We start from the raw sequence: 72089 nt of genomic DNA, 5'->3' as shown, positions 1-72089 counted from the left end.
GTCTTTGTGTGTTGTGCTTCAAAACAGACCATATGGCTCATGACATTGTCCCTATAGAGGAAGAGTATGAAGAGAAGAAGGTTCAGCTGGGGAAGACTGAGGCAGAAGTGCAGCAGATGATCCAGGAGAGACTGCAGAAGGTTCAGGTGATCAAACACTCAGTAGATCTCAGCAAGAAAGGCACAGAGAGAGATATCAAACAGTGTGCAGGTCTTCACTGATCTGGTGCGATTCATTGAGAAAATCCAGGCTGAACTCATTGAAATGTTTGAAGAAAACCAGAAAGCAGCAGAGAGGCAGGCTGAAGGGCTCATTAAAGACCTTAAGCAGGAAATCAATGACCTGAAGAAGAGAAGCACTAAGCTGGAGCAGCTCTCACACACTGAGGACCACCTCCTCTTCCTTCAGAGCTTCCCATCTCTGTGCACCCTTCCACCCACCAAGGACTAGTCTGAGATCTGTGTTCACTGTGATATTTGTGTAGGGACTGTGATGGGAGCTGTATCTCAGCTTGAGGAGGCACTTATGAGAGAGGTGAGGAAGTTGTGTGATGCTGAGTTAAAGAGGATTCAGCTGTATACAGTGGATGTGACTCTGGACCCTGATACAGCATATCCCAAACTCACCCTTTCTGAGGATTGGAAACAAGTGAGACATGAAGGCACACTAAAGAAACTCTCTGAAAACCCAGAAAGGTTTGATTCTATTTGTTGTGTCCTGGGAAAGAAGGGGTTCTTCTCTGGGAGATTTTACTATGAGGTGACGGTCCAGGGGAAGACTAAGTGGGATTTAGGAGTGGCCAGAGAGTCCATCAACAGGAAGGGAAAGATCATGTTAAAGCCTCAAAATGGATACTGGACTGTGGTCCCCAGGACACCCTGTTACCCTCTCATTGAGAAAGAAGCCCCAGAAGGTGGGGGTGTTTGTGGATTATGAAGAGGGTCAGGTGTAATCTTATGATGTGGAGGCCAGGTTTCATATCTACTCTTACACTGGTTGCATATTCACTGAAAAACTATATCCATACTTATTACCGCGCCTGTAATAATACTGGTGGTAAAAACTCTGCTCCGCTGATCATCTCTTCTGTCAATCTCCAAAATGGTGAGCTGATTGTCATTCTTAAGAGGAGGCCGTGGAATTAAATGTAATTCCATACTTTAAAAAAATATGACCTTTGTCTTGTGATTCCTCTGTCATTCTAAATATGAAATAAAAAGTTAATGTACCACCAATCTTTAAGCAGTTAAGAACAGTTTGATTGATCAATTGCTTAATAAAGTGTTTACTGAACAGTGGGCTTTTACATGTAATGCTGTACATTAGTTACTAGATGAAAGAAAGCAACAGACCTAATGTTTTACACGTTAGAGTATAATTGGGGTAGGTCAGAGGAACAGAATGACCCTAGTGTTGTGGTATCTCCTCTTCTTGGCCAGAATAGAAGCCTGACGATTTTGAGAAATGATTTAGACTGACGGTGAATGTACACTTGATAGCGGTAAATCACTTGTGGGCGTGCTGGCAAGTATATGGCATCATCCAGCAGCATGTTCGATTGTGTGTCAAGAATTTGGCATAGCAAGTTTGTATGAAGGTCTGGTTATTAAATGGGTACATAGTTCAATAGTGATATCCTCGAAAACGCTTTAGTGACAAAAAAACTTTGCTGCCCTGTTTCCAATTGTCCACATGGCTGGGAGAACCTATTCAAGTAAGTAAATACATTTCGAAAATGAAAAATAAAAATATTTATTATTAGCTAACTAGCTACAGTACAGACTAACTCAACTGAGCTGCTAAATGAGCTAGCTAGTTGGCTAGCTAGCTATCTAGCCAACTTAACATACTGTATAGATGGCTAGTTAAGTGAATGAAATATCACCATCTACCTAACTTCATATTAGCTAACGTAAACTCGTACATCGCCTTGGTCCGTACAATTGCCCTTATTTTAGCACCCCATAAACGTAATACTTCCTGATCAACTGTATTGTCAATACCATTGTAAAGCAAAATTTCTCCCCTTTCCAACAAAATAAATGACATGACCTAAACGCTGCCCGTTTCTGCATAATTCAAGCAGGCAATGAGCCCAGTCTGATCTTTTTAAAAATGGCGGGTGGGGAAGCGAAACTAATGCGTGATAGTGAGGAGAGATGTCGTGTGGGAAAATTGCTTTTTTTCACTCGATCTGTCCAACTTATCGCCTTTAAAATGTAAATAAAACACTGTAAGGAGTTTATATAATGTGTAATTACATACCAATTTGAAGATTTGTGTCAAATTTGAATTGGGTTTTTAGGGCGGTGCAAAAGTGATCTTAGAAGTAAACAGCGGCTTTGAGAATGATGATCGCATGCAATGATGACGCAAAAAATTACTAGGTATCCCCCCTTACCCCCATCACTGTCCATTTCTTGTTTCTAAAGGATGAGAGAAGTGCTACACCTGGTGGAGAGAGATTGTAAGACAGAAATAGTTGCTTTATGCTTGCTGTACGTTACGACATGACACGCCACGATGTAACGGAGGGTCAGTTTTTTTCAACTTTTCTCCAATACTATAGAGCCATTACCATGTCGATCAACCCTTGAATAGAAACCTACTTCACACCCCCGATTTTGAAGTCAACACAGCTGCTACAGTCCCATTAGTTTTCTTTGTGGACTCGTTTGAATGTTGCGGTTGCGCACATTTGTACGGAATGGGGTGAGTTTACGTTAGCTATATTGATGTATTCATCACTGTAAAAAACAACTCCAAATGCATTTGTAGGTAGCTAGCCATGGAGCCATGGAGGAGGGTGATAGGATAGCAGCCCCAACTGTCAGTGAGAGAGTAGGCTATTCTGGATAGGGCAGGTACTTTTGTGTAGTTCCTGACCCTAGAAGTGAGGATGGAGATAATAATAACATAATATTCAGTGCTATGTAATATGACTATAATGAAGTCTGTTTCTTGTGAGGTTTTCTGTCCTCAGATAAAGAGAGCTATGAAAGCCTGTCTACATATGAAGAGGTCCCAATGAAGAGCAGTGGTTCTCAGTCCTGGTCCTGGGGACTCAAAGAGGTGCACTTCAAAGAGGTGCATTTCTGTTTTTGCCTTGGCACTGCACAGCTGATTCAAATGATCAACTCATCATCAAGCTTCAAGTGGCATTTATTTATTCATTTGTGATGCCATCCTGTTATTGTCACATGCTACACATGCACATGTGTGCCCATGCATCTATCAATCCAATGTTATCACTTTAGTTATCCACATTGACCTGGTGACGTAATAGTCTAATAATCACATTGTCTTCCATATTTCTACAGATACCTTGTAGCTGACGATTCCTTCAAAACTATTGCCTACAGTTAAAGTGTAGTTCACTGCAAGGTTGGGTGACCAGGGCCATCTTAGGACTGCCTCCTGGAGGAATACAGATGTGTGAAGGCTACCTGTGTCCTGCATAACTTCATGAGGATGGACACGAGGACCAGGAGGGGATCTGCAGCTTGCCGCCGTGTGCCAGAGTAGAAGTCTGCTGTTCTGCATAACTTCATGAGGATGGACACGAGGACCAGGATGGGATCTGCAGCTTGCCGCCGTGTGCCAGAGGAGAAGTCTGCTGTTCTGCATAACTTCATGAGGATGGACACGAGGACCAGGATGGGATCTGCAGCTTGCCGCCGTGTGCCAGAGTAGAAGTCTGCTGTTCTGCATAACTTCATGAGGATGGACACGAGGACCAGGATGGGATCTGCAGCTTGCCGCCGTGTGCCAGAGGAGAAGTCTGCTGCTCTGCAGGATGTTTCATGGATGGGGTCCAACAACGCAGCAAGAGAGGCAATCCGTGTGCGGGAGATCTTCACTTCCTACTTCTTCGAAGAGGGTGCTGTTTGCTGGCAACACCATAGACAACACTATGCACAATGCTCTTTTAAGAGCCATTCACATTGCAATATGATCATTCTTCCTTTTACTTAGCTATGTCAACTGCAGTTATTCAATTTCCAGTTTGTCTCCCTTTGATTTCTGCTTCTCAGGTGAGGGTGCTGTTTAGGTAAGGGTGTGATGTCTGCACAAAAACAAAACAGGCTATTTTAAATCGCCCACGTTGAAAAAATGTAGAACAATTAGACACTATAACCCACACCTACACACTCATGTATCAATCTGATTGATGGATTGTGTTGTGCAATAAGCAGGCTCAGGTGTATAACTGTGGCTCCTTCCACCTTCAAATAATAGGCAAGAGGGCCAACCATGGAGAATAGTAAGACACTTCATTATTTCTGGAACTACGCTATGTTGTTTGTACTTGTGTGTCCGTTCATGTTTTTCAGCATAAAGTCCTCTGCAGCCACTTACTGTGGTGTGGACACCAGGTGAGGCCGCACACACAGATTCCTGTTTAACTACCTTGTTTTCTCAAGTCTCTCTCCTCTCTAATTGTATGCTGCCTTCCCTGCTCCTGTGTTCTTACCTGTTTCCCTTTCTGTCTTTTACACCTCTCTCGCCGCCTCCTCTTTCTTCCTCTGTTTTTATCATGCACAACGGATGTGCATTGAAGTACAGATGGAACTTGTATTTATAACACTTGGATCATGAACTTCTTTCAATAAAGTGTTTCACATTCTCTACTGGTTGAAATTAAGTATCTCATTTGATGAAATTGTCATGTTTTGTCTTATATTGTCTTGTCATTATGCTTTCCCTTCTGTTCGTTTCCCCTGCTGGTCTTATTAGGTTCGTTCCCTTTTTTCTCTCTCCTTCCTCTCTCTCCTCTCTATCGTTCCGTTCCTGCTCCCAGCTGTTCCCCATTCTCCTACTCACTCATTTAGTCTTTGCACACCTGTTCCCTATCTTGTCCTCTGATTAGAGTCCCTATTTCTCCCCTTGTTTTCCGTTTCTGTCCTGTCGGATCCTTGTATGATGTTCGCTGTGCTGTGTCTTTGTCTCGCCCTGTCGTGTCTTGTCTCCTTCAGATGCTGCGTGTGAGCAGGTGTCTGAGTCCGCTACGGTCGGTGCCTTCCCGAGGCAACCTACAGTTAATGGTCGAGTCTCCAGTCTGTCCTCGTCACTACGAGTGGATTTAAGTTTTTATGTTTTGTTTTCTGCTCTGATTGTCCAGGAGTATTGCTTATATCCTTTACTGGAATAAAGACTCTGTTTTCGCCAAGTCGCTTTTGGGTCCTCATTCATCTGCATAACAGAAGGATCCGACCAAGAATGGACCCAGCGACTACGGATTCTCGTAACACTGCCGTCGAGATCCAGGGAGCCATGCTCGGCAGACACGAGCAGGAATTGTCTGCTGCTCGTCATGCCGTTGAGACCCTGGCCGCTCAGGTTTCCGACCTCTCTGGACAGTTCCAGAGTCTTCGTCTCGTGCCACCTGCTACTTCCTGGTCTGCCGAGTCTCCGGAACCTAGGGTTAATAACCCACCTGGTTACTCCGGGCAGCCCACTGAGTGCCGCTCTTTTCTCACCCAGTGTGATATTGTGTTCTCTCTCCAACCCAACACATACTCAAGAGAGAGAGCTCGGGTTGCTTACGTCATATCACTCCTTACTGTCCGGGCTCGAGAGTGGGGCACAGCTATCTGGGAGGCAAGGGCTGATTGTTCTAACAATTACCTGAGCTTTAAAGAGGAGATGATACGGGTTTTTGATCGTTCAGTTTTTGGTAGGGAGGCTTCTAGGGCCCTGGCTTCCCTATGTCAAGGTGATCGATCCATAACGGATTACTCTATAGAGTTTCGCACTCTTGCTGCCTCAGTGACTGGAACGAGCCGGCGCTGCTCGCTCGTTTTCTGGAGGGACTCCACGCAGAGGTTAAGGATGAGATTCTCTCCCGGGAGGTTCCTTCCAGTGTGGACTCTTTGATTGCACTCGCCATCCGCATAGAACGACGGGTAGATCTTCGTCACCGAGCTCGTGGAAGAGAGCTCGCGTTAACGGTGTTTCCCCTCTCCGCATCGCAACCATCTCCTTCCTCCGGCTCAGAGACTGAGCCCATGCAGCTGGGAGGTATTCGCATCTCGACTAAGGAGAGGGAACGGAGGATCACCAACCGCCTGTGCCTCTATTGCGGTATTGCTGGACATTTTGTCAATTCATGTCCAGTAAAAAGAGAGCTCATCAGTAAGCGGAGGGCTACTGGTGAGCGCTACTACTCAGGTCTCTCCATCAAGATCCTGTACTACTATGTCGGTCCATCTACGCTGGACCGGTTCGGCTGCTTCATGCAGTGCCTTGATAGACTCTGGGGCTGAGGGTTGTTTTATGGACGAAGCATGGGCTTGGAAACATGACATTCCTCTCAGACAGTTAGGGAAGCCCACGCCTATGTTCGCCTTAGATGGTAGTCATCTCCCCAGTATCAGATATGAGACACTACCTTTAACCCTCACAGTATCTGGTAACCACAGTGAGACTATTTCCTTTTTGATTTTTCGTTCACCTTTTACACCTGTTGTTTTGGGTCATCCCTGGCTAGTATGTCATAATCCTTCTATTAATTGGTCTAGTAATTCTATCCTATCCTGGAACGTTTCTTGTCATGTGAAGTGTTTAATGTCTGCTATCCCTCCTGTTTCTTCTGTCCCCTCTTCTCAGGAGGAACCTGGTGATTTGACAGGAGTGCCGGAGGAATATCATGATCTGCGCACGGTCTTCAGTCGGTCCAGAGCCAACTCCCTTCCTCCTCACCGGTCGTATGATTGTAGTATTGATCTCCTTCCGGGGACCACTCCCTCGGGGTAGACTATACTCTCTGTCGGCTCCCGAACGTAAGGCTCTCGAGGATTATTTGTCTGTTTCTCTTGACGCCGGTACCGTAGTGCCTTCTTCCTCTCCTGCCGGGGCGGGGTTTTTTTTTTTGTTAAGAAGAAGGACGGTACTCTGCGCCCCTGCGTGGATTATCGAGGGCTGAATGACATAACGGTTAAGAATCGTTATCCGCTTCCCCTTATGTCATCAGCCTTCGAGATTCTGCAGGGAGCCAGGTTCTTTACTAAGTTGGACCTTCGTAATGCTTACCATCTCGTGCGCATCAGAGAGGGAGACGAGTGGAAAACGGCGTTTAACACTCCGTTAGGGCATTTTGAGTACCGGGTTCTGCCGTTTGGTCTCGCTAATGCTCCAGCTGTTTTTCAGGCATTAGTTAATGATGTACTGAGAGACATGCTGAACATCTTTGTTTTTGTCTACCTTGACGACATCCTGATTTTTTCACCGTCACTCGAGATTCATGTTCAGCACGTTCGACGTGTACTCCAGCGCCTTTTAGAGAATTGTCTCTACGTGAAGGCTGAGAAGTGCGCCTTTCATGTCTCCTCCGTCACTTTTCTCGGTTCTGTTATTTCCGCTGAAGGCATTCAGATGGATCCCGCTAAGGTCCAGGCTGTCAGTGATTGGCCCGTTCCAAGGTCACGTGTCGAGTTGCAGCGCTTTCTAGGTTTCGCTAATTTCTATCGGCGTTTCATTCGTAATTTCGGTCAAGTTGCTGCCCCTCTCACAGCTCTTACTTCTGTCAAGACGTGCTTTAAGTGGTCCGGTTCCGCCCAGGGAGCTTTTGATCTCCTCAAGAAGCGTTTTACGTCCGCTCCTATCCTCGTTACTCCTGACGTCACTAAACAATTCATTGTCGAGGTTGACGCTTCAGAGGTGGGCGTGGGAGCCATTCTATCCCAGCGCTTCCAGTCTGACGATAAGGTTCATCCTTGCGCTTATTTTTCTCATCGCCTGTCGCCATCGGAACGCAACTATGATGTGGGTAACCAGGAACTGCTCGCCATCCGCTTAGCCCTAGGCGAATGGCGACAGTGGTTGGAGGGGGCGACCGTTCCTTTGTCGTTTGGACTGACCATAAGAACCTTGAGTACATCCGTTCTGCCAAACGACTTAATGCACGTCAAGCTCGTTGGGCGTTGTTTTTCGCTCGTTTCGAGTTTGTGATTTCTTATCGCCCGGGTAATAAGAACACCAAGCCTGATGCCTTATCCCGTCTCTTTAGTTCTTCTGTGGCTTCTACTGATCCCGAGGGATTCTTCCTTATGGGCGTGTTGTCGGGTTGACAGTCTGGGGAATTGAGAGACAGGTTAAGCAAGCACTCACTCACACTGCGTCGCCGCGCTTGTCCTAGTAACCTTCTTTTCGTTCCTGTTTCTACTCGTCTGGCTGTTCTTCAGTGGGCTCACTCTGCCAAGTTAGCTGGCCATCCCGGCGTTCGAGGTACTCTTGCTTCTATTCGCCAGCGCTTTTGGTGGCCTACTCAGGAGCGTGACACGGGCCGTTTCGTGGCTGCTTGTTCGGACTGCGCGCAGACTAAGTCAGGTAACTCTCCTCCTGCCGGTCGTCTCAGACCGCTTCCCATTCCTTCTCGACCATGGTCTCACATTGCCTTAGACTTCATTACCGGTCTGCCTTCGTCTGCGGGGAAGACTGTGATTCTTACGGTTGTCGATAGGTTCTCTAAGGCGGCACATTTCATTCCCCTCGCTAAGCTTCCTTCCGCTAAGGAGACGGCACAAATCATCATCGAGAATGTGTTCAGAATTCATGGCCTCCCGTTAGACGCCGTTTCAGACAGAGGTCCGCAATTCACGTCACAGTTTTGGAGGGAGTTCTGTCGTTTGATTGGTGCTTCCGTCAGTCTCTCTTCCGGTTTTCATCCCCAGTCTAACGGTCAAGCAGAAAGGGCCAATCAGACGATTGGTCGCATACTACGCAGCCTTTCTTTTAGAAACCCTGCGTCTTGGGCAGAACAGCTCCCCTGGGCAGAATACGCTCACAACTCGCTTCCTTCGTCTGCTACCGGGCTATCTCCGTTTCAGAGTAGTCTGGGTTACCAGCCTCCTCTGTTCTCGTCCCAGCTCGCCGAGTCCAGCGTTCCCTCCGCTCAGGCGTTTGTCCAACGTTGTGAGCGCACCTGGAGGAGGGTGAGGTCTGCACTTTGCCGTTACAGGGCGCAGACTGTGAGAGCCGCCAATAAACGTAGGATTAAGAGTCCTAGGTATTGTCGCGGCCAGAGAGTGTGGCTTTCCACTCGTAACCTTCCCCTTACGACAGCTTCTCGTAAGTTGACTCCGCGGTTCATTGGTCCGTTCCGTGTCTCCCAGGTCGTCAATCCTGTCGCTGTGCGACTGCTTCTTCCGCGACATCTTCGTCGCGTCCATCCTGTCTTCCATGTCTCCTGTGTCAAGCCCTTTCTTCGCACCCCCGTTCGTCTTCCCTCCCCCCGTCCTTGTCGAGGGCGCACCTATTTACAAGGTACGTAGGATCATGGACATGCGTTCTCGGGGACGGGGTCACCAATACTTAGTGGATTGGGAGGGTTACGGTCCTGAGGAGAGGAGTTGGGTTCCATCTCGGGACGTGCTGGACCGTTCGCTGATTGATGATTTCCTCCGTTGCCGCCAGGATTCCTCCTCGAGTGCGCCAGGAGGCGCTCGGTGAGTGGGGGGGTACTGTCATGTTTTGTCTTATATTGTCTTGTCATTATGCTTTCCCTTCTGTTCGTTTCCCCCTGCTGGTCTTATTAGGTTCGTCCCCTTTTTCTCTCTCCTTCCCTCTCTCTCCTCTCTATCGTTCCGTTCCTGCTCCCAGCTGTTCCCCATTCTCCTACTCACTCATTTAGTCTTTGCACACCTGTTCCCTATCTTGTCCTCTGATTAGAGTCCCTATTTCTCCCCTTGTTTTCCGTTTCTGTCCTGTCGGATCCTTGTATGATGTTCGCTGTGCTGTGTCTTTGTCTCGCCCTGTCGTGTCTTGTCTCCTTCAGATGCTGCGTGTGAGCAGGTGTCTGAGTCTGCTACGGTCGGTGCCTTCCCGAGGCAACCTACAGTTAATGGTCGAGTCTCCAGTCTGTCCTCGTCACTACGAGTGGATTTAAGTTTTTTATGTTTTGTTTTCTGCTCTGATTGTCCAGGAGTATTGCTTATATCCTTTACTGGAATAAAGACTCTGTTTTCGCCAAGTCGCTTTTGGGTCCTCATTCATCTGCATAACAGAAATACTACACCTATCTGGTTTCAGATCAATGCAGATGAAGGGCATTGGATATTGAGATGAACTGGTTTTAGATGATTTAAATGATGCATAGGAAGTGTCGTATACTGTTTTTGAAATTATATTTCTGCATATATGAATTACAAATCAGCCTTTAACCAGTTAAATCCTGTTTCTAGTCTATTAGTTACCATGTGTAACCATTGATGAGCCCAGGACCAAGATTGGTAAACACTGTTGAAGTGTATAATTGTAATACAAAAATGTAATACAAAAATGTAGAAACAGCATTCAAAGACTGGAATTTGATACTCCTGGTCTTGGATATGACTGAAAAACGAATCTCATGCATGGTAATAACTACATGTATATACGAATTGCATCCTTGGCAAAAAGTTATATTATATTCTACTCAATCCATAGGCTTCATTTATGTCATTCAGACTGTTTTGAAGTTGATACAACTGGCTATCATGGCTAGGTTCTGAACTAATATGTATACCAAACGTTTGGGTCCATATACAGATCGGCTAGATAGCTAGCTACACATCTATAGGCATACAGGTATTTTTATCCTTCACTGCACAATAAGCAAGAACATAGCTCGCTACGTTATTTTGTCTATCTGCATTGCGTGTCAAATATCAGCAAGACAAGCTTACAAAATTGTACATTCAATTTAAAGTAAATGCTTCAGCTAGCTAGATTATTTACATCCATTGTTACACAAGACGACAGCCTGATTTGCTGGTTGTTTCAGGAGTCCCTAAAACATGAAACAACCAGAATTACAACGTCATACTCATGTCACAACACACATAAAGCGAGCCAGCTAGTCAGCTGGCTTGTTATATTGCGATTTGTGTAAATTAACTTTATGATAAAAAAATATGCATAATAGTTTGTTTCTACATTAACTAATATATTCCTGTCAACTCAAATCAAATCAAATGTATTTATATAGCCCTTCGTACATCAGCTGATATCTCAATGTGCTGTACAGAAACCCAGCCTAAAACCCCAAACAGCAAGCAATGCAGGTGTAGAAGCACTGTATTTTTTTTTGCATGATTCGTTATGACATTATAATCACATTTGCTTCCATCCTAGTATTTTTTGGGGGACTTATCTTTAAAAGGTAGAGTCCTAATAACCAAGGCTGAAGGCATCTCTAGACTAACATATGGCGCTCTATCTTTATATCTTGACAGTAAAATAAGCAAGGAGATAGACCAGATGTTTTTCAACTTTCTGTGGAGAAACCGTACCCATTACATTAGGAAAACTGTTGTAATGAACACGTATGAGAACGGTGGACTGAATTTTCTGGATTTTACTACTTTAAATAATACTTTTAAGATCAATTAGATAAAACAATTCCTAAGAAGATCCACTTCTATCTGGAATTGTATTCCTCATTATGTCTTCTCTACTTTTGGTGGCCTTAACTTCATGTTGTTTTGCAATTATAATATTAACAAAATTCCAGTGAAACTTTGTTTCTGGAAAGTTTGATTCTTAAAAGTAGAAGCTCGAATTGGGCACCGACCTGGGCACAGACCTGGATAGTATGACAGAACTCTGTAGGCTATCTCTGCAGTAGATTGCAACTCTGCCCCCTTTGGCAGTTCTATCTTGTCAGAAGATGCTTTAGTTAGGGATGGAAATTTCCAGATTTTTGGTGGCCTTCCTATACCAGGATTCAGACACAGTTAGGACAACCAGGTTGGCGGAGTGTGCTAAAGCAGTGAATAACTTAGGGAGGAGGCTTCTAATGTTAACATGCATGAAACCAATGTTTTTACGGTTACAGAAGTCAACAAATGAGAGCGCCTTGGGAATGGGAGTGATGCAGGGGGCTGCAGGGCCTAGGTTAACTTCTACATCACCAGAGGAACAGAGGAGGAGTAGGATAAGAGTATGGCTAAAGGCTAAAAGAACTGGTTGTCTAGTGCGTTCGGAACAGAGAGTAAAGGAGCAGATTTCTGGGCGTGGAAGAATAGATTCAAGGAATAACGTACAGACAAGGGTATGGTAGGATGTGAGTACAGTGGAGGTAAGCCTATGTCACGCCCTGGTCTTAGTATTTTGTGTTTTCTTTATTATTTTGGTCAGGCCAGGGTGTGACATGGGTTTATTATGTGGTGTGTTTTGTCTTGGGGTTTTTGTAGGTATTGGGATTGTGGTATAGTGGGGTTGTCTAGAATAGTCTATGGCTGCCTGGAGTGGTTCTCAATCAGAGGCAGGTGTTTATCGTTGTCTCTGATTGGGAACCATATTTAGGCAGCCATATTCTTTAAGTGTTTCGTAGGTGATTGTTCCCATCTCTGTGTTTGTTTGCACCAAATAGGCTGTTTAGGGTTTTTTTTTTCCCACATTTATTGTTTTTGTATACTGTTCGTGTTTTCATATTTACTAAAGATGTATACAAATAACCACGCTGCATTTTGGTCCGATCCCTGCTACACCTCCTCTTCAGAGGAAGAGGAGAAAGAAAACCATAACAGCCTAGGCATTGAGTGACGATGAGAGAGGTTTGGTCTCTCCAGGCACCATTTTAAACCAGGTGTGGTCACTGCATGCATGTGTGGGGGGTGGAACATAAGGGCTAGCTAAGGCATATTGAGCAGGGCTGGAGGCTCTACACTGAAAAAATACTAACCAAAACAGCAATAGACAAGGCATATTGACATTAGGGAGAGTGATGTGTAGCCGAATGATCATAGGGTCCATTTAGTAGCAATAGATGAGTCAAGGAGCCGATTCAGTTGTCGCTACTACGTTAGCGATTCAGACAGCTAGCAGGCCGGGGCTAACAGATGGGCCTCAGGGGGACGTCGCAATGGGAGAGGCTGTTGAAACCCCCTCGGACGGTTACGTCGGCAGACCAGTCATGATTGATTGGCAGGGCTCTGTGTCAGCAGCAAAGGGTCCAGGCCAATTGGCAAAAGAGTTATTGAAGCCCAGGAAATATCTGATGGATTTCTTCAGCTAGCCGGGAGATGGACCTAGCTCGAGGCTAGCTCCAGGCTAACAGGTGCTTGCTTCGGGACAGAAACCCCCTCGAACGGTTACATCGGTAGACGTAGATCGGCGGTTCTCCGTGTCGGCAGCAAATGGTCCAGGCCAATTGGCAAATAGGTAATTGAAGCCCAGGAATTGCTCGATGGAGCACACATATTTTTGGGGGGTCCAAATGTCTGTGTGTATTTGTGTCCAAGAGTGTGTTTGTGTCTAAATGCATGTGTGTCCAGACCCAGACAGACTCTGGTGAGATGCAGAGAGCAGCATCATGCTATGACCCAGAAGGCTCTGGTGAGATCCAGAGAGAAGCAGCAATAGGCTATATCTGGAACGGTCTGTTGCTAGGTTTCTCACTGTCACCTGGAGATAAATCAAAGCGATGCTCTCCACTCAGGGAAAAAGGTCCAATTACTCTGCTCATACTAAGTGACTGTGCTGCACCAGCCTGAAACTGTGCTAAAAGTGCCAAACAAGTGTTGACACTATGTCCCCAGCACAACAGTTATTGTTAGTGACCTGCAATCACACCTATCATAGCAGAGAGATGCATACATTAGGGAGTTTTATATAAGCATATTAGGTGACGGTTAGGCTTATTATTCAAGTCAATACTTTTTCACAACATTTCAGTTGTCCCCAGGCTCATTTGCTACCGCATATAGACAGAGAGAGAGAGAGAGAGTCGGCTGATGGAGTAGATTAAAAACCTCTCTAGGCTAGATGGGACGCTACCGTCCCACCTGACCAAAATCCAGTGAAAGTGCAGGGCGCCAAATTCAAACTACAGAATTGTAAATATTTAACATTCTTGAAAATACACAAACAGTATGTCAAATTAAAGCTTGACTTCTTGTTAATCGAGCCACGGTGGATTTCAAAAAGGCTTTATGGCGAAAGCATACCCTGCGATTATCTGAGAACAGCACCCCATCAAACACAGACAATCATATTTCATCCCGCCAGGCGCGACACAAAACTCAGAAATAATGAAATAATTCATGCCTTACCTTTGACGAGCTTCTTCTGTTGGCACTCCAAATTGTCCCATAAACATCACAAATGGTCCTTTTGTTCGATTAATTCCGTCGTTACATCTCCAAAATGTCAATTTATTTGGCGTGTTTGATCCAGAAAAACACAGGTTCCAACTCGCACAACATGACTACAAAATATCTAATAAATTACCTGTAATCTCTGTCCAAACATTTCAAACAACTTTCCTAATACAACAACTTTAGGTATTTTTTACGTAAATAATCGATACATTTTAAGACGGGATAAACTGCGTTCACTAGCGGATAAAAACAATGTGGTGCGAGCTTTCAGGTCACCACAACAGTACACTAGACTCAACCCTTGTTCTTAACAGCCCTACTTCTTAATTTCTCAAAGGAAAAATATCAACCAATTTCTAAAGACTGTTGACATCCAGTGGAAGCAATAGGAACTGCAAGCAAGTGCCTTAGAAATCTAGATACCCATAGAAAACCCATTGAAAAGAGGGTGACCTCAAAAATAAAATTCTCTGGATGGTTTGTCCTTGGGGTTTCGGCTGCCAAATAGGTTCTGTTATACTCACAGACATCATTCAAACAGTTTAAGAAACTTCAGAGTGTTTCCTATTCAAATCTACTAATACGATGTAGATTCATAACATATCCTAGCTTCTGAGCCTGAGTAGCAGGCAGTTTACTTTGGGCACACTTTTCATCCGAACGTGAAAATACTAGCCTAGAGAGGTTAATCAAGTTGATGGTAAACCAAATGGACCTCAAGCAGAGCTCCTGGTACAGTAGCACCATATTGTGAATGATTCAACATTTAGAATGATTCAACATTGAGAATGATTCAACATTTAGAATGATTCAACATTGAGAATGGTTCAACATTGAGAATGACTGAATGAGTTTTTGAGCTGCGAGCGGTGCTTGGATAACATTATTTTCTCTCCACACAAACAGCATTTACTCTGTTCACATTTTCTCAATGATAAGACCTTTTTTTTCCCAGTTTGCTCCTGGGTTGTAAGAGAGAGAGATTTAATTTTAACCACCATGGGGCATATTATGAAGTATTACCATCCACGATGTTCAACATTTGCACAGATATTATACTCTTGTATGATTCCTTCTCTGTATGCAGTTTCATTACCTGGTCCACATTCTTACACAGTTTTTCTTTGTTTTTCCCTGCACACATTGGTCAAGTCTTGGCACCTAATAACAGGTTTCTACATTCCTAGAAAAGACATCAATAGATAATAGATTTCTCTATCCGCATCTTTCGTTGTGCATTTAACAGAAAAAAATGATGTTCTTTCTAAATCCTTCTATTTGTACCGTACTCTTTGATGGTGAAAGCCAAAAGCTTAAAAGTGAAAGTATACCAACAAAGGTGCTGAGATTGTGAAAGCAGACACAGATACAGGACTCTGTTGGAGAGGTTCACATGTTAGAGACAGTCTCTCCCGGGGTCTGTGGTTCATCTCCTCCCTGTGGTTGTGTGGTGATCTTGAACTGACCCCTGGCCTTGGGCGCCTCTCTAAGTGCTACTTCACTCTGCTCTCCTACTGGCCAATGGTCTCTTCCTTATCAGCTCCTGTCGTCCAGAGGGATAATTATGGGATGTTAGGGGGTGTTCTGTGGCTGATGGACAGCTACAGTTATTTGCTCCAAGATATTTTTCTTTATGGGAACTTTCTATTGTAATGCTCATCATACCAGTAGGAAGGAAATTGTCAGTACCATGCTAAAAGCATGGACGACTTTGTTATTCTCTAATCATCCTCCATGAGAAAGTGATGACATGAGGGTGGTAATAAGAAGGATCTTGCAGGGGTTGATTGCAAGGCACAGTAGCCATTAGACTAGCTGAGCTAAACATCTTATTCAGCATGCAGCAGATCATGAAATGTATAGTGGGTCTTTGTTTTCCTGACTGTAAAAGTCAGGTAAGATACTGAATAGTTTTTTTATATGTATCAGTAAATAGCTACATTGAAACATATAACCACTCCTTTGGGGAATGTGCATAATCAAGAGGGCAAGCGGTAACATCATGTTTGTAGACCGGTAAAAATAAACCCATGACTCTTTACAAGTGGGGAGGATGAATGAAACCGTGGCAACGGTTCATACAGAAGGTTGAGCAGCCATCCCTGTCTGGTTTGGGCCACCCCAGGGACCCTGCTGACTTCCCTCAGCTTGTTAATTATCACCCTGTCAGCTGTGTTATGTAAGAAAGAAAGCACCAGGAAGCTGAATGATGAAAGGAAACATTCCTGGACATTTCCCCCACTAATAAGGGACAATAAATCCAGCCAAGAAGTGGAAATGAATGAACAAGCGCTTGAGTCACAAATGTTTGATATGGAGAGAGGTTGAATTGCATTAGAATGCAACAGTTATTCATGGCCTTCTCAATACTAACCTCTAGATATTGAAAGGTGCTCTTGCAGGCTGTTATAAAATAGTCTGACTGTAACAAAACAGTTTTAATTTGACTGGTCATGGGAGAAAGTCAAGGTCAACAGGTTGATTCAATATTTGTTCTTTCCTTACTAATGAGCTATGTTTGGCATTGTTGGTTTAGCTCGTGTTTCTTCTATTTGGCTAAATCATTTCAACATCTTAATCATAATTATCATCCTCTTCTTCATCTTCATCATCAATATTATGGTAATTGTTTTCAACCCTTGTCACGACTTCCACCGAAGTCTGCCCCTCTCCTTGTTCGGTCGGCGTTCGGCGGTCGACCTCACAGGCTTGCGAGCCATCGCCGCTCCATTTTTCTATTATCCATTTGTTTTGTCTTGTTCCATTCACACCTGGTTTACATTCCCCAATCACACTACATGTATTTATTCCTCTGTTCCCCCTCATGTCTTTGTGTGAAATTATTTGTGTGTTACGTGTTGTACGCACTAGGCTAAGCGTTTGTTATTTTCTGTGTTTTCACAAAGCTTATTTGTATTGTTATATGTTTATGTTGTGTGACTATTTTGCGTGCTATACACTTTGCCTTGTTGGCTGGAGGAGGTTTTTGACGCAGCTGTGTCCGTCTGTATATCTCTCCTGCTGTAATAAAGTGTGCGCCTGTTCACAATTCTCTGATCTTCTGCACCTGACTTCACCTCAAGTACGAACACGCCTGACAGAATTTCACACCAACCATGGAGTCAGCGGGGTTACCTCTACCCGTCCCGTCCGGATCCAGTCCCAGCGGGATGCGTCTCTCCCTTCCCAGGGAGTGTGATGAGACGACAGCACAGTGCCAGGGGTTCCTTTTACAATTTAACCTATACCTGGCCACCGTTCACCCAGCTCCTTCCGGAAGGGAGAGAGTGTCCGCCCTCGTCTCATGCCTCTCGGGGAGAGCTCTGGAGTGGGCAAACAGCATGTGGGGAGAGGGAGACGCGGCGTTGGACTACTTTGAGGAGTTCACCGCTTCCGGGCCGTCTTCGACCATCCGCCCGAAGGGAGAGCGGCGGGGGAACGGCTCTTCCATTTGAGGCAGGGGACGAGGAGCGCACAAGAGTTCACGCTGGATTTCTGGACCTTGGCCGCTGGAGCGGGATGGAACGTCAGGGCCCTCATCGACCACTACTGATGCAGCCTGCGCGAGGACGTCCCAACGAGAGTTGTCCTGGAGGAGGGGCCTTCACGTGCACCATCTGTGGTCACAGAGGGCACACTGCAGGTCGGTGCCGGGTTGTTCCTCTGGGAGTCGAGGCAGCAGGCAGGGCACTCTGGCGTCACCTCAGGTGAGTCTGCACCACTCTCATCCAGAGTCCTCTGTTGTCCACCTGTTTGTACCCGTTTGGTTCCGTGAGTTTTCCCCGCTTTCCCAGCATAGGGCGCTAGTCGATTCAGGTGCAGCTGGGAGTTTTATAGACAGAGTGTTCGCCCTTAGTTTAGGGATCCCCATCATTCCTGTGCTTAGACCGTTTCCGGTGCACGTTCTGGATAGTCAACCATTAGGGTCCGGGCTAATCAGGGAAGCCACCATCTCCCTGGTCATGGAGACACAGGAGGTCACTAGGAGAGAATCAGTCTCTTCCTCATTGACTCTCCTGCGTTTCCCATGGTACTAGGCCTTCCCTGGTTGGCTCGTCATAACCCCACCATTTCCTAGCAACAGAGGGCTCTCACAGGGTGATCGCGAGAGTGCTCGGGGAGAGGTGTAGGGGTTTCCTTGGGTGCTACTATGGTTGAAAGGCCAGACCAGGTCTCCACCGTGCGTATCCTCCGAGAATATGCCGATTTGGCTCTCGCCTTCTGTAAGAAGAAGGCGACTCAATTACCACCCCATCAACGTGAGGATTGTGCGATAAATCTCCTGGTAGATGCTACACTTCCCAGGAGTATCCCATGTCGCAAGCGGAGACGGCGGCTATGGAGACATATGTCTCAGAATCCCTGCGTCAGGGGTACATTCGGTCCTCCACTTCACCTGTCTCCTCGAGTTTCTTTTTTGTGAAGAAGAAGGATGGAGGTATGCGCCTGTGCATTGACTATCAAGGTCTCAATCAAATTACGGTGAGGTACAGCTACCCGCTACCTATTTTCGCCACAACGATTGAGTCAATGCATGGGGCGTGCTTCTTCACTAAACTGGGTCTCAGGAGTGCGTAAAACCTGGTGCATATCCGGGAGGGAGACGAGTGGAAGACGGCGTTTAGTACCACCTCAGGGCATTATGAGTACCTCGTCATGCCGTACAGGTTGACAAATGCTCCATCAGTTTTCCAATCCTTTGTAGATTAGATTTTTAGGGGCCTGCACGGGCAGGGTGTAGTGGTGTATATCGATGACATTCTGATATACACCACTACACATGCCGAGGTTGTGTCCTTGGTGCGCAAGGTACTTCGACGACTGTTGGAGCATGACCTGTACGTCAAGGCTGAGAAATGCTTGTTCTTTCAGCAGCCGTCTCCTTCCTAGGGTATCGCATTTCCAGATCAGGGGTGGAGATGGAGAGTGACCGCATTGCAGCTGTGCGTAATTGGCTGACTCCCACCACAGTAAAGGAGGTGCAGCATTTTTTAGGGTTTGCTAATTACTACCGGAGATTTATCTGGGGTTTGGCCAGGTGGCTGCTCCCATTACCTCACTGATGAAGGGGGTCCTGTACGTCTGCAGTGGTCGGTTGAGGAGGACAGGGCTTTTGGGCACCTGAGAGCTCTGTCTACCTCGGCTCCCATGCTGGCCCATCCAGATCCCTCTTTGGCGTTCATAGTGGAGGTGGATGCGTCCGAGGTTGGGATAGGAGCCGTGCTCTCTCAGCGCTCGGGCACGCCACCAAAGCTCCGCCACTGTGTTTTATTCTTGAAGAAACTATGGAACTATGATGTGGGGGACCGGGAGCTGTTGGCTGTGGTTAAGGCTTTGAAGGCGTGGAGACATTGGCTTGAGGGGGCTAAACACCCTTTCCTCATCTGGACTGACCACCGCAACCTGGAGTACATCCGGACAGCGAGGAGACTGAATCCTCGTCAGGCAAGGTGGGCCATGTTCTTTACCGGTTTTGTGTTTACCCTGTCCTACAGACCAGGTTCCCAGAATGTGAAGGCAGACGCACTGTCCTGGCTGTATGACACAGAGGAGCGGCCCATGGATCAGACTCCCATTCTCCCGACCTCCTGCCTGGTAGCGCCGGTTTTGTGGGAACTGGACGCGGACATAGAGCAGGCGTTGCGTACTGAGCCCGCTACACTACACAGTGTCCCGTCGGGCGTTTGTACGTTCCGTCTGCTGTCCGTGACCAGTTGATCTATTGGGCCCACACATCTCCCTCCTCTGGCCATCCGGGGATCGGACGGGGCGCTGTCTGACTGGGAAGTACTGGTGGCCCACCTTGGCTAAGGACGTGAGGGTTTATGTTTCCTCCTGCTCGGTGTGCGCCCAGTGTAAGGCTCCTAGACACCTGCCCAGAGGTAAGCTACATCCCTTACCCGTTCCACAACGGCCTTGGTCACACCTGTCGGTGGATTTTCTGACGGATCTCCCTCCTTCACAGGGTAACACCACGATCCTGGTCGTTGTGGATTGTTTTTCTAAGTCCTGTCGTCTACTCCCTCTGCCCGGTCTCCCTACGGCCCTACAAACTGCGGAGGCCCTGTTTACACACGTCTTTCGGCACTACAGGGTGCCTGAGAATATAGTGTCTGATTGGTCTTCACTTCGAGAGTCTGGAGGGCATTCATGGAACGTTTGGCGGTCTCGATCAGCCTCATCTCGGGTTTTCACCCCGAGAGTAATGGGCAGGTGGAGAGAGTGAACCAGGATGTGGGCAGGTTTCTGCGGTCCTATTGCCAGGACCGGCCGGAGGAGTGGGCGGCATTCGTGCCCTGGACAGTGATGGCGCTGAACTTGCTCCGCCACTCCTCCACTTACTTTCCGCAGTTTGTGGGGCCATTCAAAGGAGAGTGAACGAGGTATGTTACGGTTACCGCTTCCCCCTGATTACCATATTAATCCCTCGTTCCATGTGTCTCTCCTCAGGCCGGTGGTGGTTGGTCCGCTCCAGGAGTCTCTAGTAATCGAGGGGGCCCCGGCGTACTCCGTCCGTTCCATCTTGGATTCGAGGCATTGGGCGGGGGGGTCTTCAGTACCTCGTGGAGTGGGAGGGGTGGAGTCTTTGCCTTGTTGGCTGGAGGAGGTTTTTGACGCAGGTGCGTCCGTCTGTATATCTCTCCTGCCGTAATAAAGTGTGCGCCTGTTCACAATTCTCTGTTCTTCTGCACCTGACTTCACCTCAAGTACGAACACGCCTGACAACTCTTGATCATCATCCTATTTCCATCAGGGTTTAACACTATCCTTCACTACCATACTTTATTTAAATATAGTAAGGAAATGTAACCTTGCAGTTTGTTTTAGTAACTGGTCATTATGTCAAAGCAGGTCATGAAGTCGTCCTCTTCCTCTCCCTCGCTTCAACAGAAAAAATAAAGAAAATTGTAGAAAATTAAAAAAGGAGTGCAAAGTTGATGCTATAACAAAGTCGTAGAGAGATACAGGATAGCAAGGCAATGAGAGCTCAAGCTTCTCCATTCAGGTGTGGTGGCTTCTAGTCCAGATACTCGCAACTGCCAAGATGGCGTAGCAGTCAGACGTCTTCTCGTGTTGTGTCCCTTGTATATATTGTTTTTTTACATATTTTTCTTCGCATATCTTTTAAAACATTTTGCTAAACCTCAACTTCTAAATACTCTCCTGCAACCCGCCTCACCCAATGTAGCGCGGATCTGTATTTACATTTACTTCGGATCCGGAACCCCTCAACTGAAGCTAGCCAGCTAACTACCAGCTATCAGTCAGCAAACCATTGCTAGCGGTCTTCAGCTAACCGGTCATCAGCTAACCTTTAGCTTGGAAAGCTCTCGCCAGTTCGAACAACGCGACTCTAACCAGAGCATAACGGACCTATTATTTTTTTATCCCCGGATTCCCACCGGATTCCCACCGCAAACGTAACATTTTCAGCTGGATCTTCACAGCTAGCTAAATAACTAACTGTAACCCCGGATGATTACTCCTGGCTAGCATTTCCACCCACTTAGCTTGAAGGTAGCCCGGCCAGAGCTCCTGTGCTACCACCGAAGCATACTCCTGGGCTACAATATCCAGAAACACGACCGGTCTATCGATGTCACATCATGAAGAGGCATAAACAGACTCACCCCATCGCGACGTCCCCCAAAGGCTAACTGTCTAGCCCTTGCTATCTCCTTGCTTGCTAATTCGGCCTGCTAACTGCTAGCTTGTTTAGCCCCGGTCCGCTAACTGCTACCTTGTTTAGCTCCGGCCTACTAACTGTTAGCTTGTTAGCACAGGCCTGCTGACCGTCTGAATCGCCGCGTCCCAACCACTCACTGGACCCATATTTACTTTCAATCTCATTTCGATTTTTAATTTGTTTATACCTTCCGGTAACCTGCCTCACCCAATGTGATACGGAATCGCTACTATTTTTAATTTTTAGAACACACTCAAGAACCTCCAGAAGCTAACTAGCTACAAGCTATTTAGTCATTGTTCGCCACTGCTAGCGGCTTTTACCTTTTACCTTCTGCACAGCCAGCCAGTTTTTTAAACCTGGATAATACTCGCCAGTCTAGCTTCCCTGCCCCATCCACCGCTGCCCCCTGGACACTGATCACTTGGCTCCATAGCTGATGCATGCTGGACTGTCCATTAATCACGGTACTCCATTCTGCTTGTTTATGTTTTATCTGTCGGCCCCAGCCACACTCAGGCTCTGTGTGTAGTTAATCCGACCCTCCCTGCCTAGTCAACGACATTTTACCTGCTGTTGTTGTGCTAGCTGATTAGCTGTTGTTGTCTCAACTACTGTTTTAGCTACTGTTTTAGCTAGCTCTCCCAATTCAACACCTGTGATTACTGTATGCCTCGCTGTATGTCTCTCTCAAATGTCAATATGCCTTGTATACTGTTGTTCAGGTTAGTTATCATTGTTTTAGTTTACAATGGAGCCCCTAGTTCCACTCTTCATACCCCTGATACCTCCTTTGTCCCACCTCCCACACATGCGGTGACCTCACCCATTACAACCAGCATGTCCAGTGATACAACCTGTCTCATCATCACCCAGTGCCTGGGCTTACCTCCGCTGTACCCGCAACCCACCATACCCCTGTCTGCGCATTATGCCCTGAATATATTCTACCATGCCCAGAAATCTGCTCATTTTATTCTCTGTCCCCAACGCTCTAGGCGACCAGTTTTGATAGCCTTTAGCCGCACCCTCATTCTACTCCTCCTCTGTTCCGCAGGTGATGTGGAGGTAAACCCAGGCCCTGCATGTCCCCAGGCACCCTCATTTGTTGACTTCTGTGATCGAAAAAGCCTTGGTTTCATGCATGTCAACATCAGAAGCTTCCTCCCTAAGTTTGTTTTACTCACTGCTTTAGCACACTCTGCTAACCCTGATGTCCTTGCCGTGTCTGAATCCTGGCTCAGGAAGGCCACCAAAAATTCTGAGATTTCCATACCCAACTATAACATTTTCTGTCAAGATAGAACTGCCAAAGGGGGAGGAGTTGCAGTCTACTGCAGAGATAGCCTGCAAAGTAATGTCATACTTTCCAGGTCCATACCCAAACAGTTCGAACTACTAATTTTGAAAATGACTCTCTCCAGAAATAAGTCTCTCACTGTTGCCGCCTGCTACCGATCCCCCTCAGCTCCCAGCTGTGCCCTGGACACCATTTGTGAATTGATCGCCCCCCATCTAGCTTCAGAGTTTGTTCTGTTAGGTGACCTAAACTGGGATATGCTTAACACCTCGGCAGTCCTACAATTTAAGCTAGATGCCCTCAATCTCACACAAATCATCAAGGAACACACCAGGTACAACCCTAAATTTGTAAACAAGGGCACCCTCATAGACGTCATCCTGACCAACTGGCCCTCCAAATACACCTCCGCTGTCTTCAACCAGGATCTCAGCGATCACTGCCTCATTGCCTGTATCCGCTACGAAGCCGCAGTCAAACGACCACCCCTCATCACTGTCAAACGCTCCCTAAAACACTTCTGTGAGCAAGCCTTTCTAATCGACCTGGCCCGGGTATCCTGGAAGGACATTGACCTCATCCCGTCAGTTGAGGATGCCTGGTCATTCTTTAAAAGTAACTTCCTCACCATTTTAGATAAGCATGCTCCGTTCAAAAAATGCAGAACTAAGAACAGATATAGCCCTTGGTTCACTCCAGACCTGACTGCCCTCGACCAGCACAAAAACATCCTGTGGCGGACTGCAATAGCATCGAATAGTCCCCGCGACATGCAACTGTTCAGGGAAGTCAGGAACCAATACACGCAGTCAGTCAGGAATGCTAAGGCCAGCTTCTTCAGGCAGAAATGTGCATCCTGTAGCTCCTTTACCCAAATCCAGATAGCAGATGTTCTGAAAGAGCTGCAAAACCTGGACCCGTACAAATCAGCTGGGCTTGACAATCTGGACCCTCTATTTCTGAAACTATCCGCCGCCATTGTCGCAACCCCTATTACCAGCCTGTTCAACCTCTCTTTCATATTGTCTGAGGTCCACAAGGATTGGAAAGCTGCCGCAGTCATCCCCCTCTTCAAAGGGGGAGACACCCTCGACCCAAACTGTTACAGACCTATATCCATCCTGCCCTGCCTATCTGAGGTCTTCGAAAGCAAAGTCAACAAACAGGTCACTGACCATCTCGAATCCCACCGTACCTTCTCCGCTGTGCAATCTGGTTTCCGAGCCGGTCACGGGTGCACCTCAGCCACGCTCAAGGTACTAAACGATATCATAACCGCCATCGATAAATGACAGTACTGTGCAGCCGTCTTCATCAACCTTGCCAAGGCTTTCGACTCTGTCAATCACCATATTCTTATCGGCAGACTAAGTAGCCTCGGTTTTTCAGATGACTGCCTTGCCTGGTTCACCAACTACTTTGCAGACAGAGTTCAGTGTGTCAAATCGGAGGGCATGCTGTCCGGTCCTCTGGCAGTCTCTATGGGGGTGCCACAGGGTTCAATTCTCGGGCCGACTCTTTTCTCTGTATATATCAATGATGTTGCTCTTGCTGCGGGCGATTCCCTGATCCACCTCTACGCAGACGACACCATTCTATATACATCCGGCCCGTCCTTAGACACTGTGCTATCTAACCTCCAAACGAGCTTCAATGCCATACAACACTCCTTCCGTGGCCTCCAACTGCTCTTAAACGCTAGTAAAACCAAATGCATGCTTTTCAACCGTTCGCTGCCTGCACCCGCACGCCTGACCAGCATCACCACCCTGGATGGTTCCGACCTTGAATATGTGGACATCTATAAGTACCTAGGTGTCTGGCTAGACTGTAAACTCTCCTTCCAGACTCATATCAAACATCTCCAATCGAAAATGAAATCTAGAGTCGGCTTTCTATTCCGCAACAAAGCCTCCTTCCCTCACGCCGCCAAACTTACCCTAGTAAAACTGACTATCCTACCGATCCTCGACTTCGGCGATGTCATCTACAAAATCGCTTCCAACACTCTACTCAGCAAACTGGATGCAGTTTATCACAGTGCCATCCGTTTTGTCACTAAAGCACCTTATACCACCCACCACTGCGACCTGTATGCTCTAGTCGGCTGGCCCTCGCTACATATTCGTCGCCAGACCCACTGGCTCCAGGTCATCTACAAGTCCATGCTAGGTAAAGCTCCACCTTATCTCAGTTCACTGGTCACGATGGCAACACCCATCCGTAGCACGCGCTCCAGCAGGTGTATCTCACTGATCATCCCTAAAGCCAACACCTCATTTGGCCGCCTTTCGTTCCAGTTCTCTGTTGCCTGTGACTGGAACGAATTGCAAAAATCACTGAAGTTGGAGACTTATCTCCCTCACCAACTTCAAACATCTGCTATCTGAGCAGCTAACCAATCGCTGCAGCTGTACATAGTCTATCGGTAAATAGCCCACCCATTTTTACCTACCTCATCCCCATACTGTTTTTATTTATTTACTTTTCTGCTCTTTTGCACACCAATATCTCTACCTGTACATGACCATCTGATCATTTATCACTCCAGTGTGGGAATCTGCAAAATTGTAATTATTTGCCTACCTCCTCATGCCTTTTGCACACAATGTATATAGACTCCCCTTTTTTTTCTACTGTGTTATTGACTTGTTAATTGTTTACTCCATGTGTAACTTTGTGTTGTCTGTTCACACTGCTATGCTTTATCTTGGCCAGGTCGCAGTTGCAAATGAGAACTTGTTCTCAACTAGCCTACCTGGTTAAATAAAGGTGAAATAAAAAAAAAAAATAATAATAATAATCAAATGAACTGATCCTGACAAAAGCGGCAGAAGGCTTTGTCATGTATCCAACATTGAAACAGTTTCTCCTAATGGGTTTCTCCTCAATATTCTGGACTGTACATTATTAAAGGAATGGTCTTATTGGCTATGACAAGAAATAAACGCCCCCCCCCAAAAAAAAAAAAAAAAAAAAAATAATTATAATAATAATTACACACTACACATGAATTGGAATCATATAACAGAGACTGTTAACCAAGCACAACTCCTGGAAAATGACAAACATCAGTGTCCACATCACAAGTGTTTCTAATTGTTCCTTGGTGTACACATCATTGACAAACTGAAATGGACCACTCACACAGACAGTGTGGTGAAGAAGGCGCAACAGAGCCTGTTCAACCTCAGGAGGCTAAAGAAATTTGGTTTGTCACCTAAAACCCTCACACATTTGAAAGCAATGTATTACTGGGGGCAAACTACCTGCCCTCCATGACACCTACAGCACCCAATGTCACAGGAAGGCCAAAATGATCAAGGACATCAACCACCCGAGCCACTGCCTGTTCACCCCGTTATCATCCAGAAGGCGAGGTCAGTACAGCTGCATCAAAGCTGGGACCGAGAAACTGAAAAACAGCTTCTATCTCAAGGCCATCAGACTGTCAAACAGCCATCACTAGCACATTAGAGGCTGATGCTTATAGGCATAGACCTGGAATCACTGGTCACTTAAAGGAATGGAACACTAGTCACTTTAATAATGTCTGCATATCTGGCATTACTCATCTCTCATGTATATACTGTATTCTATTTTATTCTACAGTATCTTAGTCACTTAATAATGTTTACATATCTTGCATCACTCATCTCATATGTATATACTGTATTCTATACTATTCTATGGTATCTCATTCACTTAATAATGCTTACATATCTTGCATTACTCATCTCATATGTATATACAGTTTTTCTATACTATTCTACTGTATCTTAGTCCGTTCCGCTCTGACATCGCTTGTCCATATGTATATAGTCTTAATTAATTTCTACTTAGATTTGTGTGTATTGGGTATATGTTGTGTAATGTGTTAGTTATTACTTGTTAGATATTACTGCACTATCAGAGCTAGAAGCACAATCATTTCGCTACACCCGCAATAACATCTGCTAATCACGTGTATGTGACCAATAAGATTTGATTAGATTTGATAAGTCGGAATATTTCCTAACTTCCTTTGACAATTTGTACAACCTGTGACCAGCTCAACTCCAGCTGTTTATTTGCCATTCAACATGTGTCAGAGCCAGCTTATCTGAATTCACAACGGGAGCATGTTGAGGGTGTTGCTTAAACAGACAGATTTTGATAGGGATTTTTTTATTTATTATGCTAATTAAATCCCGAGGCGAGGATATCAACTCTAGGGGGTTAAAGTCAGGACAACCTGCCCGCTCCACTCCAGTCCAATTTAGTGCTCCACTACACCTTTAAGCAGATCAACTTGACCTTTAGCTCCTGTGGATAAAAGCTTCTAGCTTGCTCCCTATTGGTGCCTTCAATCAAGGACATGAGACATTAGAATCACTCTAAAGTCACTCTCAATCCATTTGCTCTCAGGCTATTGCTGTGCACCAGAGTGCAAAGGGGCAGTGTCACTATCTATACCTGCGGTGTTACCCATTCACCCTCACACCCTTCCATGTCAATCTCCATTATGATGGATCAGTCATATCTTCTTTACACAACTGCCATAGCCATGGTCTTTAAAGACAGTCGTCATACATACAATGTATACAGGAGGATACATTCATCTACTGTACGGACAGACAAAAATGGGGGGGAAACGGTTTTCATTAGGAATGAACAACAACGTACTGTGCAATATTCACAAGGTACTAGCACAAACTGTACTTTCAAACTAATGCTAATTTACATAGTGTGATTGCTACAGTCAAAAAGTAAGCACCAAGCACGTTCACATGATGACTACCCTCGTAATGACTCCATACTCAGGATTCCATATGGATTTCGGAATTAAACAGACCTTTGAAGCAATTTTCTGAATATCTGCATTTCAAAACATATGTTTACTGCTAGTACACAGTGGTCATGTTGGTATACAGTATGCCAGATGGTGAGATTCTGGAGGATGGGCATGAGATGCAACACATTAGAGTGAAGTCTATTTGAGAGTATAATGGCTCTGGTATGTTAGCATGGCAACAGCATAATGGCTGCCTTTTGGGGAAGATGTGAAGTTCTAGAACATGTAATTCTGTCCTGTTGTTGTTATAAGTGGTCCATTGACCTAATAGCCAATGTGGCTCACAGTGTGTCTCACTGCAAACAGCAAGGACTCACATAATACACAGCTGTGGGAGGACATGGGCACTAGATGTTTTTTCATACACTGTGTGGTAGAACCACAGACTGTACATTATAAAGGGTCACGCTAGAGCACTGTGTGAGAACGAGTTCAATGCTGCATGCTGCTCTTAGCACTGTGCAATCAGAGCACACAAACCTTTGTTTGCTTCACGCGAAGTACGTTTCCAAGATGGCGTATCAGTCGGATGTGTGTTGTGTCTTGTCCGGTGTAAATATTGTTTTCCCTTGTTTTTTTATATATATTTCATATATACAATGCTCAAAAAAATAAATGGAACACTAAAATAACACATCCTAGATCTGAATGAATGAAATATTCTTATTAAATACTTTTTTCTTTACATAGTTGAATGTGCTGACAACAAAATCACACAAAAATTATCAATGGAAATCAAATGTATCAACCCATGGAGATCTGGATTTGGAGTCACACTCAAAATTAAAGTGGAAAACCACACTACAGGCTGATCCAACTTTGATGTAATGTCCTTAAAACAAGTCAAAATGAGGCTCAGTAGTGTGTGTGGCCTCCACGTGCCTGTATGACCTCCCTACAATGCCTGGGCATGCTCCTGATGAGGTGGCGGATGGTCTCCTGAGGGATCTCCTCCCAGACCTGGACTAAAGCATCCGCCAACTCCTGGACAGTCTGTGTTGCAGCGTGGCGTTGGTGGATGGAGCGAGACATGATGTCCCAGATGTGCTCAATTGGATTCAGGTCTGGGGAACGGGCAGGCCAGTCCATAGCATTAATGCCTTCCTCTTGCAGGAACTGCTGACACACTCCAGCCACATGAGGTCTAGCATGGTCTTGCATTAGGAGGAACCCAGGGCCAACCGCACCAGCATATGGTCTCACAAGGGGTCTGAGGATCTCATCTCGGTACCTAATGGCAGTCAGGCTACCTCTGGCGAGCACATGGAGGGCTGTGCGGCCCCCCCAAAGAAATGCTACCCCACACCATGACTGACCCACCGCCAAACCGGTCATGCTGGTCATGCAGGCAGCAGAACGTTCTCCACGGCGTCTCCAGACTCTGTCACGTCTGTCACATGTGTTCAGTGTGAACCTGCTTTCATCTGTGAAGAGCACAGGGCGCCAGTGGCGAATTTGCCAATCTTGGTGTTCTCTGGCAAATGCCAAACGTCCTGCACGGTGTTGGGCTGTAAGCACAACCCCCACCTGTGGACGTCGGGCCCTCATTTACCACCCTCATGGAGTCTGTTTCTGACCGTTTGAGCAGACACATGCACATTTGTGGCCTGCTGGAGGTCATTTTGCAGGGCTCTGGCAGTGCTCCTCCTGCTCCTCCTTGCACAAAGGCGGAGGTAGCGGAGGTAGCGGTCCTGCTGCTGGGTTGTTGCCCTCCTACGGCCTCCTCCACATCTCCTGATGTACTGGCCTGTCTCTTGGTAGCGCCTCCATGCTCTGGACACGACGCTGACAGACACAGCAAACCTTCTTGCCACAGCTCATATTGATGTGCCATCCTGGATGAGCTGCACTACCTGAGCCACTTGTGTGGGTTGTAGACTCCGTCTCATGCTACCACTAGAGTGAAAGCACCGCCAGCATTCAAAAGTGACCAAAACATCAGCCAGGAAGCATAGGAACTGAGAAGTGGTCTGTGGTCACCACCTGCAGAACCACTCCTTTATTGGGGGTGTCTTGCTAATTGCCTATAATTTCCTCCTGTTGTCTATTCCATTTGCACAACAGCATGTGAAATGTACTGTCAATCAGTGTTGCTTCCTAAGTGGACAGTTTGATTTCACAGAAGTGTGATTGACTTGGAGTTACATTGTGTTGTTTAAGTATTCCCTTTATTTTTTGAGCAGTGTATTTTAATCTCACTTTCCATCTATGGACTGAATATACTCTCCTGCAACCCTCACCTAATTAGCAGCTAGCCAGCTAACTAGCTGCTAGCTAGTAGTCAGTTAGCCACTGCTAGCGGTCGTCACCGTTAACTCAGACATCAGCCAGCCTCAGCTCGGTCAATACCTGCCAGTCTGGACAGCACGATATCAACCCGGACTGCTTTTTCTCTTCCACATCTCCGGATTCCTACCGCAAGCTCTGAACCTTTACACCGGATCATCGCAGCTAGCTAGCTGCAATCTAAGTGGCTACACCTGGCTAACGTCTCTGTCCCGAAGCAAGCACCAGTTAGCCTGGAGCTAGTCTCGAGCTAGGCCCATCTCCTGGCTAGCCGAAGAGGTCCACCAGCCAGTTCTTGGGCTACAATACCTCTTTTGCCAATTGGTCTGAATCCTTTACTGATGACACGAAGCCCCGCTGATCCATCATGTATGGTCTGACGACGTAACCGTCCGATGTGGTTTCAACAGGCTCTTCCGTTGCGATGTCGCCGGAGACCTATCTGCTAGCCCCGGCCCGCTAGCTGTCTGAATCGCCATGTCTCCAGCACACCTAGCGTAGTAGCGACTACTGAATCGGCTCCCTGACTCATCTATTGCTACTCATTGGACCCTTTGATCACTCGGCTACACATGCCTCTCCCTAATGTCAATATGATTTGTCTATTGCTGTTTTTGTTAGTGATTATTGTCTTATTTCAGAGTAGAGCCCCCAGCCCTGCCCAATATGCCTTAGATAGTGCTTTGTTCCACCCCCCACACATGCGGTGACCGCACCTGGCTTAACTGGTGCGTGCCTCTAGAGACAAAACCTCTCTCATCGTCACTCAATACCTAGGTTTACCTCCACTGTACTCACATCCTTCCATACCCTTGTCTGTACATTATGCCTTGAATCTATTCTACCACGCCCAGAAATCTGCTCCTTTTACTCTCTGTTCCGAACGCACTAGAGGACGAGTTCTTTTAGCCGTAACCTTATCCTACTCCTCCTCTGTTCCTCTGGTGATGTAGAGGTTAACCCAGGCCCGCAGCACCACTCCCATTCCCCAGGTGCTCTCATTTTTTTTACTTATGTAACCGTAAATGCTTTGGTTTCATGCATGTTACATTAGAAGCCTCCCTAAGTTTGTTGTATTCACTGCTTTAGCACACTTTGCCAACCCTGATGTCCTAGCCGTGTCTGAATCCTGGTTTAGGAAGGCCACCAAAAATTCTACATTTCCATCCCGACCTACAACATTTTCCGACAAGATAGAACTGCCAAAGGGGGCGGTTTTGCAATCTACTGCAGAGATAGCCTGCAGAGTTCTGTCATACTATCCAAGTCTGTGCCCAAACAATTCGAGCTTCTACTTTTAAAAATCCACCTTTCCAGGAACAAGTCTCTCATCGTTACCGCTTGTTATAGACCACCCTCAGCCCCCAGCTGTGCCCTGGACACCATATGTGAATTGATTGCCCCCAGTCTACCTTCAGAGTTCGTACTGTTAGGTGACCTAATAATAATAATATAATATATATGCCATTTAGCTGACGCTTTTATCCAAAGCGACTTACAGTCATGTGTGCATACATTCTACGTATGGGTGGTCCCGGGAATCGAACCCACTACCCTGGCGTTACAAGCGCCATGCTCTACCAACTGAGCCACAGAAGGACCATCTAAACTGTGATATGCTTAATTAACACCCCAGCCGTCTTACAATCTAAGCTAGATGCCCTCAATCTCACACAAATTATCAACAAACCTACCATGTACAACCCTAAATCCGTAACCATGGGCACCCTCTTAGATATCATCCTGACCCACTTGCCCTCTAAATACATCTCTGCTGTCTTCAACCAGGATCTCAGCGATCACTGCCTCATTGTCTGTGTCCGTAATGGGTCCGCAGTCAAATGCTCCCTAAAACACTTCAGCGAGCAGGCCTTTCTAATTGACCTGGCCCGGGTATCCTGGAAGGATATTGACCCCACCCCGTCAGTAGAGGATGCCTGGTTGCTCTTCAAAAGTGCTTTCCTCACCATCTTAAATAAGCATGCCCTGTTCAAAAAATGTAGAACTAAGAACACATATAGCCTTTGGTTCACCCCAGACTTGACTGCCCTTGACCAGCACAAAAACATCCTGTGGCGTTCTGCATCAGCATCGAATAGCCCTCACGATATGCAACTTTTCAGGGAAGTCAGGAACCAATATACACAGTCAGTTAGGTAAGCTAAGGCTAGCTTTTTCAAACAGAAATTTGCATCCTGTAGCACTAACTACAAAATGTTTTGGGACACTATAAAGTCCATGGAGAATAAGAGCACCTCCTCCTAGCTGCCCACTGCACTGAGGCTCGGAAACACTGTCACCACCGATAAATCTATGTTAATAGATAATGTCAATAAGCATTTTTATACGGTTGGCCATGCTTTCCACCTTGCTACCCCAACAGCTCTGCACCCTCTGCAGCAACTTGCACCCCCCCACACACACACACACTTCTCCTTCACCCAAATCCAGACAGCTGATGTTCTGAAAGAGTTTAAAAATCTGGATCCCTACAAATAATATAATAATAATATAATATATGCCATTTAGCAGACGCTTTTATCCAAAGCGACTTACAGTCATGTGTGCATACATTCTACAAATCAGCAGGGCTAGACAATTCGGACCCTATCTTTCTATTATTATCTGTAGAAATTGTTGCAACCCCTTTTACCAGCCTATTCAACCTCTCTTTCGTATCGTCTGAGATCTTAGGAGGCTGGCTTTTGTGCCATCATTTTGTCACCAAAGACCCAAATACTATGCACCACTGCGACCTGTATGCTCTAGTCGGCTGGCCCTCGCTACATACTCGTCGCCAAACCCACTGGCTCCAGGTCATCTGTAAGTCTTTGCTAGGTAAAGCCCCGCCTTATCTCAGCTCACTGGTCACCATAGCAACATCCACCCACAGTGAGCGCTCCAGCAGGTATATTTCACTGGTCATTCCCAAAGACAACACTTCCTTTGGCCACCTTTCCTTCCAGTTCTCTGCTACCAATGGCTGGAACGAATTGCAAAAATCCCTGAAGCTGGAGTCTCATATCTCACTCTCTAACTTTAAGTATCAGCTGTCAGAGCAGCTTACCGATCGATCACTGTACCTATACACAGCCAATCTGTAAATAGCACACCCAACTACCTCATCCCCATATTGTTATTTATCTTCTTGCTCTTTTGCACCCCAGTATCTCTACTTGCACATCATCATGTGCACATCTATCACTCCAGTGTTAATGCTAAATTGTAATTATTTCGCCTCTATGGCCTATTTATTACCGTACCTCCCTACTCTTCTACATTTGCACACTCTGTACATAGATTTTTCTATTGTGTTATTGACTCTACGTTTGTTTGTGTAACTCTGTGTTGTTTTTGTCGCACTGCTTTGCTTTATCTTGGCCAGGTCACAGTTGTAAATTAGAACTTATTCTCAACTGGCCTACCTGGTTCTATAAAGGTGAAATAAAATAAAATATAAAAAATCTAATGCTCTCGGAGATAATAAGAACATGCTGAATGTGGTTCATTCATTGAGATAGAAACAATTGTAATGACATACTTATAGTAATTCCATGTAGTCCTGTAAAGAGCAAGTACATTCATATGTGTCCCATTATCAACTGCCTGTTATTACTGTAGGTAGTTATAGCATATTAATCATATCTTAGTCGAGACCAGGTGAATCATTTCCTTACATGTCTATCCCTAAGCTGTAGGAACTGCTCCAGCTCCACCTGCTGGTTCTTTTGTCTCCTCTGTCAATCAGAGCTCCGTTATCAGCCAGCTACTGGATGTGCATGCTTTTGCTCTACACCGAACAAACACTTACCTGTTCCAGAGCATCCATCGTTGTGCAAAACGATGCAAACAGAGAATTAAGTCCATGCATAAACAACAACAATTACAAGCATTTCGCTACACCGCAATAGCATCTGCTAAATATGTGTATGTGACCAATAAAATTGATTTGATGTAAGCCTAATGCCAGTGAATATCACCAGCTGATTTAATTACAGTACCTACTTTTGTTATTATAATTCAATCCTTTATCTATTCAACCCGTGACTGTAACCTCCTCCTGAAAATGAAAGTTCATTCAAGTGGTGATTTTCAGGAAGAGATATAAACAAAAATATGTTCACATTCCTCCAGACTTAATGGAATCTCCCATGAGGATGTGTATGTAGTAAGTGAACGGCCGAGTCGACAGTAAATTAATTGCTGGATCCACCCAGTTGCCAAGGTGATAGCCACAAGGAATTTATTGTTTCAGAAATGTGTTGTTTTTGCAGTGCTGCTGGCTATGTTGGATAAATTGACCGTATCAATTATGCACTGTGACTGTTACAACCACTAGAGAGAGCCATTTAGCTCTACTCCAGCAGTGGCAGTCAGAATTGATTTTATGCCCAGCAAAGTTTAGTGGACTATACTCCACTCCGTGGGGAAGGGAGTTTCTAGTTACTCCATCAACGGAGTAGAGCAGAGTCCAGGCATTGTGGAATTCAGCTTTGACTACATCGATACGTCAAAAAATTTAAATTGCTAAATGCCTACTGTGTACCTATGTTTGTCCTCTGTAGTTGCGTGCCTTTGCTGAAACCCATACCTTTTCAATAAACGTTAACCAAATACAATCAACAGTTTCCTTGTTGAGATTCAATTGGCACATAACGTCGTTGCCATTTTAGAGCAACGGCAATGAGCAAACACTCGGTGGTTGTATTTGGATTTCAGCAAACAAAGGCACGCAACTACAGAGGACAAGCGTAGGTACACCGTAAGTGTTTCACAATTTAAATGTTTTGAAGTATTGACCTTGGGCGAATCGATGAAGTTGGTGCTAGATCTCACAAAGCCTGGTCTCTGATCCACTCTGTTGGTAGAGTCGTCAGAAATGTCTTTCACCGTAGTGTTTAGTACGCTAAGCAAAGGTATGCTCAATTGGTTGTTGGTTTATTAGTTTGTATTTTATAATGATTTAACTAGGCAAGTCAGTTAAGAACAAATTCTTATTTACAATGACAACCTAACCCGGACGACGCTGGGCCAATTGTGCGCCGCCCTATGGGACTCCCGATCACTAACGGCTGTGATACAGCCCGGGATCAAACCAGGGTCTGTAGTGACGCCTCTAGCACTGAGATGCAGTGCCTAAAACCGCTGCGCGACTCGGAAGCCCAGTAGTATCTTCCCAGTAGTATCTTCTCCTTTGATAAAACTAGGATTTAATCCTGTGTCAATTTGCCTGTTGACCACAATTTACATAATTTCCCAACTCTAAACTCATTGTACTGATTACTGAAGCCTGCCGCAGAATGCTCACCAAGCTAAATTATGTTGCGTAGAGACCATCATTATCAGAACCTAAAAGGAGGAAATGATGTCCTACATCATAGCTGCTCAAAGATAGAAATGAGGAGCAACACTCATAATGTACAGTTTTTGTTTAAAAACCTGACAGACATAATCTGATAACCAACAGTTTTCTAGACAGCTTTGTGGAGCAACAAAATAATATTAATAAAATAAAACACATGAATAAGATAATTTATAGATAGATATATATAATATAGTATAATATAATATAGATGTTATTTGGCTCATGTATAATGGTCAGTTTTCCATTAGTTATTTAATTCCCTACAAAATGAAAACCAATAGTCTGCCCCTGGGCAAGGCAGTTAACCCACTGTTCCTAGGTCGTCATTGTAAAGAAGAATTTGTTCTTAACGGATTTGCCTAGTTAAATAAAGGTTAAATATATTTTTTTAATCCAAAAGTAATTTTGCCTGCACAGGGTTGAAATTGGATTGAATAGCAACACTATGGAGTAGTCTGTGATTGGCCTTGGTTGGCGCATGCGCAGTGGGATATACGGCAAAGTTGGGAATTCGCCATGAAGCTTTATCAAAAGGTGTTGCGTACGGCTCGAGAGAGCACTGGAAAGTGAACTTTTGGAATAGCGTTAAGGTCGCCCTTCAAGAAGTTGACGCCTGTGAAGCTATTCTTTTTGAATTGGGTAAGTTTTTCAAAAGTTTTTTTTTTACGTGAAAATGTGTATTTCAGTTCTAACGGACCAGTTTTTTGGTACTTTGATGATCAATTGTGTGGTTTGTATGGGTTAAATTTAGTCTGCGCCATTGGATTATATATGGCCAAAAACAGTCGTTTTTCTATTCAATTGAAAAACAATGGAGAAGATTTGAGACCAACTTTCTTGGAAAGTTATTTTCTCATTGATTTACGATACTGCTGTGCACAGCTGTCAGTACGTTAATCAGTTGAGACGGCAAAAACTTTGGCAAGCTGAGGAAAACAATGAATGGGCAAGTTTGATACATTTTCACCTTTACCACAACTCGTTATTATGGTTACAGTGTAGCAATGTGCAATAACATCACTAATATTAAAAAGTGTTGCATACCACTGAAGTTTTTATATAATGGTCAGTGGTGTAAAGTACTTAATAAAAAATACTTTAGTTTTTTGGGGGTGTATCTGTACTTAACTATTTATATTTTCGATAACTTTTACTTCACTAACGTTATATTCATAAAGAAAATAATGTACTATTTGCTAATTACATTTTCCCTGACACCCAAAAGTACTCGTTACATGTTGAATGCTTAGCAGGACAGTAAAATGGTCTAATTCACACAATTATCAAGAGAACATTCCCGGTCATCTCTACTGCGTCTGATGTGGCAGACTCACTAAACTCATGCTTCATTCGTAAATGATGTCTGCGTGATGTCTGAGTGTGTCTGAGTGTGCTTCTGGCTATCTGTAAATAAAACGGTGCTCTCTGTTTTGCTTAAAATAAGGAATATGAAATTATTTATACTTTCACTTTTGATACTTAAGTATATATTTGAGCAATTACATGTACTCTTAAGTATATTTAAAACCAAATACTTTTAGACTTACTCAAGTAGGATTATACTGGATGACTTTCACTTTTAGTTGAGCCATTTTCTATTAAGGTATCTTTACTTTTACTCAAGTATGACAATTGGGAACTTTTTTTCCACCACTGCATATGTATGCACACCTCTGGTAGGTAGGTCAACGTTACCTTCAGTTCAGGTAATTTCATTAACTGTAGACCTATTCATAAGGGGGGGGGGGGGCTTAATTCTTGCAATTGGGTGAGACAAGGACAAGTTAGTTCAACAACGTAATTTGCATTTGATGAGTAAAAATTGTTTATCTAGAGCCCATGTCAAATTCATTCATTGCGTCCTTACATTTAAGGGCTCATAGTTTTATTGGTATTACTCTGTAGTCTTAAGTTGTCCAGGAAAGAGTGCTCCTTCCTGAGATATTGTCTGTGTCCTGGCTCTTGGCTATCTCTCTGTGTATTGGGTGGGGTGGGGGGACTGAAAGCATAACAAAGGATTTACTCTCAGACAAAGACTTTGGCTCAGTCTGCTGCGCTCAGACCAATTACTGTATTTTAGATTATATATGTATTATTTTTTGGTCAAATGTCCTAAGGATAGCATGCAGTCACATGTATTATACAGTAGTGTATCCAATGACTGCAACATTATCAGGCAAGGATAATCGTTTGAAATCTGTATCAGTGCTGCAAGACAACATATTCTTCACCACAAGTCCAGCGGAAAGTTGTTGTCCAAGCCAGGTCCAGCCATAAGACCAGACTTCCAAGAGCGATAGTGACAGCTTTATGTTGACAAATGTGCCCTCCAACCTCATAGCAAGGAGACAATCAACTGTGTGTCTGTCCTTTTGAAGCAAAGGTTTTTCAAAGGAAATATCAATGAATCTATTTCAACATTATGTGCAGTGCAGGTATGTTTTTTTTAAACATTTATTTTCCTTAGGCAGTGTGTCCTGTCAGTTGTTTCTCCCTCAGGCAGAGTGGAGTCAGTTCCAGCAGAGGGTTGGTCCTAGTTTGTTGTGGAGAGCAAAGTATTTTAGCATACAGCTCCTTCATCCAGTGTTCAACTGAGTTATTTGACAGACCCAGCTATGTGACGTAATAGATGTCTAGCATCTAGCTTAAAAAACCCTTCCTTCAGCTGCACCCATTCTACCAGATTTTGTCCTGAGGCCGTTCTCCACCATTCAGACCTACTTTCCCTACACATTTCCCTTTCCCTACACTCCATCCATACTTCAGGAGGACTACTCCTGTGGTGGTGTATTCTGAGTGGTGGGACAGCTCCTGGGCTCTTGGTCAAACTCAGAATGTTTGCAGTTTGGGGCATTGCTGGAGTAGACCTGATCCTTGTACTTGACATTTTAATGTGAAGACTTTGTTTCTTTCATTGCGTTTGTTGTTGAATTCTTATACACATTTGCATATACAGTAGCCTAAATTCCTGACTGGAATAATGTGCTTTCTGTTCACACTAAACCTCCTTGACAAGATCTTTGGCTTGCGTCACATACCAGTAGTAGCAGGACTCAACAGTGCGACCATTTATTCACCACCATTTTATTTGAGAAATTATTCAAGCTTTAAAAACTCAAATATTTTTCATTGTGCCTCTACATTTCTTGATGCGCTCCTTGTAAAAAGGTCAGCATAGAGCCCTGAGTAGTATCTGGGAAAATGACAGTGTGACTGAAAGGAAGACATTTCTCAAGCATGTGACAGGAAGGACTTCCTAACAGGACAAGGCGAAGGTCATCCTGAGTGCAGGGATGCTTTGGCCAGCAGCCAAGTTCACTATATAGCCTAGCCTAACTTCAGAGATGATTGTCTCTGTATTATTTGTGTTCAGCCATGCCAAGCTTTCAGCGCCTGCTTCAAAATCCATATTCAGTCTACAGTGGCAGATAGTCAAACATATGCGCATCATAACTACAGCTAATGATGACTAGCCCCAGGACATACATAGGAAATGCATAATTAAACTGACATTCAGTTTCTTCAGCGTGGCTATTAGTTGGAATGATGTGTATTTGTTATTGCTCTGTTCAGAATTGCAGTGTGTTGAATAATAACACCAGTCTGTTTGGAAGGGGTCTTTGAGGGCTACAAGTCACCACAACTAAGAGAACAATAAGGCCAGTCAGACATGTAGTAAGATGTCCAACGCAGCATTTTCTCCCTGTACTCTGCCCTGCCTGTGACGTTGCATAGTTGCTCCCCCCAAGTGTGTGTTTTTGGCTGTAATTTAGTCGGGACATGCGTAAAACGGCTGTACCTTGTGTTCTCTATCCCTCGCTTTCCATGTGACTCTGAGCAGGACAAAGAGCTGTTTGTGTGCCATGTCTACAGAGCCGTGGCCACCACGACCACAGGGGTGAAGTCCCAGCCTACTATTACAACTGCAACCTGACCTCACTCCAGACATGACAAAAGGACAATTAGACATCTAAGGAAAAGAAGCATTCAAACATGCCAAGGGGTTTGAAATAGTTGGATGCTGTTCAGGAATTGGTGCACGTTTAGTGTAGTTGTATGTTTTTATTTTGCTTTACATCCTGGCACTGAAGACTGAAAGTGCCTGATGTTGTGTATTTAGGTGCTGTACGGCCAAACCAACATCCAGTACTACTGTTAGAACATTCATAATTTGTATGACTGAAACATTGTGCCATATGGGGTATTTAAATTCTCTACCCTACTTTGGGCCCCCTGTTAAACAACAGCTTACCAGCTGAAGGGGAGACAAGTGCATAGGTCAGTTTAGTTCTGAAGGACACATCTGTGGCACAGCTGGAACTCTATAGCTACGTAGCTATTAGTGTGTGTGTGTGTGAGGGAGAGAGAGGCTTGTCAATGGGCCAGGCGGTGTGTTTTTCTTTTCGCAAGAGTCGCACCTCCCCCTCTATATCTCTACATCTGGTTGATGTCAAACTATGTAAATAAACCAAAATAATGTCTACCTAATGATTTCAAAGGCAAACCTGAGCCAAATGGGTTAGCTCTCGCTTACAATGCACACATTCAGTAATGAGACCTTAGTAGGAGATTTAAACTGATTTTTTTCTAGTGGTAGAGCTTTGTTTTGTCTGATGACATGGAAGCTTTGAAAAAGAAGAACCCGCTGGTTGTTCAGAGGGATTGGCACACAATGTGTAGTGGATTGGTTGTTATCCGTAAGTGAGTTAGATTATATTAGGGAAAACTCCATGGTAATGGAATTACGCTGAAAATCAGATGTTTCACTTTAAAATGTATACCAAACACAAAACAATACATCTCAATTGAGATGGTGTGGGATGAGTTGGGCCGCAGAGTGAAGGAAAAGCAGCCAAAAAGTGCTCAGCATATGTGGGAACTCCTTCAAGACTGTTGAAAAGAATTCCAGATGAAGCTGGTTGACAGAATGCCTAGAGTGTACAAAGCTGTCATCAAGGCAAAGGATGGCTACTTTGAAGAATCTCAAATATAAAAAATATATATTGATTTGCCCAACACTGTCTTATCCCCCCCCCATAGGTTTGATGTCTTCACTATTATTCTGCAATGTAGAAAATAGTACACAAATAAAGAACACCCTTGAATGAGTAGGTGTGTCCAAACTTTTAACTGGTTGTGTGTGGCAGAGCACATCTGGAAGAGGTTTGAAGGAATCCAGGGGGAGGACTGGTCATACAGGTCAGAGATGCCAGTGTCAGTTACTGAACTGACACCTCATACTGAGCACTGAACTGCTCTGGAATGAAAGTTTCAATGCCTTACCCACAGTAGAACTGTCTGTGTAGCCTAGAGCCGACGAGTATCCATTACTGGCAGACAGTACTTTACAAGGCTGCATAGATAACTTTTTCTGTAGAGACTGTGGTTTTAAAACTTGCTTTGGGTGAATCTGCCAGCCACTGAGTGATATAACAGAAATGGAAAACTCTTTGCACTTCACCATAAAGTGGTAATTTACTGGTTCAGTGAGTCATTGTGAGTAGATGGGCTATGTGGTGTTAATTCCCACTACGCATTTTAGCAAAGACAAAGACAAGCAATATAATTGTACTTGTTTTTCCATTGTGTCCATGGCGCTCTACTTTCAAAAGGTATGCTTCGGTTGATTTCATTAGGTCCTGATTTTAATATTAGATAAAGACCATGTTCTCCTGCTATTATTTAAATGTAAACTGCCCCTTAGAACCAACTTAGGCTGTTTAAAACCAGATGTGTGACATCAGTATCGGAGTCAGGAACATAAATTCTAGTGTCAAAATTGACTACAGGATCATTTTGGCCATTTAAGCCAGTCTCATCCAACTGAGTTTTGTAAATTTGTCACGACTTACTGGGGGGTTGGGTACGGATTACAATCGTCATGCCCACTAACACAAGAGAAGCAGCTGTACTGATTGCACTCCATCAGCTGCCCACGCTCTATCCAATCATAGCAACCAGAACCTCCAGACAGTGAGAGAGACCTGCCCATTACACAGCGCCTCAAGACTGGTTTACATAAGACCACACATTGTTAAAATAGCCCTTGGCCCTAAGCCCTTTATGGAGTGGCCACTTGCTGATAGTTTGGTGTCAATCATTTGAGTCTGCCACTTTTTGGGGCAAAATGAGAATTGAGACTGACAGAGTGCTTTTGATATAGTGTATTATCAATATTCCAAAACTCATCGGTGAGCATCTTGTATCCCCCCTGTAACCTGTTTTGTGACATGATTCCCTATGAAACACTGCCAGACAGACACATTCTGGTAATAGATGTTGAGAAAGGTGTAAAAAAAAAAACTAGACGCACCGAAGCACACACCTTGCCAGTGACTTGATAAGATGAATGTGGCTCACTGTACCTGCTAGCTACTACCTGTTACATAGCGTCATTGACAAACAGTTGGAACTTAGCGAGCGAGTGATTTTGGGCACTGATAAACAGCGTGTAGCTTGTACTTTAAAGCGATTCCATGGTAACAGAATCTAGCTTTGATTACGTTTCTTTACTTTTAAAATGTATGCCAAAGAAAAAACATTGATTTCAAAGTTTAACAAACCATACAACACTGCCCATGGACTACTTTTAACAACTTATACAGAAATATTTACAAAAATGAATTTAGTGGAGGAACTGTGCAGATGCAAACTTTGGTAATGGAATTATGGTCAAATCTCCTTCAGGTTTTTCTGCAATCACGTTCCCCCAAAACGCTGTTAAATAAATGCTCCAAATGAATATTCAAAGATGGCTGACACCCTACTCATTCTGCACGTATGATATGGCACATTGAAAAAAATCTCTCTTGGTTATTGATCTATAGTAAGTGAAGTGGATATACACCGAGTAACGAAATTACATCATGGGTCCCTGATCTGTACAACACGGAAATGAGTGATGCACCGATGACATTTTTGTCCGATAAGATATCTGATATTTTCCTTGCCAAAAAAACAATAGCAAAAACTGATATGAAACAGCCTTTGCAGCCTTTTAAGCATTCTAGTACAGTTAAATAATTAACACACACATGGACGCAGTGGTCTAAGGCACTGCATCTTAGTGCAAGAGGCGTCACTACAGTCCCTGGTTCGAATCCAGGCTGTATCATATCCGGCCGTGATTGGGAGTCCCATAGGGCGGCGCACAATAGACCCAGCGTCGTCCAGGTTTGGCCGGGGTAGGCCGTGATTGTAAATAATAATAATTTGTTCTTACCTGACTTGCCTAGTTAAATAAAGGTTTTATTACACACAGTTATTTTGTTAGCATTTACGGATGTCCCCATTACCAGTCAAAAAAAATATCAAAACTTATTTTACTTTTACTTGCTGTGCTGTTTTATTTTGTTCAGTCGTTTCATTCTCAACCAGGATTTCAATCAAATCAATTTTTATGTCACATGCGCCAAATACAACAGGTGCATCATTAATTTCCGTGTAGTACAGATCAGGGATCTGACAGTGAAATGCTTACTTAAAAGCCCTTAACCAACAATGCAGTAAAGAAAATCTCTAAAAAATTTGAGATATAAGAATAACAAATCATTAAGAGCAGCAGTAAATAACAATAGCTGGGCTATATACGGGGGGCACCGGTACAGAGTCTATGTGCATGGGGCACCAGTGTCGAGGTAATTATGTACATGTAGGTAGAGTTGTTAAAGTGGCTTTGCATAGATGATAACAGAGAGTAGCAGTAGCAGCAGCTTTTTGTGTGGGGGCAAATGCAAATAGTCTGGATAGGCATTTGATTAGCAGTTCAGGAGTCTTATGGCTTGGGTGTAGAAGCTGTTTAGAAGCCTCTTGGACCTCCGCTTTCCGTGCGGTACCAGGGAGAACAGTCTGATTAGGGTGGCTGGAGTGCTTTTCTTTCAAAGACAAGGACTTTTCTAAGTGAACTTCTGAACGGTAGTGTCTAGTGAACGGTAGTGTACATTATATAGGTATGCACATCAGCTTTGACATCTGTTTTGCACATCGGTGTTAAACTAGACATCGGGCCGATGCTGACATTTTCAGCTAATATCGTCTGTTACGATATGTTTGCTGATGTATCGTGCATCCCTAAATGGAAATACCTTATTATGGGAGTAAATATCATTCTCATGTTTCACATGTTTGGACGGCAGAGCATAGTAGAGTAGAATACAGCTCAATACAATATACTACTGTACTTTACTGTACTCACTGTACGAGCCAAACTTGTGAAACAAATGTCTATGATAGGTTCAGATTTGGTCTGGTCCGTCTGGACGTTAACATCAAGGCCAGGGTGGACTGACCGACTATCAACTACTTTTCAACGTCCATGGACGTCCGGTGTCGGTCGGGGCTCAGTTGGTGAGTAAACCTGGTTAAAGATGGAAAGAGTGGGAGCTCATAGGTAGGTGTCATAGGGCGGAGCACAATTGGCCCAGTGTCGTCCTGGTTAGGATTAGGCCGGTGTAGGCCGTCGTTGTAAATAAGAATTTGTTCTTAACTGACTTGCCTAGTTAAAGTAAGGGTGGTTTCACACTTGGTCCCTTTCAGCCAATTTGTCTTTTTACTCCGTGTGCACGCAGACCCCCCCAAAAGAGCCCCTGAAGCGAACCAAACTATCTCGGTTTGCTTGGATTCCATGGTCCAGGTCAATTTTTTTAGGGAAACCTCCACTGGTCAGGTTTGCTTGTTATTCCAGTACCAAACACTAAACTACTGCAACACTGTTTCCCCTGCCATAACCCCTCTCATTGGTGCCACAAAAGAGATGATGATTGTGTTGAGAAAGGGTGTGCTGTTTTTGGAGATGGTCTGTTTGGTTCCCTTCAGGGGGTCTTTTGTGGGGTCTGCGTTCCTTTGGCATGTTCACACTGCACCAAAAAATTAAGCAAACCACACTGAGTAATAAAAAAAAAAATGGCGAGTGTGAAAACACCCTTAAAGAGGACTGTGAGAGGTGACATTAACAGGAGAGGGATTGAGAGATTGTCCAGACTGACTGTTTTAACTCCCTTGGTTTGACCACCAGTCAACAGAAAGACAAAACGGTTATAAGCTGAACATCACAGTATGCCAATAGTCGGGAGGACAGTAGCAGGTGACCCAACTGTGGTTTGTGACTTATAATTTCTCATTGTAGCCAATTCAATTGGAGTAATTCCTTAAATAGTTTTGGGTAATTGCGTTAACAATTTGGCAACGGAATTCCGAGTTGTAATCACTTAATACTTCATAACTAAAATTGATATCAGTAAAATCATTAACTAATTGGTAGGTCTAACATTTACATGTTAGTTCTGTGAACTTTCATTATCCTCACTCATGAGGGAGAGAAATGTGGAAATATCTGAGTTATTTTTTGTTAAGGAATTGCAAGACACAATATTTCTTAAACTTGGAGGTAAAAAATGTATCTAAAACTAAATGTGTTGATATTAGTTGGCAGGAGACTTTACATCAACATTGTGTTTTGATGTATTTCTGACTTTCTGGTAGATGTTTTCTAAGACCCTGTTTCCATATGTTAATCAAGAAATCAAAGACTACTTTTGCCAAATTTAAGATGGAAAATGTTTGCCTTAATTTCACAAAAATATAGACTCTTAGCTTTCATTTGACACAATTTGATATGCACTTATGCATTTCAGATGTTGGTGCTCATGGGTCCTTTTCGATGGAAATGTAATGTACAATAGTTTGACAGCTTGCAGATGAGGACGTTGTAGACTTGCTCTAAGAAATCAGTCTTGAGCACACAGCCAAACTTTCCCGACTTCATGCATTGACTAGTTTTTAGGCTACCTTTTTTACTTGAGAAATACTGCACCAAACACCTTAGCTGGATTTCAAATTGTGTGATTAAGACCTCCTCTGCACAAACATCTTAATGACAGATTTCTTGATATATCTTAGTCATTCGGACTATTTTAACGAAGTGGCTATGTTGTTGCTACGGTGACTCATGAGGGACAAACAGTACCTACCAGGGTACGATATATGAATATAACACAACTACATCAAACCACACCCACAAGACAACTCTGGTTGTGCTTCAGTCATTGCCCCAAACATTTTTATAAGCAATCTTCAAAACGAGGCAAAATATGAATGTGCAGTTGCCCTTTAAATGTATTTACATCATATGCAAACTGTTATCGTCTCTCCCTATTAAATGTCATTTGAGACTGGAGTAATACTAATTTGCTAATCCAGTATGTACCATTTAATTTACTGTGACCTCAAGCTATGAGACTGATTGAGAGAAGCCGAAGGGGTAAAAGAGGATGAACGCTAAAGAAGTTATGATATCTTGTCAACTTTGCTGATCTTTAATCTCGCATAGAAACGTTTGTGCCAAATCCTGTCTCAGAAGCATTCAACCTACTGAATTACTATGTTAAAGGAACTAGAGCTTGCCTGCTTTTAGTGCATTTACCCTTTCTTCAGGCTCCTTATTAGTTTCATTTTACTATCCCAGAGAGGGAACGTTCATGTTTTGCATTCTTAAAACTGCTGTTCCAGTTAGAAACATGTCCACGTTTTGGGTGTCCCTCTTAGGGTGAGACAAACGGCTGACCAAATAAAGCTTCCCCCCTCCCTGGAGTGAGAGTGGGATGGCTCTCCGTCAGAAGGAAATGCCTTGGGAGGAAAAAGCAATGGCGCTAAAGGCGTCAGCATGTTTCGGTTCGGCAGGCGCCTAGCCAAACTCGGCTAACCGAACGAGTGTGCTCTCACATGCGCTCTTATAAGAAAAAGCGGCAATAGTACTGTTTGTCCAGCTTGAGATGACGTAGCCAATATACACTTCCTCGAAATAGTCTGAATTAATCTTAGACAACTAAAGAAATCTGTCAGTGTTTTGAAGTTTTTCCCGAAGAGATCTTAGTTGCATAATTTTACATCTAAGGTGTTTGGTGCAGTATTATTCAGTCGAAAAAGTCAGCAAATAATTAATCTTGACGATTACCTCATTCAGATGATTTCAGTTATCAGTTGGCATGTCCAGTGAACAATGATTCTGCTTTGTTTTTTTTGAAGGGTGTGAACCATCCAAGACAATTGTGTGGGCAGCTTTATAAAACGAATTGTTTTCTGCTGGAAAATGTTTCTGTGTGCGCAACTCCCTCTTCAGTTGCCCTGCCATCGCTGGTACAATTCATCATTGTTTATTGAGTAGTGCAACTGTATAGCAATGTAAGCCTATTTTGAAGGGAATATTGCCCATGTAGCCTAAAGGGCCTATGATGGAAGTGGATGACTGGACACAATGCCCTCCGTGTTGAATGTGCAGGCTCCCTCTCCCCGTCTCTAATAAAGGCCAATTATTTAATTTGGCTCTTTTAGCCCCCCTCTCCTACCCTGAGTTATGCTTCCCTGGACAAGGAGAGGGCTCTCTCTCATTACCCTCCAATTCAATTGACTTTGCGTTGTGATGATTTCATATCCTCTCAGGCTATTTTACATTTCTTTTAGATTGTACATTTGTTTTTGTGAATGCAATATGTAATATAACATTAGACCTACCATGAAAGTGAAGTTGTCTGGTCCATTTAGGTGAATGAGCTGCATGTTGGGTCAGGAGGCTGGGAGTGATGCTTTGCTATGGAAGCTTGGATTTCCAGCCAAGCCAACATGCTGTGGGGAGATCCCTGGTAGAATGGGACCATTATTCCAGATAAGAGCCAACTCTCAATCCCCATGACTGGTCTCAGGGAATCTTTGCTGGGGTGAGAAATCACTGTTATGGTTTTGCCTCTGAGAGCTACTCTTTGTTTTTGACTTGCATGTTGTGGTTACTTACAGTTCACTTCACTCGCAATACCATGGTCCTAGTTTCCTTTCTGGTTTCCTACATTGGAAATCTCCATATGCAAATGTTGGGTAACTAACTGTCTGGCAGTTTACAATCACCTTATCCTCTCTTTTCATTAGGTGGCCCAGTTGCCCCACACCTGCTCCATGGAAACGCCCAATAGGCTCTAAATAATTTCCAAGTAAACACCCAGTCATAGGCTTGAGTCGTGACCCCATTATTAAAGTTAATTGCTGAAGTCGGTACTAAATGCAGTCATCAATGGGGAAGTTGTGAGGCACCAGATTTACAGTATAGGAGAATACATGTAGGAGTGGCTGTTGACTCTGACTCTTGAGGTAGGAGTAGGAGGCTAAGATGCATTTGATTCAGCCAATGCATCGGGGGAGAAATACAACAGTCAATGTCATCATACAACCGTGAATCTTCATGATAGATAATATCTTCTTTAGAAACCTTATAATTGGATATATTGTTTAAAAAAAAGAAGAATATGATTTCATATTCATCCAAATGTACCAGGGACACAATTAAGCCCCCTAACAACAAATACCAGACATGTGCATTGTAATTACACTTGATAACACAAGACATGGGAATTCCCTAATGTCCCATTCACATGGAGGGAGAAAATCCTACATCTTATTTGCAGTTTCATTCTACAACTAACTGTAGGCTAGAACATTATCCTTACTACCAGGAAGTGGCTTACAAATTAAGGTGCATAGAAACGCCTTTCATCAAATATTACTGTAATCATCACTAAAGTTGTAAAATCTGCTAGTGTTGTAATGTAGGGGGTTCCTGACTCTGGTCTCTGTCCACTTTAGTTCTGTCTGTGTGAAATGTGTAGACTTGAACTACCCATGGGGTTCATGTAATTTACTGCTCAAGTTTTAAAAGCCATTGAAATGCCATTTTCAGACCGATTTTTACAAGCACATTGTCTAACTTGTGCTGTCGTCTTCTGGGCAATGGCTGTTCAGTTTGTCATTGGTCTTTACTTGACACTTCTGTTTTCTTTTCAGATCCACAGTGGGGGGGTGAAGATGATGTCCGACGCCAGCGAGATGTTGGCAGCCGCCTTGGAGCAAATGGATGGGATCATAGCAGGTAACGTGCAAAACAAACACACACACACTCACATTCTGAACTGTGGGGCTGATCCCCCTCAAATATGTACACATGCCTCTTAAATAAGCCCTTGATATCTATCCTCTGGACTAGGGTTCCCATGCTGCTGCTCTTAGGATGTGACTGTGGTACTGGTCTGGGATGTTTCCCAGTGAAGTCCTCCAATATGAGAAAGCAAGACGTTCCATTGTTTCAGCAGTGATGGAAACAAATTATTATTCAAGGCCTACTGCTAATATGGTTTGCAGGCATTGCATGCCTCATCCATGGCCTGAAGGGAAGGGAGGATGGCAATCCTACGTCTTCCATCTGTATTGTATTTTACAGTTTTGTATGTATTTATTGTAGTGGTCATGTACGTGGCTCAGTTCATAAGAGCATGGCACTAGCAACACGAGTTGTGGGTTTTGATTCCCACTTGGGTCACATACAAAAATATATGGACTGTAGTCACTTTGTTTAAGTGTCTGCTATGAAAATGGCACGTTACAGTAGTGTGACCCCAGCAACTTAATTTTGGATACAGGTTTACTGTATAAGGGATGCATTTCTTGTTTTGGACTTTATGAAATATTTGCATGTTGTTATTGTGTTACTGCACTGTAGGAGCTAGAATACAAGCATTTCACTGCACCTGCTGTAACATTTGCTAATCTGTGTATGCAACCAATACAGTTTAATTTGTTACATACATTCTGTAGTTGACAAACCATGTAAAATCTATAGCTTCACCCAACTTCAATTAAGAACAGCCAGATTAAGTTATTCTAAAATGTATTTTAACCGAAGAGAATCATATCAAAAGTAATGTGAACATTGCGTTGTGAAAGCCAATAACTTTCTATGAACATGGGCCCCTGAGTGGCGCAGTGGTCTAAGGCACTGCATCTCAGTGCAAGAGGTGTCACTACAGACAACCTGGTTCGAATCCAGGCTGTATCACAACCGGCTGTGATCGAGTGTTCTTTTTATGCGGAGCACAATTGTCCCAGCGTTGTTTGGCCGGTGTAGGCCGTCATTGTAAATAAGAATTTGACTTGCCTAGTTAAATAAACATGAATTGCAGTATGAAACATGCATTTATAGATTAGACACAAGTCAAAATCAAAACAAATCAAATTTTATTTGTCACATACACATGGTTAGCAGATGTTAATGCGAGTGTAGCGAAATGCTTGTGCTTCTAGTTCCGACAATGCAGTGATAACCAACAAGTAATCTAACTAACAATTTCAAAAGTACTGTCTTATACACAGTGTAAGGGGATAAAGAATATGTACATAAGGATATTTGAATGAGTGATGGTACAGAGCAGCATACAGTAGACACAAGTGTCTATGATCTTGTGTGTTGTACTTAGTCACTGCCTTTTTGAGTCTGTTTTGAGTTTTGTACTAAGAGCTGTGAAAATGTACCACATTCTGAGTGACAATTGCACCAAAGCAATAGAAATGGTCAGTCAGACACCAGAGGGAAGTTTTGGACCTATTCTTTTTTTGATGGTAGATGAGCAGAGGGGACAGCTTTATTAAGAGCCCAGGCTTTTCCACTGACTTGTATATTTTTTAGAATTGACCTTTCCAAGAGGGATGGCTGATCACATGACATCCTCTAGCCCCTGTTACCACAGAACCCACTGCGTTCACTCTGTCCCTGGCTGCCTTTTTAGGGAAAACTTGTATATTTATTCATCCCTCTATTTATTTTTCTCTTCTACATTTCTATGAAGGTTGACAGATTATAGTACACACTGGAAACGTGGCTTTTCCAAGTCCAACACACAAGCTTCTGCTCAGGCCTCTTGCACACAATAAAAAAAATATATACCAATATCTAATCTGTTATTCTTTGCTTTTAAAATGTGTGGTATGTGATTCTTCAGGACACATTCAGAAATCCACATCTGCAGCGCATCACATGGGTCAATGACATCCCACGTGGTGATATTGTCTTTCATCCTACTCGTTGAAGGGAATTAGGAGAGGATGGGCGAGGCTCACACTTCCAACCACAGGGCTAAAACTATAGATGTACCAGTCAAGTGTGGACACACCTACTCATTCAAGGGTTTTTCTTTATTTTCACTATTTTCTACATTGTAGAATAATAGTGAAGCCATCATAACTATGAAATAACATATGGAATCAGGAACCAAAAAGTGTTATTTTAGATTCTTAAAAGTAGCCACCCTTTGCCTTGATGACAGCTTTGCACTCGCTTGGCATTTTCACAACCGCTTCACCTGGAATGATTTATCCAACTGTCTTTAAGGTGTTCCCACATATGCTGAGCACTTGTTGGCTGCTTTTCCTTCACTTTGTGGTCCAACCCATCCCGCCACAATTGGGTTGAGGTCAGGTGATTGTGGAGGCCAGATTATCTGATACAGCACCCCATCTCCCCTTGGTCAAATAGCTCTTACACAGCCTGGAGGTGTGTTGGGTCATTGTCCTATTGAGAAACAAATGATAGTTCCACCTAAGCGTAAACCAGATGGGATGGTGTATCATTGCAGAATGCTGTGATAGCCATACAGGTTAAGTGTGCCTTGAATTCTAAATAAATCAGTGTCACCAGCAAAGCAACATCACACGACCACCTCCATGCTTCACGGTGGGAACCACACATGCGGAGATCATCCGTTCACCTACACTGCATCTCAAAGGCACGGCGTTTGGAACCAAAAATCTAACATTTGATCTCCTCAGACCAAAGGACAGATTTCCACCGGTCTAATGACCATTGCTTGTGTTTCTTGGCCCAAGCAAGTCTTCTTCTTATTGGTGTCCTTTAGTAATGGTTTCTTTGCAGCAATTCGACCATGAAGGCCTGATTTCAAGCGGTCTCTGAACAGTTGACATTGATGTGTCTGTTACTTGAACTCTGAGGCTGCTAACTCTAATGAACTTATTCTCTGCTGCAGAGGATAACTTTGGGTCTTCCTTTCCTGTGGCGGTCCTCCTGAGAGCCAATTTCTGCAACTGCACTTGAAGAATCTTAAAGTAATGATGGACTGTCGTTTTCTGTTTGCTTATTTGATCTGTTCATGCCATAATTTGGACATGGTCTTTTACCAAATAGTGCCATCTTCTGTATACCACCCCTACCTTGTCGCAACACTGATTGGCTCAAACGCAGGCACACCTGTTGAAATGCATTCCAGGTGACTACCTCACAAAGCTGGTTGAGAGAATGCCAAGTGTGTCGAGTGTACAAAGCGGTCAACCACCCGTTGCCTTGATATTTGAAGAATCTCAAATACAAAATATATTCTGATTTAAGACTTTTTTTTTTCTGTTAAATGATTCCATATGTGTTATTTCATAGTTTTGATGTCTTCACTATTATTCTACAATGTAAAAAATAAAGATAAATCCTTGCATGAGTAGGTGTGCAAATCTTGCCTGGTACTGTACCTCCCTGGTACTGTATATCCCTGGTACTAAGCTTCTAACTTGCTTATTTGTTCCTAACCACTTCTCTCCTAACCATGGCCCCAACAGGCTCCAAGGCCATGGACTACTCCAATGGGCTGTTTGACTGCCAGTCGCCCACCTCTCCCTTCCTGGGAAGCCTGCGGGCGCTGCACCTGCTGGAGGACCTGCGGGCGGCGCTGGAGATGATGGACCAGGATGAGAGGGAGGGCCTCCGCTGCCAGGTCCCTGACACCACCGCCGACGGCCTAGTGGAGTGGCTGCAGCAGGGACAACTGGTAGGTAACTCCCTCTGCATTTGCAACAGTAAGAAAACAAACACTGTTAATGTTAGTCAGTATTTTTACTATTGTTAGACATGCTCTAGAACAAAGTATTTGTTAAACCTCCCGCTTTCTGCTGAATGTGTAGTTCATACATGCATCGCTTATGAGCGGAATTACTGTCTTACCTCAATCTGCCCCTTGCCATTTGAGTGGCAGCTAGTTAGATGCGCACACAGCAGAGCGAGAGGGAGAGAGAGCAATGATGTGGTACATCAACTTTTGGCTCGCGGGCGCTACTTTCAGAACTGATGGCTAAAAGGTATACATAAGTACCGGAGGATCTCTTTAATGCATGAGATATTCCGAATTTGAGTGTAATCATGGAAAATGTATTGCTGATGAGTATTCCACACATCGAAGTGCTTTTATTTAGACTAGATTCCTTTTGTGTGATTGCACAGGCAGTGAGTGGTCTGCTTTGTCTTCACAGCCTTACCTGTTATTTATACCTTCACTCTTTTGATTGTATGGTTATTGTGTGATGACATGCTTTGTGAGTAAGTGTCTCTGGAGCGGTGTGTGAAATGGTTTCCATCCTCTTTACTGGAGATGATTCACAGTGAGGCTCATGTTTTCCTCCCTCAAGCCCTTTCGTTCCCTGTGTGAAATATGAGAAGAGGACTTCAGTTTTTGATTCAATTCCCACTTTAGTCACACATAAAGCACTTGCATGTGAGAACCCTATTGACCCTCACGTGTCTCTCAAATAACATGCATTTCACGTCACCGGCTTTTTTTTTCTCTCCCCGGGGAAAATCATGTGATGTTTTTTCAATATAGGGATGCTATGACATCTGAATGCTGTATGCTGGCCTTTTGAGATGGAGTGGTACATCTTCCATATGACTGGAGGCTGCTCTATTCCTAGGGTCAGGAGTCTTTCCTGGTATGGTGGTAGGGCAAGAAGTTATTCCTGACCATATTTATGGCCTCTCTAAGCACTTGGCTTTGGTTGTTTGTGATTTCAGACCAACGGAAATGGCTCCGCCATGATCTACCAGGAACGGCTGTCACGGGTGGAGAGCGATAAGGAGTGTCTCGTCCTTCAGGTGTGTGTCACGAGGCCATGAACAAGCAGAGACCAGCTTTAACAAATAGGAAATACCACCCCATATTGAAAAAAATGTGAACATTACCAAATACATTGTACATGCAAACCGTACATTAGCAAGGGTGCTCTGTTTTAAAGTGTATCTGATAGGTAGCTGTTGAATTCAGTAGGTTTTACCTATTCATGGTGTGAGTGGAAGACATGCATCATAGAGCATGCTCTTAGATCACTAACCCATACCATGAAAACAACACGCAGATGACATGTGGCGTATTATTGAGTGACGACTGTCCCCAGGTGAGTGTTCTCTCAGACCAGGTGGAGGTGCAGGGGGAGAAGATCAGGGATCTGGACATGTGTCTGGAGGAACATAGAGAGAAACTCGACGCCACTGAAGAAACTCTGCAGCAGGTGAGGCCCCAGCAGGGTTGCAGTGTATTATGGTTATTAGCAGGATGTTCTGTCTTATGAGACAGAACCTTGGGCCGAAGGTATTGGTCAGCCTTTTGATCCAAATGTTTCTTTCTGAATGAACACTGATTAACACACTTAATACACTTTGCTCCTACTCGTTTGTGACTGAATCTGTGACTGTGTCCTGTGCAGGAGCTGTTGAGCAGGTCGACCCTGGAGACCCAGAAGCTGGAGCTGATGACCGAGGTGTCCAGTCTGAAACTGAAGCTGACCACTGTGGCGAGAGATCTCAGGGATAGTGAGGTACATGGATGCATTATGGCGATAGACTCACCCACACAGCGATATCATGTCTTTGGTAGATATTTGGCGTTTTGTTCAACGGCAGGCAGACTTCTTATAATATTAGGATGTGAGTTTATATGAATCTTGGCAGTCACCCAAACATTTAATACCATGCAGAGGTCTGTCTCAGTCGGATGGAGTGGGCCCTGATTCGTCATGCAGATCCTGGACTGGCGGGCAGGGAGTGCCAAAACACTGCCTTGCTCCAGCAGCCATTTCCTCTCATAAAATAATTCATATCCCCTCCAGAGAAGTTGGGAGTCTGACAGTCAGGGTTTCCATACACCTAATCTATGAGCACTGAGCAGGCCTGGGCTGGAGGAATCAGGATATTGGATCCTGAGTTTGGGTTTCCGACACTACTATAACCTAGGGAGAGGTGTGTAGAAAGGCAATGTCTTCCATATATATTTAATATCGCCTTTGTTTAATGTTGGGCTTTGTTCGGCTGTAAATCACACACTCATGAGTCTGATCCATTTCTTCTTTCCTACCCACGGTGCTCTGCGGTTTTTACTCTTGTCTAAATGTATGCGTCGTGAATCATGTAGCACATTCTTGTTTAATGATGACGCATATTTCCTGAGTGCTCCGTCTATACGGTAATTGCTCCAAGGTGCAGGAGTATGTATTATCCATGACATAAAAGCAGTTGTAATGGTAATTGACCAGGACGTTTTCTTCAAAATCAAGGATCTGTCTCCATGTTGTAGTGGGCTTCTCTGTTTTTCTCTCTCTAAATTATCTTTGGTGCCTCATTGAGGATTTTTCACTCCAAAAAAACATCCCCCACAGTTTTCTCCAATAGTCTCATCTGAGCCCTTGGACATGTGGGTAATGCAGTCTTTTACCTCCCCAGGGGTTGTACCAGGAAGTCAATGACCTGCGGTTCAGGGTGACCGATATGGAGAATGAAAGACTGCAGTGTGAGAAGAAACTTAAATCCACCAAAGTGAGTAGCGTGGCTAAAAATCTGTCTGCAATACGAAGGCCTTAGGTCAGTCCGTTCAAAAAAGATTGTGCATGACATATGGTCCACAGATTAAGTTTGACTCCCTCTACACTTTTTCTACATAATGTAGGTACTGAATCTATTGTTCCCTTGAATGTTGGTTATAAATCACTGCTTTCACTCTTAGTAATACCACCTTCCTTCATGGTTCATACCCTTTGTCTCCTCTCTCCTTTTCTCCTCCTCTCTCACCCCTGCCTGGCTAACTTCTCCCCTGCAATGTGCTAACCTTTCGCAGCCCTAGGAATGGGGCAGGTGAAGGTTCACTGGAGGTGTGGTGCAGAAGTTAACACCCTGTGCTCTGCTCTTCCCTGTCTGTCCTTATGGGCCTCTAAACCTTCCCTCTGTTCATTGACACTATCCATTTTTCCAACTTTCAGCACATTTCCACTTTGACTAAGTTCTCCTACCAGCTAAGTATAAGTTGCAGATTTCTTAACACACTTGTTTTTCATTTCTTCCTGCCCTGATCCACTTAATTGTATGTTAACTGTACATTGATGCTAAAATGTCTTAAACCTTTGGCTAAGTAAGCTAAACGAATGGATGGAACTGAACGGTCACGGATGACCTTCTGCTGGAGATTAACATCCCAATGGAGCTGTTCTTTCTCAGTGGAATGTGAAAGAAACTGACATGTTTACAGTGTGTTTGTATGGTTCTCTGGTTAAGACACCAGTCCTCTGGTAGAATGTATCCTCACTCTAACCTCATTCTGGGTCATACTGCCCTGCAGCACAGTTGGCATCAGACTGGGTTTTTACTTTCAGTTTGGTCAGACTCTGTTGTCTAGCTGGGTTTTTATCTAGATCTTGGCCTGTATTCATAGTGTCCGATACGAAGAATGCTTCTCTAGTATGAGTTTAGCCTTTTAGGTTAAAATGAATGGACAGGGGATCTGATCCTAGATCAGAGGGGTATACGACAATGCAGGTTCAATGGGTTAGCCAGATAACTTTAATAAACAACCAGAAATAACTATTGATTTTCTGGATAATTAAGAAAGCTACATTTAGATATGTTTTTTTGGTTGTTGAGTCAATTAGGACATGCCCATTTTCAAGCTGCTCTCTCAGAAATAAAGTTATTTGACTATTTAGGCAAGTTAGCTCATTGATCCTGCTTTATACTCTACCCCTCTACTCTGAGACACTTTATGAATATGGGCCTAGAAATGTATCTGTAGTATAATGAGGTCAGAATGGTCCTGAACATGATCCTCTCCCATTCAGGAGGAACTGCAGACTCTTCAGAGGCAGCTGGAGGAGCTGAGGAGGCTAAGAGACCAGGCTACACAGGGAGTGCTGACCTCAGACAGAACAGATGGAGAGAAAGGTGGGAGTACCGGTTACTAGACGTGGGAGGGAGGGGGACCTCACTTCACTCTCATACACACGAGGAGCCATAATATTTCAATAGGCTTAACTTGCACCTTGACAGATTTACGGCAACAAGTTTCCAACATTCCTTTTCCTAATTCGTCTGCAGTTATTTCTGCCCTTAAGTCCCCTTAAGTAATGATGGGTACCATCAAGACATGGCCTGAGCATTGGACTTTCCCCCTGAAATACAATTTTCAAAGCATCCTGTCTATCTCACACAGATAGAAAGGGGGATTTTGTACTTTCCACCTTACTATCGTCTTATCTGTCTTCAGGGCTCATACCAAGCATGTTTAGACATGATCTCTGACTCTTTCAACCCACAGCTGAGGCTCTTATCACCCGTTTACCATAAAGGAATGCAATTTTTGTGGAGTGCAATGTATTCACTTCAAAAATTTATTGGCCTTGAACATGCCCCAAATACTGCAATGTAATTGTCTGCTCAAGTCTATTAGATGTAAAAGTCATGTTGCTTAAGTGGACTTGACTTGCATGTAGGTCTTTATAGACTCAACCAGTGTGTATAGACAGCAGTAGACACCAGACAATATGTCTCTCTGATCCCTGTGGGGGCACGCTTGTTGTTTTCCAGATGTGGATGTGCTGAGGATGAAGAGGGCCATGGAGTCCCTGACGTCAGCTAACAATGACAAGGTACTGGAGCTCCTGTTCACACTTTTTCATAAAGGCTTCTGTAGTTGACGCATGGGGTTCTCAATGGCTTTTCTAACTCTGATCTACCATCCTTCACCCACAGGACCGGCGGATCCAGGAGCTTCAGGAGTCTATCACACGGTACAAGAAGGTCCAGGACTTGGTGAAAGGTGAAACTATGTTCAAGGAGTATGAAACTAGTAATGAAGTGTTTTATCGGTATCATTGCAATAGTTAATTTCTATTTATCGGACTAGATCAATCACGTTTTAGTGTAGAATAATGGACTTGATAATTTTGTGTAACAATTATAACTGCCCCACCCCCAGACACACTGAATGAAGACGATTACGATGACATCCAGGATGACAGATCCCCCTCCATTCAGGTCGCCATGGATACAGACCGGGCCACCCTGGCAGTTGGGGAGGAGACAGGAAGGAGCTGTGACGAGGTAACAACCTCCCCTGTCATAACAATGTCTCTCACACAGGATGGACCCGAGACTCTAGACTTCCTTACCAAAACGTAATGTTAGGAATTTGAGGGTCAACAGGCTTGGGGTATTGGTTTAGCTGGACACCAACTACCTAACCAATGAAACTGTGCTTTGCGACATTGACGAAACATTCATTTTGCGACGTTGACTCTTGTCTTTCTTTCTCTTCCTCTCTCACCCTCTTCCCAGATTCCATCTATTGCAGTGTTATCAGAGCTGGAGCAGGATAGCCTGATACAGGAACCAGACATAGACAGGTGAGGTTGGCTTTTTCCTGGACAAACTACACTCCCATGCACTATTTGTCCATTGGGTCACTGTTTTAATTTGTCAGTATATTCATCATCTCTAGGTCTAGACAGTCGGTTAACTTTCCTTTCTCTTTGCAGTCCACCAGAAGTCCCACCACATTCAGCAGGTAGCCTGGGCCACATAAACAGCAACACAGAGCAGGTAAGACTGTCCTCTTACTCCTATGGTGATGGGGAATGGTGGGTTAACTGGAAAGACCTTGACTTGCTTGCAATCATAGAGTTTATGTACAGTACCAGCCAAAAGTTTGGACACCTACTCATTCAAGGGTTTTTCTTTATTTTTACTATTTTCTACATTGTAGAATAACATCAAAACGATGAAATAACACATGCAATCATGTAGTAACCAAAAAAAGTGTTAAATAAATTTTAGAATTTAGGTTCTTCAAAGTAGCCATTGATGACAGCTTTGCACACTCTTAGCATTCTCTCAACCAGCTTCATCTAGAATACCTTTCCAACAGTCTTGAAGGTGTTCCCACATATGTTGAGAACTTGTTGGCTGCTTTTCCGTCACTCTGCAGTCCAACTCATCCCAAACCGTCTCAATTGAGTTGAGGTTGAGTGATTTTGGAGGCCAGGTCATCTGATGCAGCAAACCAGATGGGATGGCGTATCGCTGCAGAATGCTGCGGTAGCCTTGCTGGTTAAGTGTGCCTTGATTTCTAAATAAATCACTGATAGTGTCACCAGCAAAGCACCATCACACGACCTCCTCCATGCTTCATTGTGGGAACCACCCATACGGAGATCGTCCTACTCTGCAACTCACAAAGACACGGCGGTTGGATCCAAAAATCTCAAATTTGGACTCCTCAGACCAAAGGACAGATTTCCACCAGTCTATTGACCATTGCTTGTGTTTCTTGGACCAAGCAAGTCTCTTCTTCTTATTGGTGTCCTGTAGTAGTGGTTTCTTGGCAGCAATTTGACCATGAGGGCCTGATTTCACGCAGTCTCCTCTGAAAAGTTTGTTGATGTGTCTGTTACTCTGAAGCATTTATTTGGGCTTAAATTTCTGAGGCTGGTAACTCTAATGAACTTATCCTCTGCAGCAGAGGTAACTCTGGGTCTTCCCTTCCTGTGGCGATCCTCAAGAGAGCCAGTTTCGTCATAGCGCTTGATGGTTCTTGCGACTGCACTTGAAGAAACTTTCAAAGTGGTTGAAATTTTCCGAATTGACTGACCTTCATGTCTTAAAGTAATAATGGACTGTCGTTTCTCTTTGCTTTTTTTGAGCTGTTCTTGCCATAATTTGGGCTTCGTCTTTTACCAAATAGGGCTATCTGTATACCGCCCCAACCTTGTCAATCAATCAAATGTATTTACAAAGCCCTTTTTACATCAGCCATTGTCACAAAGTGCTATACAGAAAACCAGCTTAAAACCCCAAACAGCAAGCAATGCAGATGTAGAAGCACAGTGGCTAGGAAAAACTCCCTAGAAAGGCAGAAACCTAGAGAGGAACCAGGCTCTGAGGGGTGGCCAGTCTTCTTCTGGCTGTGCCGAGTGGAGATTATTACATTATATGGCCATGATGTTCATAGATGACCAGCAGGGTCAAATAATAATAATCAGTGGTTGTAGAGGGTGCAACAGGTCAGCACCTCAGGAGTAAATGTCAGTTGGCTTTTCATAGCCGAGCATTCAGTTAGAGACAGCAGGTGTGTGGTAGAGAGAGAGAGTCGAAAACAGCAGGTCCGGGACAAGGTAGCACGTCCGGTGAACAGGTCAGGGTTCCATAGCCACAGGCAGAACAGTTTGAAACTGGAGCAGCAGCACGACCAGGTGGATTGGGGACATCAAGGGGTCATCAGGCCAGGTAGTCCTGAGGCATGGTCCCAGGACTCGGGCCCTCTGAGATAGGAGGGGGAGAGAGAGGGAGCATACTTACATTCACACTGGACAAGATGGGAGAAACACTCCAGATATAACAGACTGACCCTAGCCCCCGACACAAACTATTGCAGCATAAATACTGGAGGCTGAGACAGGAGGGGTCGAGACACTGGCCCCGCCCGCGATACCCCGGACAGGGCCGACCCAGGCAGGATATAACATAAGTAATGGGCTCACAGGCATTAAGAAGGAAAGAAATTATACAAATTCACTTTTTAACAAGGCACACCTGTTAATTGAAATGCATTCCAGATGACTACATCATGAAGCTGGTTTAGAGGATGCCAAAAGTGTACAAAGCTGTCAAGGCATAAGGTGGCTACTTTGAAGAATCTCAAATAAACAAATCAATACATATATATTTTATAACTTTTTTGGTTACTACAAGATTCCATGTGTTATTTCATAGTGCTGATGTCCACTACTATTCTACAATGTAGAAAATAGTAAAAATAAAGAAACCCTTGAATGAGAAGATGTCCAAACTTTTTTGTTTTACAGGGTCAGCCATAGTAGTACAGCGCTTCTGGAGCAAATTAGGGTTATGTGCCTTGCTCAGGCGCACATCGGCAGATTTTTCACCTTGTCGGCTCGGGTATTAGAACCAGCAACCATTTGGTTAATGGCCCATTGTTCTAGTCTTAAATCACATTTTTGTCACCAAAACTAGGACACTAGAGCTTCTTGTCTTTGACCTTTTTGACCTCTCAACATGGGAGAGTCTCAAAGGTGTGTCTCTCAAACGGGCCAGTCATACAGATACAGGTTCTATCTCTTATCTCCCCCACATGGAGGGCGGAGTCACTGAGCCCCACTGTGACGGCTGACTGGACTCCGGACTGTCTATCAGTATGATATGAAATCATAATAGGATTCCTGAGCAATGGTTGTTTTGAGTTGTGTTACTCCACCGCCACCTGGTGGTACAACAGAACTATGGAGCTGGTTATATTGGGAGATTGACTGTTTACTGGCATGCCAAATATTTTATTAGGTTAATGTGCTCATAATGACCCCTCACCCCTTTTCTAGACCACAGTTGAGGAGCCCAGCCCCCCATCCACCTCCCCATCAAACCCCAGCAGTAATGAAAGCTTTGGGACCAAGAAGGCCCGCTCCTCCTTTGGACGTGGTTTCTTCAAGATGCGTGGAGGCAAGAGGACGTCCAGTGCCCCAAATCTGGGTGAGTCATCATTGGGGGGGGGTACTCGTTTCTCTGCACGGGGTGGTGTGAACAATAAATATTACTCCATGTTCATGATGTAAAAAAAATATTCACAGTTCCATTCCTTAGTGTGTGTTTTTCTTATGTCTGTCTGTCTGGTAGTATTCACACTAGTGACTATGTTCTATCCTTGCTCTCTCTATTCTCCATGGTTCTATGTGATGTGAAGATCGCAGCCGGAGTGCGAGTGCGCCTACGTTGGGTACAGTACAGTAGTCTGCAGCGCAGAGCCCCACAGACGGGCCAGGCCTGCAGTATGGCAGATCAGGATGAACGCTGGATGTGTGCGGGGATACTAGCACAACAATGTGATCACCATCTAACGTTACTACACAACTAGACCCATCGTAGACTAAATAAAAAGGCTGTCTGTTTTTCTGAACCCTCTTGAGGCTGATTGGGTCATAGATGGTAAATGGTTACATTGTTGTGTGAAGAATCCCTAGATATTCCCCTACCTCCATTTTCCTACTCTTCATTTTTCATTTGTATCAAGCAAGTGAAATTTTTAGTTGATCGCTGTTGTGAGCGGGGTGGTTTTTAGTGTGATTTCTTTCCCCTTTTAAATCATATCCAGTTGTTCATTATCCATGACGTGACACCATCTGCAATGATGCCGCTTAACTCTGCTAGCTGTCCTTAAAGATGCGCCTCTGAGATTTGTCTTTTACAGTTGGAAGTCTATGAATTTGCATCAAAGTTCATGTCAACCAGTCCTGCATGAGTTGAGTTGTGGTGCTTTTGAGTGGTTCTTGGCGTACTCATAGTGGTGGTGGTGTTTAGTGGAAGATGTAGTCCAGAAGTGGTTATGGTGGCCATTACAGCTGTAGTCCTTGGACAGTGTTGGCCTCGAGTTTCCTGTGGTGGTGGATTGTCAGATGTCAGCTATTGATCTAACAGGGGTGTGTGTGTTTGAATCCAGCTGAGACAGAGTGTAGGGGCACAGACCACTTGGACTTGGCTGGTGCCCCGCCACACAAACCTCAGGGAGGAGACAGCAGCCAGACCCTACCTTCCTCACCAGAGGCCAAGAAGAAGTCCAGAGGCTTTATGAAGTTCTTAGGCAGGTGGGTCAAAATGTTCTCTATATTCCCTAAATTTAGAAAGAGGTGAGGAGATGGTATGCAAGGTAATTGGGGGAAAGATTAATTAAGATGGAGCCAGGGTTTTTAAATTAAACTATTGCTTTATTAACTGTAATACAAGGGACAGAGGGTTTGCTGTAACACGAGGATCGAGCATGGCAGGATATTTAGGCTTGCTGTGTTCTGACCCCTCTAGGCTGAAGAGAAGTCACTCCACCTCGCTAGACCTGGAGGAGACTGAGTTCAGGAGGGGAGGAGTCAGAGCCACGGCCGGCCCCCGACTGGGCTGGTCACGTGACCTGCAGCACAGCGCCGAGTATGTGAAGCTCACCTCTTGCTAGACTGTCTCTGTGTGTGTATCTGTCTGTGAACTAGAGATGTAGAAGAAGGGATCAGAAGTTTATTGGAACTAAGTCTATAGTATCACAGTTTTAGGATATTAGGATTTTGTGGTGTCAGAGGAGCAAATGGGAATGAATGATGTACTGTTTACCCTCCACGTTAATGGTGAGTGCTCTCTCCCCCCTCAGTGATGTGGACGCTCCCTTTGCGCAGTGGAGTAAGGAGCAGGTGTGTGTGTGGTTGCAGGAGCAGGGCCTGGGGCTGCACGTGGCTCAAGCCCAGCAGTGGATCCGCTCAGGATTCACCCTGCTGCAGGCCTCCCAGCATGACCTGGAGAAGGTAGGACGGCTCAGTAGAGCATCCAGGAGGCGTCTCGTGCATTCTGTGTCGCTAGACATTTTAATGAAACTCCCGATGTTAAAGCTTATAGTTGCTAATGTTCACTTTGCTACCTGTGTCCTGACACATATTTTCTCTATCACTCTCTTCCTAACTGTACAGTATGTGAGATGTCTTAAACAATCCATACATGTTTCTGTGGCAACAGGAGTTGGGGATCAAACAGCCCCTCCACAGGAAGAAGCTGCAGCTGGCTCTCCAGGCACTGGGATCAGAGGAGGATGTCAGCAAGGCCAAACTGGACCACAACTGGGTGACCAGTGAGTGACCACTGACCACAGCCTCAGAGTTATCAAAAAGCCTTGACAATGAAAAATGGAATAACCTTTCTGTGACTTGTGATTGATTTGAGTTGTTTTGGTGTTTCTCAGGATGGCTTGATGATATTGGTCTGCCACAGTATAAGAGCCAGTTTGATGAGGGGAGGGTCGATGGACGAATGCTACACTACATGACTGTGGTGAGTCTTAATTTGCAGTAGTTGGTCTAACGCGGCTAAAATGAATTAGAATCCATGTCAAAGGGGGTGAATAAAGTCAATTAAATGACAAATCCTTGCTTTTGTGTGATCATCTGTATGTCTAGTGTCCTTTTTATTTCTTATTGCTTGACTGTATTCATTCTCCTGACTGAGAAGAGTATGTGTGTTTGTCCCCTTCAGGATGACCTGCTGTCTCTTAAGGTGGGCAGTGTTCTCCACCACCTCAGCATCAAGAGAGCCATCCAGGTCCTCCGGCTCAACTTCTACGAGCCCAACTGCCTCCGCCGACGGCCCTCTGACGAGGTACGGTTTAGTCACTTCTAAATAAATAAACACTTTATTTTTCTCTCCCTGTGCTTTCATATCCACCATACACATGGTCTCACTTCACCAGTTCAGTTACATTTCAGTGGTGTTATTTGTAAAGGAGAAAATAAGCGTTTCTGTTTTTATTAACACCAACTTAAAAGAAAATGTCTCCCCAGAACAACATCACACCAGGGAGATCTCCCAGTGGACCAATCACAGAGTGATGGAGTGGCTGAGATCAGTGGACCTGGCTGAGTACGCGCCTAACCTGAGGGGCAGCGGTGTTCACGGGGGGGTCATGGTGAGAGGGGGGGGGTCTCTGTTTGAATTGGCTTGCCACTGACTCATTTCAGGAACACACACCTTCAACAGTGTATACATACACTGACTGCCTTTTACTGGTGTCTGTCTCACTCTTCGTTTGCATCTCTCCTTGTCTCAGGTGCTGGAGCCTCGCTTCAACGTGGAGTCCCTAGCCCTCCTGCTCAACATCCCTCCCAACAAGACCCTGCTGCGCCGCCACCTGGCCACCCACTTCCACCTGCTCATCGGCTCCGCTGCCCAGCGCAGCAAACAGGAGTGTCTGGAGAACCCTGACTACACCCTGCTCACTGCCACCGCCAAGGTCAAGGTAGGGTCAACTCGCAGCTTGTAAGGCATCAGCTTGTTAGACATGCAGAGATTTGGGGATCAGTGTATGTTTATTGATCTGATCAGTGACCGTGGCTGTGTCCCACTGCTCTAAGTTGGCCTCATGACCACTTATATGTGAATGGACTAGATTTTGTCCTTTCAGATCAGTGGTCAGCAGGAAAAGGAGATGAGGACAGACTGCTTTTTAATACTATTGGCACACAGCCGTTTGTCCCCATTTGACTGACTCTCTCCCATCATCCTCTCTCCTCCAGCCCAGAAGGCTGCCGTTCGGTGGCTTCGGGACCCTGCGTAAGAAGCGCCATGAGGACAGCGAGGAGTACGTGTGCCCCATGGACGTGGAGATGCCCAAGAACAGCAGCTTCCAGGGGGGCCTGAGGATCTACGAGGACAACCTGGACCAGGTAGGGGACTGCCATTAACTCCTTCAACTTCAGTGAATGTGGGTGTTTTTAGTGTGGCTTTTTTTAGCCCCTTCAACTGAGGCGCTAACTATTTAAAATGTATTAATGATAATCATCCTTTAGGTGAGGTTAGAGCACTTCAATGAACAGATGAGGGTGGAATGTGGTACCACAAGAGGATAGTGTTTTACTTTTAATGTTCCATGTGAAGTGCTCTTGAACACTGTCTGTACTCTTAGATGGAGGACTCTGAAGGGGCTGTGAGGCAGATAGGAGCATTTTCTGAGGAAATCGACAACCTGACGGTAAGAAGTCATTAAAAAGCTCACATGAGGCCTCCGGAGTGGCGCAGCTGTCTAAGGCAGTGCTAGAGGTGTCACTACAGACCCGGGTTCGATCCCGGGCTGTATCACAACCGGCTGTGATCGGGAGTCCCATAGGGCGGCGCACAATTGGCCCAGCGTCGTCCGGGTTAGGGGAGGGTTTGGCTGGGGGGGGTTTACTTGGCTCATCGTGCTACAGAGGCTGGCCAGGTCATCAGTTGAACGGTGTTTCCTCCGACACATTGGTGTGGCTGGCTTCCGGGTTAAGCGGACAGGTGTTAAGAAGTCCTATTTCGGAGGACACATGACTCTAACTTCACCTTTCCTGAGCCCATTGGGGAGTTGCATGAGACAAGATTGAAAAGGGGGGTAAAATACCCCCCCACCCCACAAACTCACATGATCACACATCAAATCACTTATGTGCCTCTCAGCAAGCTGTGCTCTAGCAAAACAACCATGGCACTTTTCTGGCAGTTATTAATCTCTTTTGTTTTCCTGTGTGACTTCAGTGTGTTTTCTCCTGCATGTTTCAGAGCATGCTGAAGGAGGATGAATTCTTCAGCGAGGTCTCCTTTCGCTCCCCCGAGGCCAGCGTCACCGATGACGACTCCAACGTGTGAGGGAGGGTTCCCGCCAATTAAATGTATTAACTTTAGATGACTGACAGGGGGTGCTGTTTTGCAGCCACCACACAGCCATTTTGTTACTCCTCAATTGTCAAAAACAAATGTAGACATTAAATCATTTCTACAGCTTCTAAAATCATTTTTTTACAAGTATATTCTATTAGACACCTGTTAATGCATACTTTGAAATGTGTAAAAATACAAGGGAGTACTAATGACTGTCCCCACAACAACAAATAAATGCATGTCATTTTGTCCTTTAAACATTTGAAGTGCTGTAGAATTCAAGTCATTCCTATGGAGGAGTGCTCCTTCTGAGGAGCACCAATATGGCTGACGGGTGGCTTCAAAGCCTCCCATTGGCCGTTACATAGCATCAGCAATCCAGGGTTAATACACATCATTGGCCCCAGCTGGCGTCACCATGCAACCCCCCTTTACACACACACACCTTGATAAGCTGTCTTCTACAACCTGAGACCACCTATGCCCTTACGTCGTTGTCGTTTCAGCAATTTACTATCTCTTGCTCTGCATTCCCAAGTGAAGTTACACATGTGTATTTATTTAAGTTGTTGAAATGTAGCGCATGACTTGAGATTTCAACATGGGAGCATTTACTTTATACTTCCATACTTGTGTTACAGAACTGTTTTTCTATATATTTGTTTGAATATTTACATGGTATGCCATTGTCCTGACTTATTTTTGGAACCCTCACACCTATTAGCAATTATAACCTAAAAGATTGGTCAAGTCGCAGTGGGACACTTAGACTGCAATGTTTTGACTTTAATCCCTAATTTCCTCTCCATGTTCTCATTTGATGCTCCTGTTTGTGTCCCAAAGTAATTCAATATTATCACGTTGGTTTGTCCTGCCATGTGGAATTTTAGGAACATGGAAGCCCAATGTTCTAGAATGTAAACATCACCAGAAAGCAATGATATTGTTTTGCAAGCCTTAACCATATCAGTGAACACAATGTAATGTACTGTGTACTGTTTCTATGCATCTTTTTGTGAATTGTCAATAAAAACATGGTAAAATGATGGGCTACATGACTGTGTATACTAGCCTAGAGATGGGTGAGCGATGTACATTTGAGATACTTCAAGGTCTGAGTTGAGCACTTGTTGATAGATCCTTACACCAGCCAGAGACCCACAAGTCCCATTTTGTATCAGTGATAATGCAATTTCAGAATGTGGGAGGGACATGTCCCCAGTGAAAGTTGCACTTGAATCCAGCCATTACTTCAACCCAGCAACTAGATCAGTCAAGGCTGTGCTTACATCAGGATGTCAAAAGATATCAGAATTAGGCTGAGCTTACCCAATTATAGACAATTTATTGCATTTGTATTTATTGGTCTCAATATAACATGTTGCATAATGAAACCATATTTCAAGTGCTGTAAAGACATTAAGCACATGGAAAGACTCCAGTAACAGCTTCAAGATATCCTCCCTTTAGTCACTCGTTCTGCAACAATATGGAATAAGTACATCACACTTTAGGGAATAGTTTGCAGTGGAAGCAACTGAGCAGTATTATGGTCATCAGCTGTGCATACAAAGAAGTATTGCTAAGGCACTCAAGTAAAACTATACTGAACAAAACATGCAGAAATGTTCCAGTTAAAGCTTTTTTTTTTTTTTAGTGTTTACTTCCCTGTTAGTGAGCATTTCGCCTTTGCAATGATTATAGGTGCACCTTGTGCTGGGGACACAAAGGCCAGGAGTACTTGTCTAACAAAACCCTTGTGGGAAAAAAGTAGGCCTATCATGTGAAATCCATAGACTAGGGTCTAATTCATTTACGAGGTTCATAGGAGGAAATCAGTTGAGTTTATATTTTGTTCAGTACACAGGTATCAGTCAATTAGTTTGACAGGAAGAACATTCAAATAATTGTTTCCTCCAACTACCAGTTACTCAATTCAGAATGATAAATCAGAAAATGCTTTAGACACCACTCATTTCAGGATTCTGTTTTGGAAATTAAGGCACACCAAATTACAGAAAATGGTCCACTAATTCTGCTGTAGGATAAGTGAAATGATTTCAACAGATGATCAAGCGCTGATGCAAGAGATTTAACAAATGTTGGGTGTGGCTGATCATTGAGCCCATTTAACACCTCGCCTGGGATGGCTTCTAAAAGGTGAACCTCCGGCTGCTGGCGTGGCCCACTTTGTCCAGGTTGGGGTTACAGGCAAACTGGATCATGGGAGGCGGTCCGCACAGGAGGATGAGAGTGTCGTCTCCAGGGGTTGGAAGGTGGTCCCTCACCATGTCTTCACTGATGAAGCCTTGGCTGTACTCCCACTCTGATGATTAAAGAGACATTAAACTTTAAGTCACTCCGGACCAGACAAGATTCTTTCTTAGCCTTCTCTTAAATCTTTGTGAGCCTTTAACGACATTTATTGACACTTCAACAGGGGAAAAAAACATTTATTTCCCAATATCAGCTCATGTTCACTGAAACATAATAGAAGTTATGCGCATCTCTTACCCTCAGGAGCCCTGTCCAGGGTGAACCATAGCTTGAACCGGGTTGGGTGATTAGCTGCGATCTCCTCCAACTCCGGTCGAAGCAAGATGTCTTTCTCGGTCTGAGGGAGAATAGGATAGAGAAGGTATTAGGGACTACTAGCCCATGTTTGAACTCCTTGACATCAGATTTAAACCAGATGAGGAAAGCGGTGTAAACTCACCTGGTTGGCGAAGAGCAGATGACACACTGTCTGGTCCTGGGGATCCTTCATTATAGCTGTGATGAGCTGCAGCATGGGAGTGATTCCTGAGGGAACAGGATCCAATAGAACACATGTCAACCCATCACAGATGGCCATTCTGCTATGTACAGATTGAGCATGGTGGCTTTTGTTTTACCAGTCCCTCCTGCGATCATGCCCACTTGCTTGGCAGTTTTGATCACAGGCTCCGCCTTTTTTTCTGCCTTGATGGCAAAAGCCCCTGTTGAAACACCCAATAAACAAACCAATTTAGTAAAGGAGTGGCTTGCGTGCACTTCTTCACCATTGACCTAGCTCAGAGCAGTGACCACTTAAGAAACATTTTCAGCCAGGGCCTAAATATACATAACAGGGTATTTAATGCAAGATCACAGTGACAATGTTGGGCAAACGTGATGACTCACCGTTTCCTTGGTAGACCAGCAGGCCGCTGGGCCCTCTGAAATCAATAGTGTCGCCAATCCGGAGGCTCTCCAAGTACTGACTCATCTTCCCACCTTCAGGAAACTTTGGATTAACGTTCTTGTAGTAAATCTGGGAAGCAAGAACATTTGTTGGAAAAACTGGTTGAGGAGATGGAGGTTGAATTATAGTACAGAGAAAGCTTCTTCAGATGATGTGTGTACCTTCACTACCAGGTCTACGAAGCCTACGTCGTCATCACTAGACACAGGTGTGTACGGTCTGACCACCAGGACTCCATCCGGTTTGGCAGACAGGTATATGTGTTGCCCTGGGAACGTAAACAGTCAAAGTATGGTGGCCACTTAAATGAAGAGTAGTCGTGATGGTGCGAAGACAACACAACAAACAGATATATTTTTGTATGATTTCAGATTCAGACCAGGATTACATTCAATGTTAAATTATATTATAGTCTAATAGTGTTTTTATATAAATGCTCAAAAGTTGAACAGCGACATCAATTGAATGTACTCACCAATGGGTAGCCCAAGGACTTGATCCTTTTCCCGCAGGGCAAAACGGAATTTCCTTGTGTCATGACTGATGATCTATGAGAACCACAACACAGCATTTCACAGCTGCACTGACATGATATAGATCCCTCAAACTCAACTCTGGACCTCAAAGATAGTTCCACCACGTTCTCTCACTGTTTTCCTCTAAAATCAGGGCTATATTTAGACCTGGGACACCCAAGTGTGCAATTAATTATCAGGTTGAACAGAAAAACAGCAAGCTCCGGACCTCATAGGGTGAGTTGAATACCCCTGATATAAAGCACACACACTGTTGACTGATTGTTAGCCTTGATCCACAGTAGCCGTCTGTACAAGAGCAATAACTTCAAACTACAATCCAGACTGGTTGCATATTGACCTCTGCACTAAATGGAGAAACCGCAGTCTGTAGCAATGCAGCAGCTGCCCAGTCCAAGTCCTAAAGGGCTTGTGACACAGACCAGCCTAACTTATGTGTTTGGTCTTTGTGCAGTTCCAGTAATGGTAAGGAGCATTTCCACAGTAACAGAGTGATGCTAAGACTCAAACAAAACAACAATGATTACAAAGCATAGAACTCAGTGCAAATGCAAAGTTTGGTAACAGAATGACGGTTTGTGTGATCATTATGTTACTAAACATTACATCTGCACTGTTCAGGTATAAAAAAAAAGGTTTTGAGTGTGGAAATTTTTAAAAGTAGTCATTGTGCATAGTTTGTTTAACTTTGCAATCATTGGTTTTTGTTTTACATAAATGTTAAGGTGAAAAATCTGAGTCGGAGCATCACTCTGTTTCATGGAATTGCCTTTCTAGAACAGCACTGGGCATCCCAGATCAAACATGTCTTATCTAGTCACAATTGTTACTCATTATTTCTTAGTCCAATTAGTTTCATTCACTCTATTATATTAATAATGTGAATGTGGTTTCACCACAGCACAGGAATAATAACCTGATCACAACACTGAATTCTTACCTCTTTATCTATCAGCCTTAATGCATATTTGATGTTGGGGTCCTCTAGGGTGATGGCAGTTTTCTTCTTTGAGAGGAAGAGGCTCAGGATGAGGTTGATAATGTTGTCAATACTGCTCCGAATGAGCTGTGGAGATGGGAAAGGAAGGTTTGCCTTTTCAGTTGAAGTTATTGTGGAAATAAGGATGTCGATCTTTACCATGTTGAACATTGTAAAGACTGCTGCCATGATTGGGAGGGGAAAATTACAGACTGTACCAACAAGTCAACAAAAACAGTTTTAACAGTTACTGATATACAATGCATCAGTCAGTGTGATATTACACCTAACTTGACAAATAGTTTAGTCATAATGGATAGGCACAACGCTTCCCTAAAATTAGGGGAGTGGTTATGTCAGAGGAACACTGGGGAAACCCGAATTTCACCACATCTCAGTGCAAGAGGCGTCACTACATTCCCTGGTTCGATTCCAGGCTGTATCACATCTGGTGGTCATTGGGAGTCCCATAGGGCTACGCAGCGTCCCAATTGGCACAGCGACGTCCGGGTTTGGCCGTCATTGTAAATAAGAATGTGTTCTTAACTGACTTGCCTAGTTAAATAAATACGCACACACCCCAACATTGGACCAAACTGCTGCGCTCACCACTATTCGATAGCTAGTAGCTAGCTAACTTAATAACGACATGGTAGAGCCACAGCGGCGTGCACTCCTTTGACAAGTGTGCAGAGATCTCCATGCTGGCAATTTTAATCAGAAATTAACCCGACTGTCAATCACGTAAACTAGGTAACGTTAACTCACTCCCTAGCGCCATGCAACGCCCAAACATCTCAATAAGAGGCAAAGCAAAAGCTTTGGTTATCAAGTTAGGTAGTTATGATGACAGTTTACTATATACCATATGACTGACTTACTTACTTACTACAGCTACGGTGGATTAAACACCTGATGGTTCACGACGAAGATCTGTTACTAGCTACACTGTAGTCTACAGTACTAGTTAGCCAACCATAGCTAGCTTGCCTGCCGTTCGCTATAGATTCCTTGTGCAGTGTCAAATAGCACAACTGTAGCTCAGCCTAAACCAATGTAAAAAATATCATATTTAGCTAGTTGGCAATTATACTTACCCCAATGATGTAAGACAGCATCTTGTTTTTAACACCTTACAAGGCAACAGCGAAAAGTATGTTCTCCGAGGAAAACCCGTCGCGCTGTCAAAGTACTGACTCCGGGGCTTTCAAGGCAACTGGGTACTCGGAAAAAATACGAGGTCAAATCATGACGTCGGTGATCTTCAGATCGGAAAGTTGGAGTTCTAGAAGAGGCCCGAATTCACGAGTTGGAATTCCGAGTTGGATGACCGTTCAAAACGATCTTTCGCACTTTGCGAGTTTTTTTTATCGCAAATTCACAGCTCTCTTGAAAGCACTGAAGTCGTACATCAGATATTTTTGAGTTCACAGTTGTTTTGAACGCGTCATAAGGAGTTAGCGCTCAACCCCTGCAGTTGTAAACACGCTTTTCAAAATAAGAGTCCATGCACGACCCATGAATTTGTATGAAAACTGCTTTGAACATGCCTGTCTGGCTACAATGAATGAAGTCCCGTTTAATGCAGAATAGCCATTGTAAAGGGTAATTCCGCCACTTTTCAACCTTTTATTCATTATCTTCAGCACCAAACTAGGCCTACAAATGTGAAAACAA

General features: G+C 44.2%; 1 protein-coding gene and 2 pseudogenes across 2 annotated transcripts; 2 read left to right on the top strand and 1 right to left on the bottom strand.

The window, feature by feature from the left end:
* The window catches only part of LOC118377844 (E3 ubiquitin-protein ligase TRIM39-like), a 1553-nt pseudogene extending 508 nt beyond the window's left edge, over positions 1–1045 (top strand).
* Positions 1046–35994: 34949 nt separating this feature from the next.
* LOC118377842 (liprin-beta-1-like) lies at positions 35995–66720 on the top strand (annotated as a pseudogene). Its single transcript, XR_008062955.1, has 26 exons — positions 35995–36192; positions 48379–48463; positions 51988–52196; positions 53213–53293; positions 53593–53706; positions 53902–54012; positions 54914–55006; positions 56299–56401; positions 57044–57105; positions 57209–57275; positions 57435–57559; positions 57794–57861; positions 57994–58057; positions 60850–61000; positions 61212–61244; positions 61965–62109; positions 62324–62443; positions 62658–62808; positions 63017–63128; positions 63240–63328; positions 63530–63652; positions 63835–63959; positions 64101–64289; positions 64567–64716; positions 64956–65021; positions 65576–66720. The product of XR_008062955.1 is annotated as a liprin-beta-1-like (transcript).
* A 279-nt stretch (positions 66721–66999) lies between these two features.
* On the bottom strand, positions 67000–71859 carry LOC118377843 (NADH-cytochrome b5 reductase 3-like). The gene is made up of 9 exons (XM_035764784.2): positions 71510–71859; positions 70374–70499; positions 69373–69445; positions 69059–69165; positions 68837–68966; positions 68569–68652; positions 68391–68476; positions 68189–68288; positions 67000–68000 (listed from the first exon to the last, which is right to left on the bottom strand). The coding sequence occupies exons 1-9, from the start codon at positions 71528–71530 to the stop codon at positions 67828–67830; spliced, it is 900 nt and encodes a 299-aa protein (XP_035620677.1). The 5' UTR covers positions 71531–71859; the 3' UTR covers positions 67000–67827.
* Positions 71860–72089: the final 230 nt, after the last annotated feature.

This window comes from Oncorhynchus keta, chromosome 13 (assembly GCF_023373465.1).
Source record: "Oncorhynchus keta strain PuntledgeMale-10-30-2019 chromosome 13, Oket_V2, whole genome shotgun sequence".
Classification (NCBI taxonomy): domain Eukaryota; kingdom Metazoa; phylum Chordata; class Actinopteri; order Salmoniformes; family Salmonidae; genus Oncorhynchus; species Oncorhynchus keta.
This window is presented reverse-complemented; position numbering and strand designations above follow the sequence as displayed.

What these genes read in the sequence shown, in the direction of transcription:
- LOC118377843 (XM_035764784.2), bottom strand. Translation starts at nt 71,530, where the DNA reads ATGCTGTCTTACATCATTGGG. An exon ending in TAAGGCTGATAGATAAAGAG is followed by an intron (nt 69,446 to 70,373) that starts GTAAGAATTCAG and finishes TGGTTCTCATAG; the next exon opens with ATCATCAGTCATGACACAAG. An exon ending in CCTGGACAGGGCTCCTGAGG is followed by an intron (nt 68,001 to 68,188) that starts GTAAGAGATGCG and finishes TTTAATCATCAG; the next exon opens with AGTGGGAGTACAGCCAAGGC.